Consider the following 72,089-nt stretch of genomic DNA (forward strand, 5'->3'; position numbering starts at 1 on the left):
TATGCTGTATGTATAATTAATATGATGTATGTATGTATGATAGGGTGACCAGATGTCCCAGTGTTTAAGAAACTGTCCCGGTGTCCGACAATCTTTGAAAAATCCCAGAAGAGCAGCTGCAGTGCAACGAGACCTCCTGCTTATGTAGCTCCTCCTCTCCCTGGCTGCTGTGTGCTGGGTTAATGATAAGGTAAGGGAGTGTGCAAGTAAGCGTGTGTCTGTCTGGTTAAGTAAGTGTGTGTGTGTGTTAAGGTAAGTGTCTGTGTGTCAGGGTAGGTAAGAGTGTGTATGTGGCTAGGTAATTGTGTGTGTGTGTGTGGCTGGGGAAGTGTGTGGCTGGGTAAGTGTGTGTGTGGCTGGATAATTGTGTGTGGGACGGGATGGGGAGAGGATGGAGAGGGACTGAGGGGATGTGGAGAGGGGGATATAGGGGATAGGGAGAGAGGAATTAATCAATAATACAGCAAAAATGGGGACGCTATTAGAGAAATAGCGTATATTTATATAGAGAATATTTATTTTAAGGGATGTCATTTGTTTTAGTAATCATTTTTTATTGTGTCCCGGTTTTTACTTTTGGGAATCTGGTCACCCTAATGTATGATCAATATGACGTATGTATGCTGCAGTTTGTTGTATATATCATTAACATGATGTATGTATTATTAACATGATGTATAATCAATATGATGTATGTATGCTGCAATAATGAATAGGAAGATTCTGTTGGGAACAGGAGCACAGCCGAAATCCATATAAAAGAATTAAAAATTCCAGGGCAACTCCAAATTTAAATGAAAAATGTATTCCAAATTAGCAAAAAATAATTAAAGATAGACAGCACACAAACAAGCATATAATTGAGTAAATAAGCGGTGCAATGTGGAACTGAGAGGACCCTGTTCCTCCCAAACAATAATCCAAAGAAAACTAATGTTCCCAGCACACAAAAAAGGGTCCAAAGAGGAGGGGAATATGCCAAAAAAGTTTTAATGAACAAAAAACACAAATCCAACTCAACGTACAGTAAGTAAAAAACAAAAACACACCACATGAAAGAAAAGCGGGAGAAAAACAAGGAGAGGGAGTGAGGGGTGGGATCGGATGGGAAAAAAAAGTACAGGGGATAGGGGGCGGCAACGTTTCGGGGTACACAACTCTTTCTTCAGGCCCATTCCCAAAAGACCCAGAAATGTCTAGTGGTACTTCTCTATCCCTGTACCAATCTCCCTACAGAAAAACGCACTAAAGTAACGAGCAATGGGAATAAATATATCCTCACTTTTGGGTGCAGTCAAGAGCCAGTCCAGGAACTCCCAGCAACTAATGCAAATATCTGGGATGACCCTATAGAGATAAGAAACAGCCCATGTGATAGCAGCCCTGGAGGCGGCTGGGAGTCGTAGTTTGTAATGGTCGCCCGCTCTGTACTCGCTAATGCGCATGCGCGAGCTTCTGTAATGGCCGCCGCTGCCTCGGCCGTATTGCGCATGTCTATTATCAAAATGTCAACTCCCTGCAAAGGGAGCAGCAGCGGACCTCCAGCGACCTGCTCGCCATCCGGACTGCCCACACTCTCCCCAGCCGCAGCGGAGGCAAAAGGGGGAACCTAGAGGGAGACCTGGCCACAGTTATTTAATTCATACTTTAAATATAATTATTGTTCACATTTGAACCTCAGGTTTTGCATTTTTGCTATATATCTTTTGGGTATTTCATATGTTTTTTAATTTAATTTGACTTACTACTTCCTGTAATTTACATAGTCTTTGGTTTTATCTTAAAGACTATGTATTATTTCTTAAATATGTTACCCTATTTTGGTGTAATATAGAGTTACATTATACCACTGGTTGGACTTGAAATAATGTGCATTGGTCATATTAAGGAATATAGAAATGGTTCACTATTATACATTTTGTTTCATTTGTAATTGTTGATTTATTAATGATACATTAATTATATTAATTTTGTAATTATTCATTTGTCTTTGCTTGTGGTGGATGCTTACGTTGGAAGACAACAAGAGTACAGCTAGGTCAACACACTGGCCTTAAGCTTGGGGGTTCCCAGCTGCTAAACTTTTTCATGTACAGAATCTTGGTGTTGTCCTTGACTGTGACTCGACTCTTAAACATCAGGTGTCAGTCAGATCAAATCTGCATTCTTCCATCTAAAAAACGTAGCCAGGATTAAGCACATGATCCACCCAGAGGATCTTATTACGATTGTCCATGCCTTTGTGTTCTCACGCCTGGACAACTACAATGCACTCTACCTGGATCTTCTAGAAAAAGAGCTGTGCCGCCTGCAGCCAGTGCAGAATGCTGCTGCCAGGTTGTTAACTAACCAGGTATAGAAATCAAGTGTGGTATTTGCGCTCCAGCGCCGGATCCATTTATCATATAAAGTTCATGTCATAATTTTAAAGCACAGCAATGGTTTGGGGGTTGATATAATCTTGTAGCCAGAATACAGTGGTATGGACGCTGTCAAAGGGGCCTATTTTCCCTGAAGGAACTGCGCAAGGGGACAAGCACCCACTGCTCAGAACCTCATTGGGATGGCCCCTGGGTCTCTATATAACCACACAAAAATCATATGTTGATTGAAGATTATTACTCACATATTTTGAGTGCCCCCGTCCTGAGCTTGTGCTGAAGCGTGCTGCCACTGTAGAGAGATCAGGATCTTTATGGGATAAGTTGCAGCGCACAACAAAGAGAGTGGGTCAAAAATATAAAAATATTCTTTATTCGTCCATTTTTGACCCACTCTCTTTGTTGTGCGCTGCAACTTCTCCCATAAAGATCCTGTTAACTAACCAGACCCATTCTTGCTACATGACACCTGTTCTCTGTTCTCTGCACTGGCTTCCTGTAAAATGGTGAATTCATTTCAAGATTGGCTTGTTGACATTCAAAGCACAACATGACCAGGGCCCCAACTATCTGAAAGAGCTTCTAGTTCCCCACACTCCGATTGTCTCACTTCGATCTGCAGATGAAGGACTCCTAACTGTTCCCAAAATCTCCTTGACTTCCTTTGGGGCCCGAGTTTTTAACCACGCTGCTCCCACTCTCTGGAACAATCTGCCTCGTACAGTTTGTGAGCCCCCCCCCTGCTCTGGAAATCTATGAAAACCTACCTGTTTACCCAAAAATGTAATTAATTAACCACAACCTGTCTAGCATTTAATAACTTCAGTACCGTCCCACCCTGTATTGTATCTTTCCTTGTGTTTGGTCTCTTTTATAACCTTAAATGTTTTCTTCTTTTCCCCTTTTTGTAGCTGTGAAGTGCTTGGAGGCCCATTGGGAGAAAAGCGCGATAAATAAAGTTATTATTATTATAATAACAAATCTGCTGTACTGTATGTATGATGAATATACTGTACGTATGATTATTATGACGTATCTACGATGTATGCTGCATGTATGATGAATATGTTGTAGGTATGCTGAAAATGCTGTACATATAATTAATATGCTATATCATGCTGAATATGATGCACATATGCTGGAATATGCTGTATGTATGATGCAAAAGGCTGATCCTTGTACTCCATAAAAGTTCACCTACATTTATCTCCAGCATGGGGAACATGTCTTTGTAACACATTTATTAGGGGCCAATGAACTGCTATAAATTCACAGAATTATGAGTGGAACTCTATCTTCTTGTTTCTAGTTATCGCTGAAAGATTGTTGGGAATGAAAGTTTAAAAGATGAGAGAGGCGGAACGCGTGGAAGGGGGCCCCGTGATACATGAATTTATGTACTTTGCTGTGTGTGTGAGCCATGGTATCCAAGTCTTGTAGAAACTTCAGTATGTGTATATTTTCCTGTGTTCCATATGCAATATTTAGTGGTACCTCTTTACTTCGGAAACCTACAATGCTACATCTGGCTGCCGTTAAAAGATCAGTGATAAGTTTTTCATGGAGGGGGCGGATGGCACAAATAGACCTTTTGCTAAAAAAAATATGACAGTGCCCTGGGGGATTAATGGGGATTGCTGTTATTAATAATATCTATGAGATTAAGGATGTCAGATTAAAGGGCTGCATCCTGGTCAAAGTCATAGGACGGAATCACTCAGACCTTCTGTTCGTCAGACCTCGAATCCTAATTGATTAAAAAGTGAAAACCACATCTCCCCGTGTTTCCTGCACATATATTAAAGAAGCAGCTCCCACTGGGCCCCCTCTCCACCCCCTCCCCCAATGTATAGTAAGTAGGGGGTCTCTGGAGCTGGTACTCATTAATTTCAACTCTGTGGGCCCTCTCGCTTCCCGAGATACTTACCAGGGAAAATGCCAACGGTACTTCACTGCGGTTTAAAACCCTTGAATCTGGTACGTCAACAGGCTTCCTATTAACCTGCGTAATGCAGGAGATTTAAACCTCCATTGTGTTTCCTCTTACTTCCCGGGTAGGTATCTGGAGCTGAAATTAACGTGGTTCAGCTCTGGAAACCCGGTGCTTCCTCCACGTAAAAAAAAGGGGGAACTGCTCCTTTTTTTTAAACAATATTTTTAATATTACACATACTGCATTTCATGGTCTTCCTACAAATGCTACATACAGTAAATGACAACAGTTTGGTTATAGTCTCGGCAACACCGCTTCGGTATCTACCATTCTCCAAGTGTCTGTGCCAGTACTTTGTGTTATGTCTTTTTTAACCAATAAATGTTTTTGGTCATGATGTCCCAACATCTCCTTTTTTGAGCAAGCAGTGCACCGGCTTTTTTCCATCATTGGAATCTTCTATCTTCTACCATTCTCCAACCTATTTTTCTGCGTTGACTTCTAGTCACAGTGATAGGATATGACAATGTTCTCTTTTGACAGCTTTTCAACAGCCCACCTAATCAATACAGTGTGTTAGCAAAACCAAGGTCATCTGAGTGATATTGATTACAATCTGGATGTCCTACCTAAAGTTTCCAATTAGCAGATTAAACACATACCGGCTGTGGCAGTTTAAATTCATTGGCTGCAGCTGCATAAGTCTAGGAAAGTAGAGCGGGATACTATGAAAGCCATGCGCTCCTCCAATGCTATACTGTATGCAACGCTAGCAACGTTGGGGTGAACACACAGGGCGTATGGAAAACAACAAAAGCAGCAGAAAACTGCTGCTTCACCAATGGCCCTGACCACTTACATGTGCCAGTTATTAAAATGAGTACATTTCTACCCAATAGTTGCTGTTTTTTGCCAAACTGTCATTCGACAGAGTGAAATGCAGCATATAGCATAGAAGCAATGCTTTTCTTTTAACCAGAATTTCTTGTTTGCACGGTTTGTTTTATACGGTGAGTTTACATGCTTTCAAAACGAGCACTTGTGCAATATTTGATTAACAGCCTTCTTACCGTCCTCTGGAATGTCCCAGCGCAGCTATTTTCATTCTCTGCAGTTAGCGCCAGTGGCACCCGATAATTTGGTTGGCATTCCCTTTTATTCTCTTCCATTATTGTATTCCACAGGGATGATTCACAACTGATGAGGTGTATTAAAGCAGCAAATCATGTGAAATCTAATGGGGTTTAAAAAAAAAAAAAAAAAAAAATCGGTTCTTAGTATTAGATAATTTACTGTATTTTTTTATTATTCAACTCTTAGTGCCATTTTTAATGAGTTATAATTCATCCTTTAATTTCAGCCCACCTCCCCCAGCAGTGCAAGATCTTTGCAACACTTTCCTGTTTGTGATCATTTGTTGCCAAATGTTCCCAGCAGTTTGAGCTGCAAACTGTAACAATAGGTAATGTTACTTTAGTAATATAAGGACACATTGCAGCTGCTGAGTTACACGGACTGAAGCAGCCATTATGTTGACACACAATCAGGATTTTGACAGATTTATAACAGGAGCATCAAACGATTGCCAGCTTAGGTAGGAATGTAGAATTATACATTGTAACATGGTTTACATATACAAATAAGGAAGAAAAAGAAAAAAGAAAAGGGGGAATGTAGTTTTGCTGCTTTAATTATTCGCTAGTGAGTGAGAATCAGGGAAATTTTGGTCTTTTCTCTATTGGCAGTTATTTATAGTCATCTGAAAAAAAAGAGCTACCATGAAAGTTATTCCGTTTCACCCGAAAACTGCCAAACAACTTAATTTGGCACCAAAAATCACAAATATTCAGAGACAAACCTCATTTATTTTATGCAGAAATTATTCAGAAATGTATTCACAAATGTGAGATTTTTGCTCAGAAGATCTATGCTATATTTCTAAGTTTGTTATTCCGTTTGTTTGTTTGTATGTCCGAAGCATCGAAATCTCACAAACGGCACCACGTAGCACAACTAAACTTTTACTGGACATTTATACAATACAAAGGTGTCCCAGCACTCACTGTCTATAAAGAAAAGCCCGTTCCCTCTGATCCAAAGGGACCCAGAGGTACTTCCCTATATCCTCACTCCCCTATATACAATGCGCCCTGTCCTACAATAAGGAAGAACTGAATATCTGATCAGGTAAGGCTATTGGTAATACAGATACAGCAATACAGCAAACGAAGACCAGCAATAAAGCAATCAAGATCCAGTAAAGACCCCTGTATACACTTAAATGTCCTACAATAAGGATCAACAGTATATGAGATCAGGCAAGGTTGTCAGTAGCAGAGACACCGGGGAGCAGTGACTCAGCAAAGGACGGTTTGCTTTCTTGACTTGCACGTATTGCTTTATCTTGGACTCCTTTTGAAGTTTCTCCATTATTGCTGGATTGCTACGTCTGTGTTGCTAACAACCTTGCCTGATCTCATATACTGTTGATCCTTATTGTAGGAAATTTAAGTGTATACAGGGTCTTTACTGGATCTTGATTGCTTTATTGCTGGTCTTCGTTTGCTGTATTGCTGTATCTGTATTACCAATAGCCTTACCTGATCAGATATTCAGTTGTTCCTTATTGTAGGACAGGGACAGAGGGAACGGGCTTGAGAAAGAGGTTAGTACCTCGAAACGGTCGTTGCCCCCCTTATATAACCCTCCTCCTTTTAGTGTGTTCCCCCCCCCCTTGTTTTTGTAGTGTGTTGCCACCTTGTCTCCCTTTCCCACTCCCCTTCCCTAAGACTCTGTTTCCAATGTGATGTGCAACTCCAAGTCATTTTTTCCTTGTGTTCTCATTAAAACGTATTGCATATTTCAGACATACTCTTGTAGCAGAGCTTTTCTTTATAGACAGCGAGTGCTGGGGCACCTTTGTATTTACTCCTTTACTTACCTCAAGCAGGTAAAATCATACTTGGTATAATTGTAACAAGTAGGCCATGCAGCCCTATGGCTAAGTTTAACTAATTCAAAGATAATGCATTCAAATAACGATCACTCATTGCATGTACAAGTATTCATGCCTTCGGTTTAGCAGCCACTGGCGTGGAGTGGAGCACGACGGGCATTTGGGGGACTTCCCAGTGATGTCAGAAAGGGGCGCTATGGAAGCAAGGCTCCAGAGGAACGAGGATACCAGCGTCCGTGACCTTCGACAAGACTGACTGCGCTCACGTGCTGTTTGGCCCTCACTTGGTTATCAGGCCATCAATTTTGTCATTAGTTTAGTTATTGTTTGGTGATTTCACCATATAAAATCTTAGTACACTACACGAGATTCTCTGCTTCTGCTCAGTTCTTATTTAAGCTTAGCAGACCTTGTCCTGTGTATATGAAGGCGAGGGCCAAACATTGCATAATGTGTAGGATGTAATGATAATACAATACACTCACCTTCTAATTACACTGGGGGAGCAGATGTTTTGTTAATGGCATAACCTTGACATTGCTTGGGATCCATGCAGTATAAGCAACCTTGCTTGTATTTCAACATTACTGAATTATTGAACTACATAACTATATTTATTTCATCTACATAACTTCCGCAGGCCCTGTCTCAACCGGTCTGATTCTCTCCCCCCACCCTCTTTTACGTGTGGTATTCATTCTTGCATATCAATAGCAACCAGATCATAGATGATAAAACAAAAAAAAAGGTATGATTTTACTTGAAGGGGCAGCAATAATGGTCTCACGTATAGCAGACAGGTAGTAGTTAAGCACAATGTGACTCCATCTTAAAACCAGAAATCCAAGCTGGCTATTTTTTCCACGATTATTTTTCATTTTCTACATAGGATTGAAGCAGGGGGGTCTCTGGAGCCAACCCTCGTTAATTTCAGCCCGGGGGACCCCCTGCTTCCAAAGATACTTTCTGCCATAGGGGGTGTCAGTAGCCGCTCCGGCTCGGCTACCAGGGTTCATGTAATGGCCGCTTTTCAAATCTCTCGTGCTCTGCGGGCCAAGAGGAGGCCGTGACATCATCCGGTGCGGCTTCCTATTGGCCCATGTGACGCGGGAGCTTTAAACTTGCAGGAGGTACCGGCAGCCCCTTTGGAGGTATCTCTGGCAGCTAGGGGTCCCCAGAGCTGCAATTAATGGGGTTCAGCTTCAGAGACCCCTTGCTTCAATCCTATGTAAAAAAAAAAGAAAGAAAAGAAGATGAAAAATGGCTTGGATGGCTCTGCCCTTTGAGCTGGTGGTGTTAAGCTCCTGTGAGCCCGATGTATGCATGAAGTCTAAAGACATTGCATGTATATTACTGCACTGGTTCACTTTCCAAATTAAACAGAACATTTAAGAATGCTAATTCGTGTTCGTCAACAGCCTAGCTCTCCTTTAAAAAATGCTCAAATTTCATAAGAGTATACAAAATTATTCTGAGGGCTAATTTATAACAGACTATTCACTGCCTCTTTTGGATTTTTGCTTCATTCTTTCCTCAGTTAAGTAGACATTACATGTAACAGTATACATTATAAAGTATATAGTATTTCTTTCAAAATTGGCGTGTAGACATTTAAAGCCCCACATGTAAGGTTCCCAGCACTGAAGAAGTTCTTGGTTCCCTAAACCAGGGGCACGCAAACTTTTTTGGTGGCGCCCCCCCATGCCTCTGTTGGCCACCCCCCTCCTTACCTCGCGGGTCGTCAAATGACACCATTTGATGTCACGTTACCAGGACAACTGTGACGTCACATGACCCCGCGGCATCATTTGACGCCACGTTGCCATGGTCACGCGTCCTGAAGCCGGCTGAATCCTGATAAGTAGAGGTTGCCGAGGCCTCGCGTGGTCCCCCAGCGTTTAATTTGAATGCCTTGGGGAAGAGTGCGGGCTTCTGTAACCGCCCGCGCCCCCCCCCAAAAAAATCTCGCGCCCCCCCAGTTTGCGCACCGCTGCTCTAAACCACCATTTCACCCGCTTGATCTGCAAGTCTGCTAAGTTGAAATGACAAGAGCATAGAGAAGCCTATATAGCGTAGTAAGTTTTATTATAGGCTAAAGCTGTAACATTCCGGGCATTATTGAAATCCGTGCTCTCTGATTGGTTAAAATTCCGGGCATTATTCATTCAGTAATGCCTGGAATTTTTGGCAGCTTGCTAAGTGTTTATTTCTAGCCCATCAGCTTTTCCTTTGTCAGAATAGCTCTGAGACAGGGCAGGGATTGGTCAGGAGGGAGTAACAGCTCTCAGACAGAGCAGGGTATTGATCAGGAAGCAGCAGCCAGACAGTGACTCCTCCCCCCCGTGAACAGCTCCATGGACACAGTTGAGTTGAGGAGGGAGAGAGTGTTTGTAGCTGCAAAGTAAGTGTCTGTCTGCAGAGTTTGTTTGTAGCTGCAGTTTCTGTCTATCTAGTGTGTGTGTGTCTGCTGCAGAGTTTGTGTGTGTGTCTGCTGCAGTTTGTGTGTCTGCTGCAGAGTTTGTGTGTGTAGCTGAAGAGTTTGTGTGTGTGTGTGTAGCTGCAGAGTATGTGTGTGTAGCTGCAGAGTTTGTGTGTGTGTAGCTGCAGTGTGTGTGTCTGTCTGTGTAGCTGCAGAGTTTGTGTGTGTGTGTGTAGAGCTGCAGTGTGTTTGGTGTTGTATGTATGTGTAGCAGCAGCAGAGTTTGGATTTAGCTACAGAGTTTGTGTGTAGCAGCAGTTTGTGTGTGTACACACAGAGGGGACAGCAGTGTGTGGATATAGATAGCTGCAGTGTAAGGCTACGTGGTGCTTGCCGAGGTTCCTTCTTCCAATGTGAATTTTGACGTCCCCGCTCACTCGGTGCTCGTGCACGTACACTCTCCCAAGCTCAGCGCTTGGCAAGACAAAGAAAATTGAGATTGAAGCGCGCTCAGCAGAGGTCAGTGCACACAGAACACAGTCACACACACAGCCATACACACACACAGCCACACATACAAACACAAACACATTACTCACACAAATAGCCACGATCCATGCCTCCCGCTCCCACCTGCAAAATTAGGCAGGACACCCTGCACTCATGCTTTGAGAGTTGGTGATGTCACCAACTCTCAAGCATGAGCGTGGTCAGCGCCAGAGGGGACGTAGCCTTAGTGCATATAGAGGTGCTTTAATGTATTTGCCATTTTATTTTAATAAACAAATCTATATCACTATACAAAAGTGTCTATTATTTATGAAAATAGGGGCCAGTAATGCCCTGTTCTTCGGGGATTATTACTTAAATATAGGGAAATCACCAAACAATAACAGAACTATTTATAAAAGGAACAGCCCAGGTAAACAAGTGAAGGCCAAACAGTGCATGAGGGCAATCAGTCTTGCCAGCAATGGAGGCACCGATGCCAGTATCGTTGCTTCTCTTGAGTCTCTTCTATAGTGCCTCACTTCTGAAGTGACTGGGGAAGACCTGTAAATGACAGACCTGTGGATGCCAATCTACCAACCCTACGCGTTTCACAGTGTCAAAGCACCGCTTTATCAAGGGGGTTGGGAAACTCACACTCTAATGCAAGGATTTTAGATTTCCAGTGTATGTGGTCAAATTAATAATAACACGGAGAGCCGAGTTCCCATTACCACTCAAATGCTGTATTATAAAAAAAACCCATTCAAACCAAAATATGGTACTGGTAAAAATTGTAACCAAAAAAAGTTGGGGTGAGAATAAAAGATTTGCAATTTAAAATAAGATTTGAAAATTAGATTCCTTGATATCATTGATCCAAAAATAATTTATTTATCAGGTGAAACTATAGTAACATATAATATATTTGTTCATGATATTTGTTGTTACGTTCCACAACTGCACCAAATTCTTCAGGTTCCACAACGGTCCTGAAAACTTATACCTGAAACGAAAAGACTGAAAAAGGCACCCCCAGCTGGTCAGTGGAAAGGGAGCTAAACGTAAACTGGTTTATAAGAAGGAGGTCACTTAGCAAGTTAGCCAGAAACTATACAGTAAGTACCATTGGAGTCGACCAGAGTTATGTCCCCCACCTGTGGTAGCCAGGCTGAGATGCCCAATGTGACTGCCCACCAGGACGACCAGACACACAGGGGAGACTGTGAGTAGAAGGGACCTGCAATGGATTGGCCTCTACCTCCCTTCCTGTAAGACTGAAGCTGCACATAGTCCAAGTCTGGGCGTAAATCACCTTTAAGACTGTACCCCTGACTGGTCAGACCCGGTACTGTCCCCAGCCAGGAGGATTGTGCTGAAATATCTTTAATAAAGACTCTTTTTATAAAATCCCGGATCTTGTGAGTCCCCAACACTGGTCCTGGCAACTTGATTAGTGACTGCACCAGTACCAATAATGTAGCATTGCAAGTGACCACATGCATAGTGATTCTATTTGAAGATGCCTCACAATGTTTCTTTGTTTGGATAAAAACATCAATATTAAAACGGATTATTTTGAAGTATTGACTAACCGCCGTGCGTTGCAGGCCCCTATGACAGCGAAGTGGTTTGAGGTATCGCTCATAAACTTCTAAATGACCTTTTACCTATTTATTTGCTTTACTGTTTATCTGAATCATGCTCCTTCTGGGACATTTCCAGTGATATTACTTTAATAAATGTTGAGATACATTTTCTAAAAAGTCCTTATTAAATAGGCCCAGATCACTGAAATGTAGGGATCAATGCTTCATTCTTCCCTCAGTTAGGTGCGAGGCTGTAACTTCAGGAGCTACAAGAGATAACAGTATAACTGTATAGGGTAGATCATGCAATACACTGTATATTATGGGGTATTTCTTTCTTTTCCTTGTTTTTCAATCTGCCAAGTCTTTTCTTTAACTCTCAAATGACCGGGAGGTCTATTGAAAGCGTTAATTTGGATGACTAATTGCTTTGACTCCAGCCCCAACATATTCTATTAAGTAGGGCTGTAGGGATATACAATTACAAGGATTGGACTATGAAGGAGGGACACTCAATCTATCATTAACCACCAGCTAATCTCCTGATCCATGAAAATAACTACAAGACCTCTTCTCCTCCACCACTTTCCCGACCTGAAAAGATTGAATTAAAAATACCATCAAATTCCCATTACGCTACTTGCGATTGTGGTATCTGCATTAGTCAGGGGGACACAATTGTTTTACCTTTTGCTTCACCAACATGAAAAGATCTGCATACTGTAGATGTAGTTTGTTCTATACTTGAGCATGTGTGGTGTCAAAGTGACCTCTGAAGGACAGGCTTGTAAGGTCTCAAAATGACAAATGAATAGACTGGCTAGTTCTTCACATTATATATGGAAAACTCTTCACAAGCCACAAAAAAAAAAAAGATTGCATATTATGTAGTGATGAAATAACTATATTGTTGTCAAATATTACAACATAATGGAAACTTTTAATTAGTAATGTTTCAGATGCCCAACGGAACTGTCATCATCTACAGAGGGGTGGCCAACTCCAGTCGTCAATGACAAGAGGTCAGGTGGTAAGGATATACCTGCTTCAGCACAGGCTGCTGAATCCACATCTGTTTGGAGTTGGCCAACCCTGATCTACACAGCATCCTCTCCAGAAAACAGAAAGCCGAAGACACACAACTCATGCTAATGTCACCTTGATACAAAACAGGAGGTCTGACAGTGAGCAGGGTCTTATGATAGGCCATTAACAGATATTTTACACATAACCATGCAGATTAATTATCCTTACGCATTCCATTGGTGTATTTTATTTTTTATATATATATAGATGTAGCCAGGTCCCCCCTGCCTGCCAAGCCCCCCCCCCTCACCTTCCTGGCGATCGCGGGTGCCGCCGAGCCCAATGGCGGTCCCGTCGGCCGATCGGAAGAGTGGGGGCGGTCAGGATCCTGCTCGGGGGTTGCTGGGGACGCGTGCGGCCGGTAGCCAGGGCCGCGATCGCGTCGTTAGGGCTCCCGGCGCTCCCGAAGCAGGGCAGCGAGGGCGCCGCCATTTTCTCATTGTTGGCGCATGCGCAGTGCAGATCTCGGTGCGGTGGCCAGCAGGGAAGTTCGTGCATGCGCAGGAGATGCGCGCGAACGAGGGCCAATTAGGAGAGGGCTCACAGAAGGGACTACATCTCGCATGAGCCTTAGGAGCGCCCCACGTGACCCCAGGGAGCCAATAGGGCTACAGTATCTCCCTGCTCAGGGATAGATACATTTCACGGGGTTTAGGAGCACGTTAGTCAGCGTCAGGAGCAGCTAGGGGAAGGAGGTAGGGTGCAGGAGTCACTGACTCCCTGCACTAGGCCAGTAGCCCCATAGGCCCCAGATAGCCCTGAGTCACCAGTAGTTTGAGTGTTGTAGGGACAGGCCCCAGGTTAGGGACCCTGCCCCTTACTACACAGAGTCAGTTAGGGACACAGCGGACGCCGCGCGTCCATCCAGAGGTTTGGGTTCAGACCTTCGCTGCCGCTGCAGCAGCCATCCGGGTGGGATCGCCCCGGACGGTAGTTCCTGTAGTCGTCAGCCTTCGGATCCTTTGTGAAGCTCGTTGGCAGGCCCGGGCACTGGAGTGCTCGGCAGGTAACCATCAACAAGTACACCAACGGTCCTACATATATATATTATTAATACGGGACTAGTGGCTGCGCAGTCACACATATCATCTCCCTTTAAGGGTGCGGGACATATTGTGTGGGGTTATTGGACACGGGGTGGGATCACCCGGTGTAGGTGGGAGTGTCCTGCGAGACGCAGTAGTCAGTGTCTCCTCTAGAGAGGGACACCTGTTGATATATGAATAAGTATATGCTATACAGTAAAGTCATTGGTTATTTTACATGCGGTGTGTGGAGTGATATATATATATTTATCCTGCGCGGAACCACTCCTCCTCTGGCGGGAGCCATCGCAGGTGGAGGCGTTGCACCACGAGATTGTGTTATATGTATGTACCCCAGGCTCCCCGAGCGGAGGCTTAGGCTCCTGAGAGCCACACAGGTTTACACAACAGGTACAGTAGTAGCGTCTGTATTCACAGGGAATACCCGCTACATAAAAAAATAATAATAAGGCTATTCTTATACAGATGCAGGCTTCAATCATGTTTTGATCAAAAGATGCAACCAAATTACTCCATTGTAATGCACAGACTTTGGTTCGAAATGTAAACATGTCACTAGTATATTTTAGCCTGATTAGTAGGAGCTCAGGAATTGTTCTTTGTTTTCCATATACAGTACGTAAGGCCAATCCTTTTACCAGCAGCATACTTCACAAAGGGAGGAGCGCAGGTAATATGTACAGTATTTGTTTTCCATAAATGTTAGGCCAATTATTTTCCTTGCTGCATACTCTGTTAGGGCATTTAATTATAGTGTTACTGATACATTGCCTCATAGCAGTAGGTTTTTGGCTCGCCTGGTTTCTGCTTTACTGAGTAGTTCCTTGGAAGCGTATGGCTCCTCCCTCCAGGACAGAGCCCCTACCAATTCTCCAATTAGCATAATGGTATAATATACCGTATTGCTAGTCTACACATCACCCTCCTCTGAAAAGTGGGTGAGTGTCCATGAGTGAGCGAATAAGGAGATATGTGTAAGTTTTCATATGTGACACAAGGGTATTTTTCCACACACAGGGAATTTGTTACTGGCGTGGCCAGCTTTTAATTGGACTAAATCACAAAAGCATATGCTTAATTTATTTAACCCATTCAGTGAAACTTTCACATACTTCACAAAGTTTAGTCCACAGGACAATAAGGAATTACATATATTCAGTGTAGGTACCTGCTAAACGGAGTCTACCTTGATGGAGTTGGCAGTCTTGAATCATGTTTTGATCAAAAGATATAACCAAAGGACTCCTTTGTCACACAAACATAGGTTCTAAATCTAAACATGCCACAAGTATTTTTTAGCCCAATTGGTAGGAGCACAGGATCTATTCTTTATTCTCACTCAGAATCCATCAGCAAAGCATCTGCTGTATTTTAGAATTTCTATACTTGTGTAACATACAGAAAGAGTGTATAAGGGATCTGCAGGGGGCAGGCAGCATTCATTTAAAGTAGCATGTTTTAAGTAGAATACAGTGTGGAGTTGAACAGGGAAGACCATTGGATACTGGACTGATCTCTTACCCTAACAGACATCTTTTTCTTCTCTTCTCAGGTAAAGCCCAAATTTGATTCTGCTGTCTCCTAATCACCCCTTAAATGTCAATTTGACTACATTCAACTTGTAACTCCCTGGTAAAGCCCAAATTTGATTATACTGTCTCCTAATCACCCTTTAAGTGTCTATTTGACTACATAAAACTTGTAACACCTAGACAGACTACACCCTTCTTAAAATTACCAATTGTTTAAATGGACCTCACATTGAGCTGAAATTAATTCAGTCAGGTGACTTGTAAGACCTATATATCTAGAGACCATTGGGGAAGCAGCAATCCAGGGGGCAAGCAGCATTCATTTAATGATGTAGCATGTTTTAAGTAGAATACAATGTGGAGTTGATCAGAGAGATCAACACGAGTGAAACAAGTGGACAACACCTACTGGCCCTTAATCCTGGATTTTGAACGGCACTGGAAAGGAGGACATTATCTATCCCAGAATGTGTTTCTCGGCACAAAACTATTGCTGCCATGCCGCCACTAGTGTTTTTATTTGCGTTGACCTCAGTTCTTTTCAAAATATGCACCTCCTTCTACCAGCCTCATTATGTCTCTAACTCTATTCATATATCTCCATCTCTCCTTTCTTCGCCACTTCTGAGTTCACATGAACTCCTTTCTTACCTGCGCCCTCTAACACCACACAGCTATATTCCCTGCACTAAAACGCACCCCTGCAAAATCAGCCTCACACATTCTCTTTCTATCCATGCTTCTCCACCTCGCTTCTGGGGATATCTCTCCCAATCGTGCTCCCTGACGTATTTCTGTATGCTCCCGTCCTCGCCTTCCACATACAACTTCTACTCCTTCGGATGTTAACCCCTCTAACCTCTTTCCATCCCCTGTCACCCTCCCTCCTCTCTCCCTTTCTCCTGTGCCCTTTGGAATCCTTGCTCCCTTTCCAATAAGTTCCTCTCTGTGCATGACTTCTTTTTCTCTCACTCTCTGATTCTCTTTGCTTTAACTGAGACCTGGCTCACTCAGTCTGACACTGCACTGGAAGCAGCCCTCTCTTATGGTGGCGTTTCTTTCTCCCACACTCCGCACCCTGTTGTAGGGGTGGAGGCGTGGGGCTCCTGCTCTCCTCTATCTGCCGCTACCGTACCCTTCCTATTCTACCCTCTCTTGCTTTTACCTCCTTTGACACTCACACTGTCCAGATCTTCTCTCCTTTCCCTGTCCATGTGGCGGTCATCTATCGCCCACCTGCCTCTACTCATCCCCCTTTTGCCTTTCTCTGTCACTTTGAATCCTGGCTTTCTTTCTTTCTCTCCTCAGACTTCCCTGACTTCTTCTTCTTGGGGACTTCAATTGCCACATTGATGACCCCTCTCTCCCTTGCGTTTCCCGCTTTCTCTTTCTAACCTCTTCTTTTGGCTTTCAACAGTGGACTGCATCCAGCACCCACAAAGATGGACACTAGCTAGACCTGGTTTTCACTAAAAACTTCTCTCTCTCTCCGATTTCTCCATTTCCCCTTTTCCTCTCTCTGACCATCACCTCATCTAATTCTCTCTTTCTCTCTTCTCCCCTTCTCTACCTCCATCCACACCTTGCTTCTGCAGAGACCTGCGCTCTATTAACCTACCAACTTTGATTCCACTTTACGCTTCTCCCTCTCCTCTCTCAGCTCTGCTCCAGACCCTGACAACCTAGTCAGGAACTACAACTCTGCCCTATCCTCCTCTCTTGATCTACATGCCCCTCTTTCTCTCTGCCGTTCTCGCCCTTCTAACCCCAGACTCTGGCTAAATTCCCACACGCGCATGCTGCGTTCCTGCGCTCGTTCATCTGAACGCCTCTGGAGGAAACCTCACACTCTCGCAGACTTCCTTCACTATAAATTTATGCTATCCTGTTTCAACTCTGCCCTCTCTCAGGCTAAACAAACCTACTTTTCATCACTAATCAACACGCAGAAGTCTAATCCACGGCGACTCTTCTCTGTCTTTGACTCCATACTCAGATCACCCCCTGCTACCTGTTCTTCTTCCTCCATCTCACCTCAGGACTTTGCCAACTATTTCAAGGAAAAAGTGGAATCCATATGTCAGGCCATCCCCTCTGTATCTTCCTCCCATCCTACACCTCTTCCTAACTCTCCTCCTGCATTCCTTGACTCTTTATCTGCTGTCACGGAGGAGGATGTGTCGCTGCTGATCTTCTCTTCTCCCTCTACCACATGCCCTCTTGACCCCATTCCCTCCCATCTCCTAAAACCTCTTACTTCACCTATAATCCCTACGCTCACGCACATTTTTAACTCCTCCCTCTAGTCTGGTTCCTTTCCATCCTCCTTCATGCATGCAACAGTTATATCATTACTCAAAAACAGCAAGCTTGACCCTAGCTGTCATTCTAACTATCGACCTGTCTCCCTCCTGCCTTTTGCCTCTAAACTCTTTGAACATCTTGTATTCTCTCGCTTGCTCCATTTTCTCAACACCAATTCTCTCGTGGACCCTCTATAATCTGGCTTCCACACTGCTCACTCTACTGAGACAGCCCTCAGTAAAATAACTAATGACCTCCATGCTGCCAAAGACAGAGGTCATTACACTCTTCTCATATTGCTCGACCTCTCTGCAGCATTTGATACTGTGGACCACCCTCTTCTCCTTCACATTCTCCATACTGTTGGCATTCGTAACAAAGCTCTTTCATGGATCTCCTCTTACCTCTCCCAGCGTACTTTCAGTGTCCCTTTTACAAACACCTCCTCCTCTATCGATCTCTCTGTGGGGGTATCCCAGGGCTCTGTCCATAAATACATACTTACATACATCTGTCCAAACATCCAAGATGACTGCCAACAGGAAGTGACATCTTCTCCAAAGCTACCACTGCCACCTTGCTTCCTGGCAATTCCTGCCCTCAGTCACTGACAGGAAGCAAGCCTCTCTTTGGACCTCATTGCCAGCAGCTGCCTCTGGCCTTTAAGTAACAGGCAGTTGCGATCTGACTTTGCTCATGCAAAGTACTCAGTACCTTGTTCTCCTTGAGCTTTGCTTTTGCCTCAGTGATTGCCTGTCTGTGCTTGGATTTTGATTGAACCTAACTTCCCCTTGCCTGCTGCCTGCCTTCATCCCAGATCTGGACTTGACTACCCATTGCCTGCTGCCTGCTGTGACTCCAGAACCCGACCTGACTACCCATGCCTGCCTCGACCTCAAAACCGGATCTGATTATCCCTGCATCCCAGGCCTCTGATACAGGCCAAGGTCGATGTACTACTCCCTACCTCTGGTCTGCGGGTCCGTATCCTGTCCTGCAGTCAGCAACGTTAAAGAGTTTCAGTCTAGTGTTACTACCTCAGTGACAAAAAGATAATGTGATTTGCATGCAGTCAAACTGGGCAGATGGAGATGTGCAGTACATCTATCAATGATTATTGTCTAGGTATTGTGAGGTAGCATAGGTGATCAGCGTCCATGAATAGTCGTGCCTCCCCTGCACTGCGCCCTACTATCTGTGCCATTGGCTGTGGGTTATTGAGCATGGCAAGTGTCAAGGGGGAGGGGTAGCCCCTGGGCTATATAATACTGTGCCTTGGGGGCTGCAATTCCTCTCCCTTGATACATCAGCAGAAGTTTTTTCTCTTACCTTGAGGCTTAAATTATCCAGGGCAGGCCTTCTCCGATTGTTGCTACTATTACTGATACTTGTGCTGCTGCTCCGGATGTCCTACCTGCGCCCCTAGTTTCCAGCTGGTCTGAAGGCTCCCTGGAAGCTTCCATACCAGCACACATCATTGATGAAGACCACATGGCTTCTGTCATGCAGGTGGTGAGGATACACGGGCCCACTAACTGCAGCTCCAGATGTTCGGGCAGACAAGGGTTGGCACGGGCGCATTGCATGCAGGCTGCATCCAGCTCCATTAGGTCTCTTTTTGGTCTGATCACATGACCGGGACCCAGTGGGAGGAGCCACGATGCACAGTCCAGCTGTGTCCATCTCCGGCAGGTTCCCGGCTCAGGCAAGTGACCGGGAACCAAGGGGAGGGGGGGAGGGGTAGAGTCAGCTAGCAGCTCCAGTGGGTCTCAGCCTAACCATGTGGGCATCTGTGGCGGTATGATTCCTGCACATAAGGGGTTCCCGAATAGTTTAGACTCATTGTCAGGGGACGGGTTGTGTTGGGTAAGAGGGTAGATGTGATACGTCAGGGATTAGTTCAGTAGCTGGGACATGGGTATGAGGTATGGATCAGGGTGGCACCGTTGTACAGGCGGGCAGTACAGTGTTTGGGACTGCCTCTGTGGTGCTCGTGGTAGATAAGCCAGAGGCTAGCACATCCATTTAGATGAATTTGAATCATAAACCGAAGGGAGAGGAAAACGGGGTAGGCGATTGTAGCTTTAAAGAAGTCTATACTGTATGTGCTTGTCATAGTCGCTAGGGCTGCATTTGGCCCCCGAAGTAAAAATAAAAATATTGTAAAAAGTCGACTGAGGATATATTTTAGGTTTTGCCGGGTTATAACGACGCAAAAGCAAAAGTGGATAGAACAAGAGGGGGGAAAGGATATGAATGTGGATAGGGACCCTGTCAGTAAGACATTTTGGAATTGTCAAGAGCCATGTGCCATTTTTGGACATAGTAACTGTTGAAAAGGAGCCTCAGAAGATGATGGCATTCTTCTTTGTTTGGATTTCATCAAGGATGCCAATAAAATGAATGGGGAGGGGGGAGGAGAATGGCTGAGTTATGACTAGGCTTTTCTACAGCGCGCGTCTGTACATAAAACAAAATGGGATTGTAAGGATATGGGGCTATCCATAATGACCCCTCAGAGGCGTCCTCCCTTTGGATCAGCGGTCTGCAGTTTGCAATACTCTTGGCTGTCGGTGGGAGGTAAGCGGGTGTGTCCTGGCTTTTTAATGACTGTGCATGCAAGTTCGGCACAAAATGCAAGTTTAGCCACGACTGCTCAACATGTGGCGGGAACCGTGCGGCTAGCAAGTGCTTCCGCAAGCAGGAGGGGGCAATGGGCAACAGTCGAGGATGGTGCAAAAAGGCACAAACACCTGTGAGGGTTGACATGATGGAGGAATGGCTAGGATGTTATCCCAATAGGGAGGAGGGAGAGTTTCTTATTGGATCCCATTCGTTCAAAGGGTGGAAAGGGATTGTGGGTGATATTTTAAAACTTAAAGAACAGCATGGGGAGGTAGTTACGACAGACATATGAAGTGAATGCTGCACACCTAGAAAAGTATATCAATGATACAATTACCAATGACCAATTAAAGACCTTTGAGGTCGAAACGTTGTGTTGGCTCAATAAATGAGTTTAGATTTTCAAATCCGTTGTGACCTGTGTTCCTTCTGCTATTGAGGTAGTTAGGACAACATTAGAAAAGGAATTGTCCATGGGAAGGATGGCGGGTCCTTTTATTGAGTATCCACTGGCGAATCTAAGGAGTTTACTCCCTAAAAAGGAGCATGGCTCCTTTCGCTTAATTCAACATCTCTAATCCGTAGTTTGTTAAGGTTTTTTTTTTTAATAAAATGTTTTACCAGGAAGTAATACATTGAGATACCTCTTGTTTTCAAGTATGTCCTGAGCAGAGTTATGATGACAAGATATGGTTGCATTAAATGAACAGGGTTATACATTAAATTTAAAGACATTTCATGAACTGTTAAAGATATGTTATAGGCGTATGTAGCGATGGCTGATCCAGCTATCTCTCTACCTTCCCTGTCACATAAGTTCTAGTAAGATACAGACAGAGACAGGCTATCCTATGGGGTTTTCCCGTCCTCATGCTGACTTCCTGAGTGACGAAGTGGGGGTGACACAGAGATCTGTGAATAGCCAATGGTGGTGCAGATACTGGGTCTTCCCTCCTTGAGCCTCAGGAAGGAAGTAGCTAAATTATAGATTGAAGTTCAGCCCCTTAGGGGTGAGACCTTCAGTCACAGTGAGAGTTCGAGACTATCCCTACATGGGGTAGGAGCTTTCCTCGTCTCTGCCCGGCTAGGAGAGAGACATGTGCTCAGCCCCTCATGGGCTGAGGCAATAAGCTAATCCAGAGAGGCCTCACCATTACCCGCAGGCCAGTACCATCCAGAAGCCAGGGATCTACCTTATCAACTGGAGCATACACTGTAACGACACCAGCAGTGGTTGCTATAATAAAGATCATACTCATTTATACTTCTTAAAAGAAAAGGATTCCCCGGCGCGTGGTTCCACTTTAACTCCGGGACACATGAAAACAAAAAAGAAGAAAAAAACACAATCAGAAGTATTTAAAATACAAAAAAACCTTGATTGAACTTGATAGGAAATACACTTACATGAAATAATGTCCCTTCAATAGGGATAAGGGAGACTTTCTGGTGATACCTCAAATTTGGAGAAAAAAACAGATATAGCGTAACACCATTTTATTAACAAATACTTAAAGAGATTGAAAACTCACAAACAGCCAGCAGTTTACGGCATTGAGAAGGATGCATCCAGAATCCACAAACCGTCCTCCAGAATCCCTGGTTGTCAGTGTGGATCCTGCTCCAGCAGTCAGAGTAGTTCTTTGCAAGGATATACCAGCATTGGTTGATTTCCTGGTTCTTGTGCACAGAAACAGGTCTCTCTCTTGGCTGTTCTCCTTGCTGCAGCTTCAATACTGCCTCCAGACTGGATGAAGCTGCAATTTCCTCAATACGGTGGCCTGTGATGCCCAAAATATGTCAGACCGGTTTCGCCCTTGGCTTCCTCAGTGACAAACTTTGGCAGTATTGAAGCTGCAGCAGGGAGAACAGCCAAGGGAGAGACCTATTTCTGTGCACAAGAACCAGGAAATCAACCAATGCTGGTATATCCTTGCAAAGAACTACTCTGACTGCTGGAGCAGGAGTTCACTTTACACTTGTTGCAGGTACATCCGACCTGTTTACACCTGTTGGGCTGTCGGTATGTGGGAGAGATTTTCTGTTGATTTATGTTTACCGTTATATTCCCTCCTATTAAAAAAGTATGTAGTTACAGACAGCACTCCCACGATATAGTATAAGTATATACTGACTGGTGCACGGGAACAGCAGGAGGGTCCCTTAACCCTCCCAAAACTATAAAGCAATAGAGGTAATGTCCCCAGCACTCAATGTGAATAAAACAAAAAAAAGCACTGGAGTATGCCAAAATATATCAATTGTATTGAAAAAATACACAATATAGGTTATACAATTTGAAGGATGCTACCACTATCCTAGGGAAAATCTATAAATACACAAGCCAATAACTGGCGTGATGGGAGTTAGGTAGGGGAGGGAAGGGAAAAACAAGGGGAATAAGGTAGTGACAATAAACTACACGAAAAAGAGAAAAGAACCCTTGAGGATGCACACTACTCTACTAGTACAAAACAATTACATTTTATTTAAATCCAAATTCAATAACAAACATATAACAATTAAAAACCAAATAGAGCGCTGAAATGTCAATAGACTGGAGGAGATACTTAGTTAGTGGCAGAGTATGAGCTGATACATACATATGTATATGTCTCCTACTGAATCTAGCTTAGCTCCTACCTAGGGATAGTGCCTAACAGTATGATGTGTCTAATGCATGAATCAATTCTAAGGCAGAAATAGGATACCAGTAACTCAGAAATATATATACAATATTCCTGTGGCTATAGTAATCTCAAGCCGCGTAACTGAATGTGCAAATTTCAAACACAGGGACATTCACTACTGTATAGATCTCTGTCACAGAGTATGGTTCTGTGACTGATAATTATCCTCTATAGCTGGTCTATTTTTGTTACTTGATTGTCTGTCTAATGACAGTATAGATCAGCTGCATGATATCTATTCAGCACACTGCACAGGGTCTGAAGCATTTATCTTTTTGACATTTTGTGATGGTTATGCTCCGCAGTGTATCGGGGCTGAGCACTATTTTCCATCAATAGGCTCTCCATATTTACAGGAGATCACTATGCAGGCAGTCTCCATAGAGGATAATTATCACTCACAGAACCATACTCTGTGACAGAGATCTACACAGCAGTGAATGTCCCTGTGTTTGAAATTTGCACATTCAGTTACGCGGCTTGAGATTACTATAGCCACAGGAATGTTGTATGTAACGGGATTTCCCCCACCCAATCTCACATTGGCCCATGTGGTCTAACCAGTCCCCATTACATGTTTGTGTCTGGTGGTGCACCTGTAGGTAACAGGGCTCCTGAGTCTCCCGCTTGATGGTATTAGGGGATGTCATCCAGACAGGCAGCTGAGGTAGTGTGTGCGAGTCCTTCCTACCTAGTGCAGCACCTCCACCTCATCAGGATCTGTGCTTCCGCAGGGAGATGGTCCTGGTGAGGAACTCCTTCTTGGTGGTGCCATCCACTGCTGAGTAACTTCACACTCACACAGTGGATGTATATTCAAACAGGGCATCTTTATTGATGGTGGTATGGGCAAGCTGCCCCTCACAGCTAGCAGCTCAGCTGCTCATCTCACTGCAGCACTCCATTAGGAAGGTCCCTTCCCCTCTAATTCTGCATCTCTCTCTTAAGCTGCTCTGTCTCTCTCAGCTCCTCTAACTCTGCCCCGTATGCTCACTGACTCACAGCTAGCATGAGACACTGCAACACTGTTGCAGACCTTCACGTGCCTCTCCCTGAACAGAGGCAGCACAACAACAGGAAACTGAACTTCTAACTTTAGGCAGTGCTGTGTCTTATATCACCCCCCGGAGAACAAACATGCTCTGTATCACTAAGTGGGAACACACTGCATGTTGTCACTTCCTTTGGGGACATATGACACCTCACCAGGGTGTGAGGGCAAACCTCATTGATTGTTGCTGGCAATCCTGCATACTTACCAGGTTTACTGCCAGCATGAGAAAAAGATATGTACACCAATCTTAGACATGGCTACATGTATATATATTTCTGAGTTACTGGTATCCTATTTCTGCCTTAGAATTGATTCATGCATTAGGCACATCACACTGTTAGGCACTACCCCTAGGTAGGAGCTAAGCTAGATTCAGTAGGAGACATATACATATGTATGTATCAGCTTATGCTCTGCCACTAACTAAGTATCGCCTCCAGTCTATTGACATTTCAGCGCTCTATTTGGTTTTTAATTGTTATATGTTTGTTGTTGAATTCGATTTAAATAAAATGTAATTGTTTTGTACGAGTAGTGTGCATCTCCAAGGGTTCTTTTCTCTTTTTCGTGTTGTTCATATGCTATAGCCCTGATAGCACCTCGCTAGAAAGATAATATTACTTTAGGCTGAGCAGGGACCCCCCACTATCTGTCCAATAAGTGACAATAAACTGCCTAACAGCAAAAGATGGAGTAGATGTGATGAAGCGAAAGGGGGGCCCCCTTTTTCATTCTATTCACATTGAGTGTTGGGGACATTACCTCTGTTATTTCCTGCTATTATGTCGAGGTTTTCAGTTTATTTTTAGAATGGGTAATTCGGGAAGAGTGTGGGATTCCGAATATCATCCATTTGTTATGATTTTTTTTGCTTGTAGGGCCTACCGGGACAGCAGTCTGCACCAGGTTGTTTGCGGGTTTTAAAGCAATAGCATCACGGTTTGGTGTCCCGTTAGTAAAGGGTAAGATGGAAGGTCCTTTGTCAGTACTCCGTTTTCTTGGGATTGAGATAGATACAGTTAATATGGTGTAATTGCTTCCGGAAAGGAAACTTACAGAATTAAGGCATAGGCTAAAGAGATTTGTAACCCATCGGAAAGTGAAGCTACGACATCTGAAGGTGTTAGTTCATCTTCATTTTGCATATTGTGTTATGCCTATGGGCTGTGTTTTTGCAAGACATTTGGCGTTTGCGATGCCAGGGCTGGTGAGGCGTCATCACTTTTTTAGAGTCACAGCTGAGATGAAGGATGATCTAGCAGTACGGCTGGGATTTTTGCATAGTTACAATGTTAGGATGTTATGGCATCGCGACACGGTATTTAACGGGGGGTTAGGGCCATTGGGGCATGGGTGTTATTTTGGGGGTCTGTGGTGCGCTGGTAATTGGCCCAATTCCTGGCAGGAATCTGAAGTCATCAGGAATCTGGTTTTCCTGGAGGTTTTTCCCCATGGCGGGAGCGGTGGATTTGTGGGGGGAGAGATTGACCAATCTCGTTTGATAAAGCAAAGCAGTTAGTAAGGCGCTGTGGCTCAGGGGCATTGCTAGCAAAGACCGACATCAAGTTAATCGAGTTCACTAACCGTCATGTTATTTTCCGTACAGGTAATATGGGTGGTTGTCCGCATTGAACAGTTTAACTGAGTAATCATCTTCGGTGGTCTGTTGCGATGTTGCTGTTGCAATATCTGGCACTGCAGTGTTTGAGTTTGACATTTTTTCCCCAGGGAAATGCATGTTACAGCGGATGCTCTTTCTTGCTGGCAGTTCGATGTTTTTCGAAGAGTGGTGCAGGAAGTGGACCTAGAATGAGCACCTTGCCAGGGCCACCTGTGGAAGTTTGGCACAGCCCCTTGATAGATTTTGGTAAAGGGGTCAGTAGCCCTGAACACTTGGCAGGCATATGTGAGAGCATGGCATGAGTGGTATGGTACAGTAGAAGGAGGTGAGCGATGACCATTTTTTTTGGCTTGTTGGTTGTGTTATTACAGAAAACGGAGTGGAGTTTGCCGCCAGTTCTGTGGAAATTGTTTTGTCAGGATTGTCTTTTATGTTGCTTTTGAAGGGGTGGAAGGATATATCAAACCATTTTGTGGTTAAAAAGAGGCTTGCAGGGTGGAGAAAAGAGGGTTGGGTGCCTGATAGTCAGAAGCCAGTCACCCCAAGGATCCTGGAGGGTTAATTGCAGGTTTCGCTCAAGGTTTGTTTTTCAACATTTGAAGCAAAATAGTTTGGTGCAGTGTCCGTACTGGTCTTCTTTGGGGCGTTGCGAGTAGGCGAGCTGGTTGCGAGATCAAAGTTCGGTTTGGGGGGATTGTTTAGGGGCAGGAGCAGGAAAAACATTTTTAAAAATGGTAGTCTAAGACGGATCAGCCAGGTAAAATGTTCATGGCTATATATCGAGCCTTTGGCAGAGACGCCGATCTGCCCTTTAAGAGTGCTGCAGGCTTATGAGGCAGTCAGTCATTATCTATTGCATGAGAATGGGTTTTCTTGAATTTGGTTCCAGTTTTGTAAAGTTTTCCGGTTATGTTTAGTAAAACTGGGTGCAGATGTGGCAGCATATGTGTAGCATCCGTTCCATATTGGGGCGGCTAGGCTGGGTCTTGGCGAAGAGATAATAAAAAAGATAAGCAGGCTGGAGTCCAAGAGGTTTGTGAGCTATCCTAGGCCACGGTTGCTTGTTTAGCAAATTGAAATGTATGATTTTGTTACAGGTATATATCCCAGGGGTTGTGTGGATGTGCAGAGATTCATATATCTTTTGGGTTGCTAGGGGGCCTGCAGTCCGACCATATGTGTCCCACCTTGACCTGCATGCAGACATGGTTGGGGAAGAGGGGCATGCAGTGGACACATCTCCTCCCCAATGTCCTGCGTATCAGGCATTGGTGTGGTTGCCTGGATGTCCTGGTGTTCCATGGGTGGATATGACTTGAGTTACTTTGCGACATGAAGCAGGATTTAGGTCAATTCATGATGTTATTTCCAGGTGTAGTGATAGTGTGGTTGGATGCAGTGTCCAAGTTGTGCTGGAGGGGGGCCAGGGACATCAAGGTAAGTGAGCATAGCTAGAGCAAGCTTAATAGAGCAATAACGAGGTTTGTTAAGAAAATGGCTGGGGTCATTGTCCGGCACAAGGAGTTGGAGGAGCCAGAAGTTGGCCTGATTAGGTCGGATGGGGTTTCACTTATCTGAAGTGGGCATAGACACTTTCAAAGTTGGCTTGCCAGATGACCTTGAAGCTGCATTTGTGTTGGTGAGGCGGGGAGATTAATTGATGGCGTTAAATCATCTCCGTTATGGCTGGAGTTTCGTAGGTTGCCAGACTTGATCCCAGGGCAGGTGGTGGACTAATGCCCTGGGGAGTTTTGGGTCAATGCCGTCAAGCCAGTTTTTGGTATATATTATCATGGTGGCTGAGACGGTTATGTGGCCAGCAAGGGGATCACGAGTCACATGTTTGCACGCGCTTAAGATACTGCCACATGCAGTTGGGCACTATTCTGTTCACGGGATAAATAGATAGATAGATATCTGTACCGTGTTAGCCGAGCTTAATAATAAAAAATGTGGCAAACTAAATGCTTTTCTGTGGCAAACGAAATGCTGTGGCAAACGAAATGCTGTGGCAAACGAAATGCTTTTACTTGTGCGAGCTTTCGAGATGCACTGATCTCTTCTTCCGTTGTGTTACAATGAATAAAGCAAGAAAGGTTTAACTTACAAACAGTGCTTCTTGGAATGTTATCTGTGATTGAAGTCTAAACCTCCCCCCTGTGCAGTATCTTTAGCCCCCCTCCCTAAGATCTAGTTGAAGTTAAGCAGCCCTGCCTTAGACAGCGAACTTGAGAATTCTTTGTGGCTTAAAAACGAATGTACAGAGCTTTCAAAACCTCACAGGTGACTTTCTCATGTGTACTTTTGAGACCTGTGAAGTTTCAAAGTCTTCATACACTCTAACATCATCTACCAGAGGTATCAGCCACTTGTTTTATCATTCCCATTACAAACGTTAACATTTCATAGCCAATAATCAAAGACAATCACCTGACAGAAACCGGTGCGAAAAACAGCATCACATCATTCATGTGAATTAATAATATACATTTCAGACATGTGCTTCTGCATTTTATGTGCTTTGGTTTCTATTTGAGATCCTTTTATTTTTTTTTCTGTCAAGATAGAGCAAAAAGGAAAAAAGAACCTCCCCCCCATTTTCAAAGGATTTGCTGGTTTAATGGTTGACGAACAACCGTCAAATAATGTTGACAAGGAAACAGAACTTTTGTTTGTTACTTTGCAGCAGCGAGTCTTGATACTATAGCTGGTTGCTGTGTGTCTGTTTCTAGAGAAGCTCTGCAAACCTGCAGTTGGAAGGAGAAGAGAGATATGACGGGTGATACCGGCACCCCATACGGGGCCTCTAACTCAGGAAGCAGGGGGTTTCCGAGGCTCAAGTTAATGTGGTTCTGCTCCAGAGATCCCCTGCTACAATACTATGTGATTAAAATAAAATTAAAACAGATTCATTACCTTAGGGGCTAGTCGCTAAGGCAATGATGGGGTTAAGGAAAGAATCCGCAAGTGGAAGTAAGCAGTGCACTGCGGAATGAACGGGCTGAGCAAAAGAAAGTTTAAAAATACAAATTTATTGGGATCGTGGAGACAATCTGGACCAAAGAAGCTTTATCAAAGAAGGGGTTTATTTAATGAAGGGGTAAAACCTGAGTACCTGGTTTCTTGGGGGTTCAGGGGGTGGGTGAAGGGGGTAGTTGCCCCATGGTGGGTGGTTAGGCCTACCGGTAAGGTTGCGGGAGGAGTTAACCCCTTCACAACCATAGCGGTGGTAACCGCTACGGTAATGAAGGTGTTAAACCCTCCCACTACCCCACCGAGAGGCCTAACCACCCACCCTGGGCTAACTATCCCCTTCACCCACCTCCTGTACCCCCAAGAAACATTACAATACAACAACCCTACTATCCACCTCCTATACCCCCGACCCCACCCCCTCCAAAAAAAACATACAGTACAATAATGGGCAAAAACCCTATTATCTGGATAATGGCTCATTTGCCCATTAAAAATAAAATATCCAACCAGCATAAAGTAAATTAAAGTTGTACTTACCCCTGCCAGGATGAGGGTCATTGTCGTCTTCCTCCTCGTCTTCTTCCCCATCCTCCGTGGAAGCAAAATTACAATAAAGAACAAACTAATGGCCACTAACCCCTTATCATATTAGCGTTTACTAACCGTTATAGTAATTAAGGGGCTATCCCCCCTCCCCCGCTACCCAACTGGGAGGCCTAACCACCCTCCCCAGAGCAACTCCCCCCCTCTACCATTGATTGGCACAGTGGTAAACCATGCTCATGATATGAGCATGGTTTGCCACTATAGGAATGAATGGGTAAGCTACAAATAAAAAAAAAATCACTGAAATAAATACATAACATTTTAATAAAAACATATTTTTCCCCAATAAACCAATTGATTACACAGTGGTAAACCATGGCTTGCCACTATGGAAATGAATGGGCAAGCTAAAAAAAACCCCCACAGCATAAAACACAAAACAAGCATTTCACAATAAAGCCATTGATTGTGACTGTGGTAAACCATGCCAGCAATATATGGGCATGAAGTGCAACACTGACAATTAATGGGCAAAAAAACAAACATAACAAAAATACCATACATTACAATTTAAACATTTGCCAAAAAATGCATTGCTTGTCACTGTGCTTATCTATACCCTGAAAGGGGCACATTGGCCGTCGATGGGCAAGATAAATAAAACACACAATTAAATAAAAGCCAATCAATGTATTTCTTACCTGTGCTGTCTTCACTCCCATCCAACTCTAGCAGCAACCTCTCGACCCTCGACGCAATGCTCCTCAGCAGCTGATGCGAAGAAGTCTGTGATCATATTGAAGAGAGGTCTCCTCCAGTAAGTTCTTCATTAATCTTCTTTCTTTTCTTCTCTTCTGTCTTCTCTCCTGTGTCAAATGGTATACCTCCAATCGTATTGGCTGGTGTACCATGTGACAGAATTTTTCTTTGGAGTACGATGTGATGGCAGCCTTTTTTGTTTCTAGTGACGTCATCTTAAAGGGAGGGAAGCATATCTTTCCTGATTGTCTGGCTTACCTCCATTTTTGATGATGTAACATCTTTTTTTTAAAAATGGACCTAGTCACATGGTACACAGGTCAATCAGATAGGAGGTGTACCATTTGACACTCAAATGTGACATCACGGGCCTTATATAAGGCCTGTCCCATCTCATTTGAAACCAAGAAGACGACGGGACAACATCCGCCCCATTGGATTACAAAGAAAGAAGAAAAGGAGGAAAGAAGAAAATAACTTACTGGAGGAACATCGGCTTGAGGCGTTGAGACTCAAGAGGTTGCTGCTGTGGTCAGATTCAGAGGGTGAAGACATCAAAGGTAAGAAACACATTGATTGGCTTTTATTTAATTGTGTTTTTTTGGATGTCCATTGACTGCCAATGTGCTTATCTATGCCCCTTTTGGGCTACAGATAAGCACAGTGACAAGCAATGCATTTTTTGGCACATGCTTTTTATTTAATTGCAATGTATTGTATTTTTGATGCTTGTTTATTTTTAGTTTGACCATTGACTGCCATAGTGGCAAACCATACCCATATTATATGGGCATGGTGTACTATTGTGCGAATCAAGTGGTTTATTGGCAAATGTTTTTTTGTTTTGCAATGTAATGTATTTTATTCAGTGCTTGGTTTTTTATTTGGAGCTTGCCCATTCATTTCCATAGTGGAAAACTATTTATTTATTTATAAAATGTTTTATTACCAGGAAGTAATACACTGAGAGTTACCTCTCATTTTCAAGCATGTCCTGGGCATAGAGTTATGATGACAAACAATAGATGGTTACAAATACATAATTACATAAGTGAACAGGGTCTACATTATATACAAGACAGTGCATGCACAGTTAAAGATAATACATATCATAGGCGTATGTAACAGTTACAGACCAGATTAAAATGTGAGACAGCTTTATCTTTGAGAGAACTTAGACTGGGTGTTGATGTGATAGTCTCCGGTAGATTGTTACAGTTTTAAGGTGCACGGTAAGAGAAGGAGGAGCGGCTGGATACTTTGCTGAACCTTGGGACCATGAACAGTCTTTGGAGTCAGATCTCAGATGATAAGTGCTGCATGTGGTAGGGGTGAGTAGCTTGTTCAGATTGACAGGTAGCTTGCCCAGAAAGTATTTATAGGCAAGAAAGGAAAGATGAACTTTGCGCCTAGACTCAAGTGATGGACCAATCTAGTTCTTTGAGCATTTCACAGTGATGTGTGTTGTAGTTGCATTGGAGAACAAAACAGCATATTGAATTGTAGAGGGTATCAAGTTTGCCAAGGTGGGTTTGTGGTGCTGAGCCGTATACTATGTGCCCATCGTCAATAATTGGCATGAGCATCTGCTGTGTGATACACTTTCTGACCAGCAGACTTAGGGAGGATTTGTTCCTATAAAGTACACCTAGTTTGGCATAGGGTTTGGATGTCAGTGTATCAATGTGCATCCCGAATGTTAAATGGGAGTCAAACCATATGCCCAAATATTTAAAACTAGTAACAGGAGCTAGGGTGGTGTTAGCATTGGTTCTGATCTGGAGCTCAGTCATTGGAAGCTTTAATAATGTAGCCATGGTCCCAAATACCATTGTTACAGTCTTCTCAGTGTTTAAAAACAGCTTGTTTTGGGAAATCCAATTTTCAAGTCTCAAAAAGTTAGATTGAAGTATGTGTTCAAGGTCGGAGAGGCTAGGGCTGTGTGCATATAAGATTATGTAATCTGCATACATGTGCATTGAAGCTCCCTTACAAGCTGTTGGAAGATCATTGATGAACATTGTGAAGAGGAGGGGCCACAGAACAGAGCATTTCAGGACACCACAGGTGATATCCAAGGGGTTGGAGTTAGAGCCTAAGATAGACACATGTTGGGATCTACCTGATAGGGATGAATGAAACCAGTGTAGTCATGCCTAACAATGCCTACTGTCATCTCTCCTGCTGGCAATAAGACCTGGTAAGTTACAGGAGTGCCAGCAGTAATTATGGAGGTTTGCCCTCACACCCTGGTGAGGTGCCCTATGTATGGATGGGAGTGGCTACATGTTCTGAGTCCATTGTTAGTGACCTCAGAGATGTGCCTGCCTCCTGAGGTATATAAGGTACTACACTGCCTAAAGTTAGTGCGCACACGTACGGGAGTAGAAGTGGAAGGTTGAAGTTACAAGTTAAAGGTGCCCCCTACTGTCGTAACTAGGGGTACCAACTAATCTTTAAGTGAGCTAAGGCCAACTGGTCCAGGGACCTGGAACAGGGGTGATCTCCCTACAGGGAGAGGGAATCCCACTCCATTGGGAGGGCGTACCTTTTGAAGGGAATCACGGAGAATGTGCAGCTGAGAAGTTTCACTGCACAGGGCAGCTCGCCCACCTCTGGTACAATAAAGATGACTTGTAAAAAGGAAACCCCCTGGTGTGAGTTTACAATTACTCTCCGGGGGCCCTCACCACCAAGAAGGAGTTCCTCATCAGGACCATCTACCTGCATCTGCATAGATCCTGATGAGGTGGAGGCGCTGCACGTAATGTGAGTAAAACTCGAACACCCACTACCTCAGATACCTGTCCGCTTTGACATCCCCCAATACCATCAAGCGGGAGACTCAGGAGTCCTGTTGCCTACAGGTGCACCACCATACACAGACATGTAGCGTGGCTGGATAGACCACAGGGGCCAATGTAAGATTGGGTGGGTCAGACCAGACACGAACACCCATTACACCAGTTTAAAGCATGCTTCCCTATTCCACAGCACTGGAGTTTGTTTAGCAAAATAACAGGATCAACATTATCAAAAGCCTTTGCAAAATCTAGGATTATTGCACCAGTGAGTTGTCCCAGTTCAATTCCACACTGGATTTCATTGCAAACTTTTAGCAGGGTAGTTACGGTGGAGTGTTTGGGGCGAAAGCCAGATTGGAATTGGCTAGGGTAATTTGCCTTGGTATAGTAATCGCTTAATTGGGAGTAAACACATTTTCCCATGACTTTGGATAGTATTGGGAGAAGAGAGATTGGCCTGTGTTTTGTCCCCACTTTTTAAGATTGAGACAACTCTGGCAGTTTTCCAGGTTTTAGGGATATGGCCTGCAGACAGACTAGAGTTGACTATGGAAGCAATTGGTTTGGCATAAGTCTTTAAGTAGCGAATAAGCAATAGTAACATTATCATCAGACAAACAAGTATCCCTAATGTATTTGGATATTGTTGGCAAGCTGGTTTTATAGCTACAGTATACCACAGCAAACACAAAAGCAATGTCTTAAATAACCACGCGTGCATGGATCTAACCAGCTCCTATTCCACTTTCTATCTTTAAACTCCACGTGACTCCCAAATGCTGTTGAACCTCAAAATAATTTGATTTACAGCACCACTAGTTTCTTATGCATTCATTCTGACGTGTAATTACAACACCTCCTTATAACATTCAAATAGTAAGGCTTCCAAAAACAGCAAACACTGCCAGTTGTGTTTGGCTAAGTACACATCCCAGTTTTGACAGATTTAGGATTCTCTAGTATTTAGACAGGGGGAGAATTCTATTGCCTGTGACATGCTAAACTTGATTCTTTTGCTTGTGTTCTTGAGCCAACAGAGGGGGCCCTGTTTAGGAATGTATATAAAGTTAACATAACTGTCAATGGTAAGCTGAAAGTATTTATGCACTAGGAACTGGGTGCACTTTAGATATTACAAATCCGTTTTGGAATCTGGAGGGTTTAGTGTAGTTTTATTAACACCATCTGAGCTAGATCCTCACCTCCTGAGATGGCAACGCTGGCATATATCTGTTCTGATGAAGGCTTTAATGGGGAGAAAAAGTTAGGTCATTATAAAAACTTTATTGGGAATTGCACATAGAACCAAAGAGGAATGCTTAACCCTTTAACTGCTTTGCAATGAGTTGCAGGCCTCTCTGGTAGAGCACGAGTTAATGGGATGTCTGCGAGACCAGTATCCGAATTATAGAAATAATTAGATAAAAATAAATATGTTTATGGAGGTCTAGCCCCACAGGACAAAATGAAACAAATGGCTGATAAAAAAAATATTTTGTAATACTGTTTCCAAGTTATCTTGGAAATATTTATAAATAATGTTAATTACGACTCTGGAGTTATTTTCATTGCGTACTGCATTTGAAGAATTCTCCTATCTTCTTCCCCTTTCCTCTTGGCCCCAGGAAGCGAGCATTTCTCATCTGAATAACTTTAACACATGGTAACAAAGGAGGAGAGGGAGTAGGGGGTATGATACCTTTAATTGGACATATACATAGAGTATCCCTCTTGCAAACACTGTATGTAATATTTTTGTTTCTGTATTACTGTCATACCTGATGATGGACCCCGAGAGGTTTGAAAGCTTGTAACAGATCAACTACTTGTTGTTCCAATAAAAGTCTCTATCTCTCTCCTTAGCAAACAAGATGCTCTACATCTCAATATGCCGCTTTGTATTGTATTGTATTGTATTGGATGTCTTTATTTATATAGCGCCATTAATGTACATAGCGCTTCACAGTAGTAATACATGTGGTAATCAAATAAATAACAGATAATATAAATAACAGATCATGGGAATAAGTGCTTTAGACATTAAAGTAACATTAAGGAAGAGGAGTCCCTGCCCCGAGGAGCTTACAGTCTAATTGGTAGGTAGGGAGAACGTACAGAGACAGTAGGAGGGAGTTCTGGTAAGTGCGTCTGCAGGGGGCCAAGCTTATTTATCATGTGTTCAGAATATCTACAGTGCTATTCATATGCTTCTTTAAGCAAGTGTGTCTTAAGGTGGGTCTTAAAGGTGGATAGAGAGGGTGCTAGTCGGGTACTGAGGGGAAGGGCATTCCAGAGGTGTGGGGCAGTCAGTGAAAAAGGTTTAAGGCGGGAGAGGGCTTTAGATAAAAAGGGGGTAGAAAGAAGACATCCTTGAGCAGAACGCAAGAGTCGGGATGGTGCATAGCGAGAAATTAGGGCTGAGATGTAAGGAGGGGCAGAAGAGTGTAAAGCTTTAAAAGTGAGGAGAAGAATGGAGTGTGAGATGCGGGATTTGATCGGAAGCCAGGAGAGGGATTTCATGAGGGGAGATGCTGAGACAGATCTAGGAAAGAGTAGAGTGATTCTGGCAGCAGTATTTAGTATAGATTGTAGGGGAGACAGATGAGAGGCAGGAAGGCCGGACAGCAGGAGGTTACAGTAATCAAGATGGGAGAGAATGAGGGCCGGAGTCAGAGTTTTAGCAGTCGAGCAACAGAGGAAAGGGCGTATCTTTGTTATATTGCGGAGGAAAAAGCGACAAGTTTTAGAAATGTTTTGAATGTGAGGGGCGAATGTGAGAGAGGAGTCGAGTGTGACCCCTAGGCAGCGTGCTTGGGCTACTGGGTGAATGATCGTAGTTCCAACAGTAATGTGGAAGGAGGTAGTAGGGCCAGGTTTGGGATTAAGTATGAGGAGCTCTGTTTTAGCCATGTTGAGTTTAAGGCGACGGAGGGCCATGCAGGATGATATAGCAGAGAGACATTCAGAAACTTTGGTTTGTACAGCAGGTGTAAGGTCGGGTGTTGAAAAGTATATTTGTGTGTCGCCAGCATAGAGGTGATATTTAAACCCAAAAGATGTTATTAGGTTACCTAGAGAGAGTGTGTACAGAGAAAAGAGAAGAGGTCCAAGGACAGAGCCCTGGGGTACCCCCACAGAGAGATCAATAGAGGAGGAGGAGGTGTTAGCAGAAGAGACACTGAAAGTACGATGGGAGAGGTAGGATGAGATCCAGGATAGAGCTTTGTTCCAAATACCAAGAGTATGGAGAATGTGAAGGAGAAGAGGGTGGTCCACGGTGTCAAATGCTGCAGAGAGGTCGAGTAATATGAGCAGAGTGTAATGACCTCTGTCTTTGGCAGCATGGAGGTCGTCAGTTATTTTAGTGAGGGCTGTTTCCGTGGAGTGAGCAGTGCGGAAGCCAGATTGTAGAGGGTCTAGGAGAGAATAGGTGTTGAGAAAATAGAGCAAGCGAGAGAATACAAGACGTTCAAGGAGTTTAGAGGCAAAAGGCAGGAGGGAGACAGGTCGATAGTTAGAAAGACAGGTAGGGTCAAGCTTGCTGTTTTTGAGCAATGGTATGACTGTTGCATGTTTGAAGGAGGATGGAAAGGTTCCAGAGCAGAGGGAGGAGTTAAAAATGTGTGTGAGCATAGGGATTATATTAGGAGCAAGAGGTTTTAGGAGATGAGAGGGAATGGGGTCGAGAGGGCAAGTGGTAGAGGGAGAAGAGGCAATCAACAGCGACACATCCTTCTTTGAGACAGTGGAAAAAGAGTCAAGGAAGGCAGGAGGAGAGTTAGGAAGAGGTGTAGGATGGGAGGAAGAAACAGAGGGGATGTTCTGCCGTATGGATTTCACCTTTTCCTTAAAATAGTCAGCAAAGTCCTGAGCGAGATGGAGGAAGGAGAGGCAGCTGAGGGTGGTTTGAGTAGAGTATCAAAGACAGAGAACAGTCGGCGTGGGTTAGACTTGTGCATGTTGATTAGTGCAGAAAAGTAGGCTTGTTTAGCTTGCGAGAGGGCAGAGTTGAAACAGGATAGCATAAGTTTGTAGTGAAGGAAGTCTGCGAGAGTGTGAGACTTCCTACAGAGGCGATCAGAGGAACGAGTGGAGGAACGCAGCATGCGCGTGTGGGAATTTAGCCAGGGTCTAGGGTTAGAAGGGCGAGGGCGGCAGAGAGAAAGCGGGGCATGTAGATCAAGAGAGGAGGACAAGGCAGAGTTGTAGTTCCTAACCAGGTTGTCAGGGTCTGTAGCAGAGCTGAGAGAGGAGAGGGAAGAGCGTAAAGTGGACTCAAAGTCAGGCAAGTGAATAGAGCGCAGGTTTCTGCAGAACCGGGGGCTAGCTGGAGGTGGAGAAGGGGAGAAGCGAGATAGAGAGAATGAGATGAGGTGATGGTCAGAGAGCGGAAAAGGGGAAATTGAGAAATCGGGGAGAGAGAAGTTTTTAGTGAAAACCAGGTCTAAGTAGTGGCCATCCTTGTGGGTGCTGGCTGCAGTCCACTGTTGAAGGCCAAAAGAAGAGGTTAGAGAAAGAAAGCGGGAAGCCCAAGAGAGAGAGGGGTCATCAATGTGGCAGTTGAAGTCCCCAAGGAGAAGAACAGGGGAGTCTGAGGAGAGGAAGAAAGAGAGCCAGGATTCAAAGTGAGAGAGAAAGGCAGAAGGGGGATGAGTAGAGGTAGGTGGGCGATAGATGACCGCCACATGGACAGGGAGAGGAGAGAAGATCTGGACAGTGTGAGCCTCAAAGGAGGGAAAAGCAAGAGATGCAGGAATAGGATGGGTTCGGTAATGGCAGAGAGAGGAGAGCAGGAGCCCCACGCCTCCACCCCTGCCATCAGTGCGCGGAGTGTGGGAGAAGGAAAGGCCACCATAGGAGAGGGCAGCTTCAAGAGCAGTGTCAGACTGAATGAGCCAGATCTCAGTTATAGCAAATAGGAGCAGAGAGTGAGAGAGAAAAAAGTCATGTACAGAGAGGAACTTGTTAGAAAGGGAGCGAGCATTCCAAAGGGCACAGGAGAAAGGGAGAGAGGAGGGATGGTGGCAGGGGATGGGTATGAGGTTGGAGGTGTTGATATCAGAAGGAGTAGAGGTTGCAATTGGCAGGCGAGGACGAGCGCATGTAGAAATAAGGCAGGGACCAGGATTGGGAGAGGTATCCCCAGAAGCAAGGAGGAGAAGCATGGAAAGAAAGAGGATGTGTGAGGATGATTTGTAAGGGTTTTTTTAGTGCAGGGGATATAGCTGTGTGGTGTCAGAGGACGCAGGTAAGAAAGGAGTTCATGTGAACAGAGAAGTGGTGAAGGAAGGAGAGATGGAGATATATGAATAGAGTTAGAGACATACCGAGGCTTGTAAAAAGAAGTGCATAATTTGATAAGAAGTGAAGTCACAGCAAATATAAATGGTAAAGGCAGCATCACAGCAGTAATGATGCAGTCTGGTATATATGATATCCTCCTTTCCAGCGTATTTCAAATGCAGGAATCAGGGCCAGAGGGGGTGTCCACTTCTTCACTTCTTTTGAACTTCCTTTTAAACTTGAGTTGTTCAGTAGTCTTGCCACTTATAATGGGCCACTTCCTTTTAAACTTGAGTTGTTCAGTAGTCTTGCCACTTATAATGGGCCACTTCCTTTTAAACTTGAGTTGTTCAGTAGTCTTGCCACTTATAATGGGCCACTTTGACTATGGGCTGCAGGCAGCATAAGGCTGTTCTATCTGGGGTTATATAGGCCTAAAAAGTCACCTGACAGTGGGCTTCTGTCTGCTTAATTAACACATCTGAGGCGCATTCAAACAGATGGTTTTCTACACAGGGTGTTCCCTGCCTAGGTGGCAACACTTATATTGATTAGGGGTAGACAGAAAACAGCATTCAAATATGGTTTTTACCTAGCATTGTCACTTGCATATACTATATAATACACACAGCAAAGGCTTCATTGAGACGGTTTAGAGATGGTTTTTACCTAGCATTGTCACTTGCATATACTATATCTATGTCTACAATGTAACTACAAGACACCTCATTACGAAATGCTCAAAGAACTAGATTGGCTATCCTTTGAGTCTAAACGCAAAGTACTTTTTTCCTGTCTTGCCTTAAAATACTTTCTGGGCAAGCTACCCACCTATCTGAACAAACTCCTCAACCCAACCACAAGCAGCACTTATCACTTTAGATCTGACTCCAAAACACTGCTCATGGTCCTAAGGTTCAACATGGAATCTGGTCGCTCTTCATTCTCTTACTTGGCACCTCACAAGTGGAACAACCTACCAGAGACTCTCAAAACCGCTTCCAGCATATGTCATTTCAAGACTTCAGCGTCTTACCTTTTAACCTTGTCTGTAACTGCTTCATATTGTATGCCAATCGTATATTATCTCTAACTGTCAATGACATGTGTGCAAATGTACCATATAACACCTCTTCATTTAATGTAACCATGTATTGTCACCATAACTCTGCCCAGGACATACTTGCAAACTAGAGGTAACTCAATGTATTACTTCCTGGTAAAACATTAAATAAATAAACAACTAACTATCTTTGTAAGTTCTCTCTACTTACCAGTTAGATTGTAAGCTCTTCGGGCAGGGGCTCTGTGGCAGGACGGCCTGTAGCCGAGGTCAGGGAACAGTCCACACGTGTAGTTTCAGGATAAATGAAAACGTTCAGTGGCTTTATTTCTCCACAGCAACATAACATGCGGGTACACTGTCCCTTTAAGCAAATAAATCCTGCTCCACGTTGGGAGAAAACTGACTAACACAGCAGTCCTAGCTAGCAGGCTGGCTAAACCATACCCAAACCTTAAGAGTCTTTTTAAGCAGTCATGCAAACAAATGAAAGAAATCTTACTTTGGCTGCAGTAAGTAGTGTGCTGTATCCTTCTGGCTAGCAGCACATCTATCCATGTGCTCTCCTCTGACACAGGCAGCTACTGCTGGTAACAAGATCCTTATCTACCTTGCTGGCTCTCAGGTGTCAGCTTACATCATGATTAGCTAGCTTTCACCTGAGTTAACCCTTATGAGTGCTGGATGAAGCACTCAGACATATGTTTCCCAGGCATAACTGATAGGGGTTGACTTCACCCTGTCCCAGGCTCCTTTTCCTAATGTATACTTTTACATATGAAGTGCTTATTACCATTCTCATGTCATGCGAGTTACTGCTGTAAGGTGCTATATACTGTACATGGATGGTGCTATATAAATAAAGATATACGTACGTACATACATACATACTGTGACAGAAACCAGGGGTTGGTAATAAACTCCATATACAGGGCTCCCAGGATACTGAACAGTTTCTGTCCTGTCTAAGCTGAACAGGGCAGCCTCGTGGTACAGGCACTCCATTCCACAGTTTGTCTGCTGCCTGTTTTCTGTCACCTGTCATGCTGATTAGAGTTCAGGTATATAAGACCTGTTTCCTGTTTCCTCTGGGCCCCGCCCAAGAGCCTGGAAGGCTGCTGAACTGCAGAGGGGTGAGAAAGCCTCTTTCCCAAATCGCTTCATTCATTCTGTTAGTTTGTCTAAAGACTGCAAAGGTACTTATTTTGTTGGTGGAAGTGGACAAGCCACTTCCAACTCTGAGTCAGGGACATCTAAGTTTAAGTTATCGCTCAGACGAGCAGCTTTTTTGTTTGGCTTTGTTTTCTGTTTAAACTGTGGCAGTCTCAGTGCCTGGGACTGAATAAACCAGGCATAGCCTGTTTAAAGGAACAGTACGTGACGTCTCATCATTTAACCTACCCTAAAAGACCGTGTTCTAACAGTCCCGGACAGACGGCGGAGCCCCGGAGTAAGCCGTTTGTCACATATGGTGGAGAATGCGGGTAGAACACTGAAAGGTCTGGGGGTTAAAGAACTTTAAAAAAAAAAAAGAAGGTTTTTTTTTCTTTCTCTCCAAACAAGATGGAAGACGTGGTGAGTGCGCTGGTACGCAATGTCGCTGTCCAGAAAGACGCGAATGAAGCCCAGCAACAGGCGAGTGAAACCCAGCGACAGCTGTTAATAGCCCAGCAAGAGACTAATGCAAACCAGCAAGAGACAAACCGCCTGCTGAGAGAGGAGCAAAAGCGGTTCGCTCAGGGCTTACAGCAGGAACTCGAGATCCTGAGGGGGACTATCAGTAACCTTCCACTGGCAGAGGCAGCCCCAGTTCCGAAAATGACCAGGGCAAGCCACTACCTTCAGAAGATGGGACCCTCGGATGATGTGGAAGCCTATCTTCTCACGTTTGAACGCACGGCACAGAGAGAGGGATGGCCAGAAGCTGAGTGGGCTGGTCTAATCGCACCCTTCCTAAGCGGCGAACCCCAGAAGGCTTACTTTGATCTAGAGCCAGCCGAAGCTAACGTCTATGCAAAATTGAAGTTCGAGATCCTCGCCCGCCTCGGCGTAACCACGGCTGTTCGTGCCCAAAGGTTTCACGCATGGTCCTTCACGATGGATAAAGCCACCCGAAGCCAGATGTATGACCTCATCCACCTCGCCCGGAAGTGGCTACAACCCGAGATCAACTCAGCAAGCCACATCGTGGAACGGTTGGTCATGGACCAGTTCTTGAGGAAACTTCCCTCTGCCTTACGCCGTTGGGTCAGTCGGAGTGACCCCCACAATGCGGATGAGCTTGTGGCCCTTGTAGAAAGGTACAGTGCAGCAGAAGAGCCCCCGCAACCCACAGTCGTGGAGCAACCCCACTATCCGAGGTTCCAGGACTCTTCCAGAGACGGTAAAAGGGTACCGGGGTTAAGGGGCGCTGAAGAGCGGCGACCACCTTCACGCCGCTCCAGCAACAGTGGTTCGCACACTAAGGGCAATAGCCAACATGGGGAGCCGGGAAAAGGCTCTAAGTGGGACACAGACTATGTACCTAAATGTGTAAATTGTCATGAGAGGGGCCACACAGCAAAAATCTGCCCACTAAATGATGAGCCCATGCAATGCAACAGCGTGGAACCTTATTCGCTGTTGTCCCAATGTATGGGCCCTAGCCCAGAGGACCCCTTGAATAACCATCTGTGGACATTTGTAAAGGTTAATGGTAAGAGGGTTCGGGCACTTCTTGACTCTGGGAGTATGGTCACACTAGTGTCCGAATACCTATTGCCCATTAAGAAGAAACAGGTAAACAGTTCACAAAGAGTGGCAATTTGTTGTATACATGGGGATAATCATGAATATTCCACTGTTGATGTTTTTTTTTAAACAGAATTTGGTTCTTTAGATTTCAAGGTGGGTGTTGTACCCAAACTGGCACATGATGTGTTAATAGGGACCGACTTTCCCCATTTTCTAAAAATGTGGTCCCCAGCTCAGAATAGCGCCCAGAGTTCAATAGCAGACCATAACGAAGTGTTAGAAGAAACAAATCCTTTCCCTTTTTCAGAAATGGAGGTTGACGAGGGCCCAAATAAGAAGGGGGAAAAGGAGGAGTGCTGTGAAATTCCCTTCCCCATCACTACTTTGGTAGGGAATACCCCAAATCAAGATGTTGATCAGGCACTTACCCCCCCAGTACAGGATAAGACCCTCGCTGACCTAGAGGTCAGTCCTGGGAGTTTTAAGAAGGCCCAGTGGGAGGACCCCACATTAGCGGTAGCAAGGGGAAATATACGGGACCAGAATAGTACTCATGGCCAACCAGATAGGTCACTTGCTTACCCCTACTTCGAGGTAGAGAACGACCTAGTATATCGGGTTGATAAAAGAAAATCAGTTACAACTAAACAATTGTTGGTACCACGGACATTCCGTAACGTAGTATTACACCTCGCACATAGTCATCCATTGGGGGGACACCTAGGGGTGGAAAAGACAAAAGAAAAGGTTCTCTGAAGCTTTTATTGGCCTGGGGTTCTGGCAGAAATTACAAACTATTGTTCCTCATGCCCAGAATGTCAGATCACCGCCCCGTTCAAAGCATACCGCAGCCCATTGGTACCCCTTCCCATAATAGAGGTACCATTTGACCGGATTGCTATGGATCTAGTAGGACCCCTAATAAAGTCTGCTAGGGGACATCAGCATATATTGGTAATATTAGATTATGCTACCCGATATCCGGAGGCAGTTCCCCTACGTACACTGGCGACACACTTTATTCGAGCTCGGCTAGTCCCACGAATTCGGATATACCCGGGTGTATTGAGGTTTGTGACTGTTTTCTGCCCGAGTGCATTGAGGTATTTTCCAAGCAGGGATTGAAGCATTTTATTCCCGCTAGCTGCAATACTGCACAGTATATATATATATACTGCATTACAATTCATGAATTTATGCCATCTGGTAGACACGCGAAGCATTGCAGCCTATTAAATCCTAATCATTATCATTTAACAGATCAGCCGCCCGTCAGCCAGGCATGAACCCAGGCTGGGAAGGCAAACGCAACGGGGCTTGTCAGAGGTGAGGAGCGGCGCATTCCAGGTATCTGTCAGGTACATACTGGGTATTTGCTCGAATAAAGTGTGTCGGTGCAGTAGCACCTCTGCTAAAAACATAGCAAAAGAGTTAGTACTTCTGTTTTCCCGGGTCGGAATTCCTAAAGAGATCTTATCTGACCAGGGAACACCATTTATGTCCCAAGTAACAAAAGAGCTATGTAAACTCCTAAAAATCAAGCATCTCAGAACCTCAGTCTATCATCCACAAACAGATGGTTTAGTGGAAAGGTTCAATAAAACCTTAAAGAGCATGTTACGCCGGGCGGTCGATAAGGATGGGAAAAACTGGGACTGTTTGTTACCATACCTGTTATTTGCCATTAGGGAAGTTCCCCAGTCATCCACAGGCTTCTCCCCGTTTGAACTATTGTATGGCCGACATCCAAGGGGCTTACTGGATATAGCCAAAGAAACTTGGGAACACGAGGTTACCCCTTACAGAAGTGTAATAGAGCATGTTGCCCAAATGCAGGACCGCATTGCTGCAGTCCTACCCATAGTGAGGGAACACATGGAGAAAGCTCAAGAAGCACAAAGGAATACGTATAATAAGGGTGCTAGGGTCAGAATTTTTTTTCCAGGTGATAGGGTACTAGTTCTGGTTCCCACCGTGGAGAGTAAATTCCTTGCTAAATGGCATGGGCCATATGAGGTCTTGGAAAGAGTGGGAGAAGTAAATTATAGGGTAAGGCAGCCAGGTAGGAGGAAACCTGAGCAAATTTACCATATAAACCTACTCAAGCCCTGGAAAGATAGAGAGGTCTTGTTAACCCTAGTACCCCCAGGTCCGTCAGAGAATCAAGAAACTGACCCAGAGGTTAGCATAGCTGAAACACTGTCCGTGCATCAGAAACGAGAGGTCCAGAGTTTAGTGAGAAGGAACAAAGAAATCTTCTCTACACAGCCAGGTAAAACTAACGTAATTAAACATGACATAGTCTCTGAACCGGGGGTCCGAGTTAACCTTAAACCGTACCGAATCCCAGAGGCCAAGAGAGAGGCTATAAGTTTAGAGGTTAAAAAAATGCTAAAACTAGGCGTAATTGAGGAATCCCAAAGTGGGTGGAACAGCCCTATAGTTTTAGTCCCAAAGCCAGACGGTACAACAAGGTTTTGTAATGACTACCGGAAACTAAACGCGGTGTCAAAATTTGATACTTATCCTATGCCCAGGGTGGATGAACTTGTAGAGAGACTGGGCAAAGCCCGATATCTCACAACCCTAGACCTAACAAAAGGGTACTGGCAGGTTCCCCTCACAGAAAGGGCAAAAGAAAAAACAGCCTTCTCAACCCCAGACGGCCTCTTTCAATATAAGGTGCTGCCTTTTGGCTTACATGGAGCTCCCGCCACATTCCAAAGAATGATGGATAAAATTTTAAAACCACATGTTCGGTACGCTGCCGCCTACCTGGATGATGTGGTAATCCATAGTGAAGATTGGCAGTCCCACCTTCCAAAGGTCCAAGCTGTGCTCGACGCAGTTCGGTCTGCTGGACTAACTGCTAACCCCGCTAAATGCACTATTGGTCTGGAGGAGGCCAAGTATCTGGGGTATTCTATTGGTAGAGGGTTACTCAAACCACAAACACTCAAAGTAGAGGCGATACAAAATTGGCCAAGGCCAGTCACAAAAAAACAAGTAAGGACCTTTTTGGGGTTAATTGGCTACTATAGGAGGTTTATTCCCAATTTTGCAACTAAGGCAACCCCACTAACCGACCTCACAAAAGCAAGAGGACCGCTAATGGTAAAGTGGTCCCCCGAAGCCGAACAGGCCTTTAGAAGCCTGAAAGAAGCTCTCTGTGCCCAACCAGTGTTGGTCACACCTGACTTCTCCAAAGAGTTCGTAGTCCAAACCGACGCATCTGAGGTAGGGCTGGGGGCGGTACTCTCCCAGGAGTCTCAAGGGGAGGAGCACCCCATCCTTTATTTAAGTAGGAAACTAAATCCCCAGGAGAAAAATTACTCCATAGTCGAGAAAGAGTGTCTCGCAATAAAGTGGGCTGTAGAGACACTCAAGTATTATCTGTTGGGGAGAAAGTTCCGATTGGTCACAGATCATGCACCCCTTACCTGGATGTGTCAAAATAGGGAGAAGAACGCTAGGGTGACCAGGTGGTTCCTAAGCCTACAGCCCTTTAAATTTTCTGTGGAACACAGGTCGGGGCACAAACATGGCAATGCCGACGGGTTGTCAAGGATGCACTCCCTAATATCCATGGTCGCTCACCCCTCGAGGTCTGAGCTGGGGGGGAGGATATGTGACAGAAACCAGGGGTTGGTAATAAACTCCATATACAGGGCTCCCAGGATACTGAACAGTTTCTGTCCTGTCTAAGCTGAACAGGGCAGCCTCGTGGTACAGGCACTCCATTCCACAGTTTGTCTGCTGCCTGTTTTCTGTCACCTGTCATGCTGATTAGAGTTCAGGTATATAAGACCTGTTTCCTGTTTCCTCTGGGCCCCGCCCAAGAGCCTGGAAGGCTGCTGAACTGCAGAGGGGTGAGAAAGCCTCTTTCCCAAATCGCTTCATTCATTCTGTTAGTTTGTCTAAAGACTGCAAAGGTACTTATTTTGTTGGTGGAAGTGGACAAGCCACTTCCAACTCTGAGTCAGGGACATCTAAGTTTAAGTTATCGCTCAGACGAGCAGCTTTTTTGTTTGGCTTTGTTTTCTGTTTAAACTGTGGCAGTCTCAGTGCCTGGGACTGAATAAACCAGGCATAGCCTGTTTAAAGGAACAGTACGTGACGTCTCATCATTTAACCTACCCTAAAAGACCGTGTTCTAACAGTCCCGGACAGACGGCGGAGCCCCGGAGTAAGCCGTTTGTCACAATACATACATGCATACATACATACATACATACAAACATACATACATACATACATACATACATACATACACACATATATACATACATACCATTATTATTTTACTTGGGTCCTGTGTGTGACTGACGCTTTAACACTAGAGATGGCCGAACACGTCCAAATTAGTTTCCCTGAATCTTTTAGACTAAATCCGTCCCCGTCACCAAAATCCGTCTGCGGATTGGGCACTAAAAAAAGGAGTGCGGCTCAATCCACACCAGCCATTGGATACAGTGTTTAAGAATCCGATCCGCGGATTCCACAATCTGTGGCCGAATTGTTAAAAGTCCACAGACGGATGAATCAAAGAAGAGAGCAGATTAATCCCCTCCACGGATTAATCCATGTTTGGATTCTTAACAATTCGGCCCCAGATTTTGGATTGCTCTCTAAAATAACATTAATAAAAAAAAAAATTCCGAAACGACGGATTTACCTTTTTGAGACTGATCCGCGGAAATCCGTCGACCAAAGGAACCGACCGATCCGAGGCGGATCCAAATCCACCCATAGAAGAAGAAAAAAAATTTGTCTGTCTTTATTTAACACAGAATGGCTATTGGAACAGGCAAATAACAAGATAGTGCCAATACTGGAAGAAGCGCACATTTTTGAGGGTTTCCGAGCCTGTTACAAAACATCTTTCAAAGAATCATGGAACGGAATCACGTGCCCTTTCTTAATCCTTTGAAAAAAGAAATGTAAGCCAGTTGTTTAGTATTAGCGCATAACATCCAAACATATGTAGCTGATGAAAAAGGATTATTAAGATTAACACTCACCACAGGGCCTGGAGCTCATTTATGTCAAGTACAACTTGTGACACAGAGTTAATGGGAAATTAGCTTTTCTTATTTGTGGTGTTTGTATTTTGCCACGATATTCACTTGAAATAAAACAATAAAACCACTCATGCTCTTGAAATTAACAGTACAATTTGAAGCCAACAACATCAATGTAACTCCCCCCACCCCAAAGAAACAGCACTAGTACTAAATAATGTAATGTTAGATTATGGATGTGAACAGCACACAACTCTCAATAACAATAATTTTTTCTGCAGCTTTTCAACCAAATATATATATACTTAAGATAGATCATGAGTATTGAATTATATACTCTTTAACATGTGTCTTATCTCTTATTGTTATAGGTCATTGGGATTTACAAATTTATCAGAGGGAGCATTTGCAAATGAGAGAAAGTAACACGTTTAGACTATTCTGATTCCATGTGCAGGTTCTACTGATGGTTTTAACTTATTCTGATTATATTGTTTGTATTCATTATTGTATATGTGTTAGACCAGGGGGGCGCAAACTTTTTTCCCTGTGCCCCCTGCCTGATGTCCTCCTCTCCGCGCACCCCCGTCCCTCCTCCACTTTACCTTGATTCCCGGCATCTGGACGTCGCAACGTGACGTCACATGACTCTGCGGCGACATTTGACGCCGCGTTGCCATGGCGATGCATCTCCAGGTGCCGGCTGAATAACAGTAAGTGAGGTTTACAGAGGCCCTGCAGCTCCCCCGGCACTTAATTAAAGTGCCTTCGGGAAGCGTGCGGGGCCTCTGTAAACCCCGTGCAACCCCGCCGGTAATCTCGTGCCCCCCACTTTGCGCACCGCTGTGTTAGACTTTAGCTTGTATTCTCAACCCCACTCGGAGGCTGTCACTGTGGCTGGCAGATCGTTTTGGCGTCCTTCACATCAATCACGCTGGTGGAGCACACGCCGGGATTTCGGCGGGGTGTCACGCTTGGCTGGAGGTAAGTTGTATCTATTGTATTGTATGTCTTTATATACAGTGTGTAGCGCTAAAAGTGTACTCAGCGATAAGTTATTTAAACAACTAACACTAACAGAAGAACGCACTCTTTGAAAAAGCGCTGATGCAATGTTGTCACTTTACAAATAAAGCTGATTTTAATATAGCTTTTTGCATTGTAGATCCACACTTATTTTTGCATGCTGTGCTCCGCTGTTTTTACCTTTTCGGATTTCCTGTATGACGCCTCTAGCGTGTAGCATGCACTGGAACTGGACAAGCATGCAATCGTGAGTAATTACTAGTTTCACTGCTCGATGTTACAGACAATTGTACATATCTGTGTACTATGCTCTAGGGTGGTGTATCCACATAGGTAGGAGAACAAGTCAGGGCTGTTCACCTACAGTCCTTGGCTCTATTATCTACCAGAGGGATTATTATTCGTATACAGTACACGTACCACCCAATTTATGAGCTTCTATCAACTGTGGCCATATATGACAACTCACTGATGCACTTATAGTCCTAATTCAAGCAAGTTCATAATTTAAGCAGTTATACAGTATGTTGCTATTCTTCATTCAGGATTCTGATGCACTGATACTCAGGACTTTGTTCTATTTCTCTATTAGGTAATGTGAAGCAGAAATTGTGTTTTAAAAGCAGGTCCCTTTGTCACTTTGGATCCTCTTCCTTAATATTGCATGGGACCTTAAATAAAACGATTTAACACGGGAATAACTGTCACACATTCCTTAAGTTACTAACACGGTTATCGCTTTCAAAATCTCCTGAGAAAGTTCCGTAGTAATCTATTCGTGAGGAAATATAACCCAAATGGTAACCCTTCACTTGTTGTCAATATTAGTGACACCGTGGTTTCTGCTTTCAGCAGAATTCTCTGTGCCAATATCAGCACTATCCAGAGTTGGCTGTAATTCCCACTCCAGTTCTCATTTAACCCATGCAGTGCTGGGCAGCTTTTCATTGCCTTTCAGGCTCAGTGCCTGATGGATGGATAGAGCTGCCACAATCCGAGCATTTCCTCAGCACGTGTTCAACAGCGAGAGAGAAACACATGGCAGAGTTGTCTTGAAATTAAAAACATCTGCCTTATGTTTCGTCGGAAAATTACAACCGTGGAAGACCATTTCACTCACATGCGCTATGTATGTACGTGAATGTATATCTTTATTTATATAGCGCCATCCAGGTACTTGGCTCTTTACAATACACGTGACATAATATTATAACATAATGGGAATAAGCGCTTCAGACAAACCCATAGGGAAAGGAGTCCCTGTCCTGAAGAGCTCACAATCTAAGTGGGAAGAGGGGAGAACTCACAGAGGCAGTAGGAGGGCATTCTGGTAAATGCGTCTGCAAGGGGCCAAGGGCAGTTCATATGACATTTCATAAGTGTTAATTGCAATAAAGATTCCCGAAGGCCAATAAGACACGCTTTGTAGTTTGCTGCTAATTCTATTTATTGAAACATTGTAACTGGGTTCAAGAGTGGGAACTGTAGTTTCAGTAATGGATTTGTGATTTGCGGTTTTAAATGGACTTCAAAGTATGTTCTTTACTTAAACATACACGCCAACATCTCCTCCCTGGCAATTGGTAGATGTTGCCCTGTCCATCACTGACTTCTCCCTAAACTGATGCTAGTCACGCCCCCATGACATCATTAGTGCCACCCATTTCATGCCCAACATAGCGCACCGAACCACCCTTGAGCCCCTCACTCATCCCGAGTGCGGTCGGCAAGTCTAACCTATCATTTGGAGATCAATTAGAGGTAACCGGCAACATCAGGGGAGAGTATGGACAAGGAGATGTATGTAATGTTTGCCCTTTGCAGGCAGTCAGGAGAGGCATGGTTGGCATTAGAGATGTGTGAATTTCTACAAAAGTGCCGAACACAGCTGCTTACAATTATTTTTTTACATTTGGCATTTTTTTCATCGCTTGAAACTGAGCAAAATGTTGCCACAACATTGTAAAAAAGGACTAGATTTTGCAAAGTACAAAAATAGGCTATTTAATCCAGACACGGAAATCGGGCCATTTACTAAATATCTTTATCTCAAATGCCCTATTTCAGGGTCTGGAATAAATATTGCAAAATTTTTCACAACAAAAAAAAAATTGCTCATTTCACCTAATTCCTGAACGTGTTCAAATATTTAACACATTCTAAAGCTGCAGACCAAGCAATATTCTACGTGTGTGTGTTTTTAAAAATAAATAAATCAGTTCTGTACTATGAGGAAATACTTGTAGCGTTTTAAAAACAACTCTGAATGACATTTTTAATTATAATGGAATAGGTATGTTTTGTTACTATAGCAACCATTTACAAAGTCACATCCCCTTCCTCTTCTGAAACAGGCTCTGGCACACCCCTTTTTGAGCTCTGCCCTCTCTCTAGCAGTGAACCAATTGTATCTAGTGACTACCTGGTCACATAATCTTCCCCACAGAACTTTGCATCATTTGTCCTCTTCTGCTGCTCTGACAGCCATTTAGTGAACCCCAGAACCAATTCTTTGCTGGTCGATCACAGGAGAACGGATCAATTGGCAACTTAGCCAATTACTCATCATTGTGTGGATTGTCTTAAATACACATATTAAAGGGGGAAAAAATATAACAAATGGCAGCTTGGGCTGCTGCTTTAAGTTAGAATGTATAATGAAATCAGGTAACGAGGTGGGTGCATGAAAATCATAGGAATTCAATGCATATACAGTACAAGTATATCTGTTCGTATATCAGTTATAGAACACAATCTTTTCGAAATTACCATAGCATGTTCATAGTTCAGGCTACACATATGCAGTGCTACAATCAGTTTGGTTATTAATTGCAACAAGTTACCAGTAAACTGAATTTATATCTGCCAGAGGACCTGCACATTGCAGATCGGATTTAATTACAAATGGATAAGCACAGCAAACTACACAATTTAAATAATATGATCCATTTCACTTAGATTGTAAGCTCTTCAGGGCAGGGACTCATTTTCCTAATGTTACTTTGATGTCTGAAGTGCTTATTCCCATTATGTGTTATACTATTATTACTGTATGTCACTTGTATTACGGCTGTACAGCGCTATGTACATGGCTAGCGCTATACAAATGAAGATATACATACATACTTCTCATACATAAACGTGGGTAGTCCCCTTTTCTGGGCCAAATTAAGACTGAGTGTCCCGCGGTACTTAAGACAGGGGGAGCCGTAGTTTCCACTGGAGCTCTCTCTCTCTCGTACACTCCCCTCTTACACACCTACTCGCTCACTCTCACCCCCTCTATTCCTCACTCCCTTCTCAACCCCCCTCTCTCATCCAAGTATTTATCTCCTCCCCCTCTCCCGTTTTCTCCCCACTTTTTATCATTCATCTCCTCTCTTACTCTTCTGCTCTGTCTCTCACTCCCCCACATTCACTTCTCCCTGTTCTCCCCCTCCTCTCACCCCCTCCCACCCTCCTGTCACAAGTGACCCCATCTTAATCCACACCTGTCCTGGTCCTATTGTAGCTCTGACACATTAGTATTTATATGGCTTGCAAATAAATTGCAATTTGTTTACTCTTAATTTGCTATTTTAAATTGATCCAAAAAGCATCACTGGGACATTGATATCCAGCAAATGGCAAAAGTAAACAAATACACAAAATTCTACAGAAACGTTGTATCTTTAAATGTCCATAGTAGATTACCATACGTCATGAGACCACGAGGGGTTATTCATTAAACTTCTAAAACAGGCTCTGGCACACCCCTTTTTGAGCTCTGCCCTCTCTCTAGCAGTGAACCAATTGTATCTAGTGACTACCTGGTCACATAATCTTCCCCACAGAACTTTGCATCATTTGTCCTCTTCTGCTGCTCTGACAGCCATTTAGTGAACCCCAGAACCAATTCTTTGCTGGTCGATCACAGGAGAACGGATCAATTGGCAACTTAGCCAATTACTCATCATTGTGTGGATTGTCTTAAATACACATATTAAAGGGGGAAAAAATATAACAAATGGCAGCTTGGGCTGCTGCTTTAAGTTAGAATGTATAATGAAATCAGGTAACGAGGTGGGTGCATGAAAATCATAGGAATTCAATGCATATACAGTACAAGTATATCTGTTCGTATATCAGTTACAGAACACAATCTTTTCGAAATTACCATAGCATGTTCATAGTTCAGGCTACACATATGCAGTGCTACAATCAGTTTGGTTATTAATTGCAACAAGTTACCAGTAAACTGAATTTATATCTGCCAGAGGACCTGCACTTTGCAGATCGGATTTAATTACAAATGGATAAGCACAGCAAACTACACAATTTAAATAATATGATCCATTTCACTTAGATTGTAAGCTCTTCAGGGCAGGGACTCATTTTCCTAATGTTACTTTGATGTCTGAAGTGCTTATTCCCATTATGTGTTATACTATTATTACTGTATGTCACTTGTATTACGGCTGTACAGCGCTATGTACATGGCTAGCGCTATACAAATGAAGATATACATACATACTTCTCATACATAAACGTGGGTAGTCCCCTTTTCTGGGCCAAATTAAGACTGAGTGTCCCGCGGTACTTAAGACAGGGTGATCCGTAGTTTCCACTGGAGCTCTCTCTCTCTCGTACACTCCCCTCTTACACACCTACTCGCTCACTCTCACCCCCTCTATTCCTCACCCCCTTCTCAACCCCCCTCTCTCATCCAAGTATTTATCTCCTCCCCCTCTCCCGTTTTCTCCCCACTTTTTATCATTCATCTCCTCTCTTACTCTTCTGCTCTGTCTCTCACTCCCCCACATTCACTTCTCCCTGTTCTCCCCCTCCTCTCACCCCCTCCCACCCTCCTGTCACAAGTGACCCCATCTTAATCCACACCTGTCCTGGTCCTATTGTAGCTCTGAAACATTAGTATTTATATGGCTTGCAAATAAATTGCAATTTGTTTACTCTTAATTTGCTATTTTAAATTGATCCAAAAAGCATCACTGGGACATTGATATCCAGCAAATGGCAAAAGTAAACAAATACACAAAATTCTACAGAAACGTTGTATCTTTAAATGTCCATAGTAGATTACCATACGTCATGAGACCACGAGGGGTTATTCATTAAACTGCAATAGTGCCATTTGGTGCACTAACTCACATAAACTCCCATTGAGGTCAAGTGAATAGGTCATAAAGTGTTTTCTGACACCGGAAAAGTGCTTTTTTGGACAGCCTCACTTAGTATGTATGGATCTTAGTCTTTCAACTATGTAAATATGTCTATGCTTCGTTTTCACCCAGTTTCCTTGGTGTATATAATATGCATTCTTAGTAAGGAAATCACAATCCACCAACTTACCGCTTAGTGTCAGAGAAGAAAATGCATTGTGATGACCGCTCTATCTTCCAAATGAACACAATTGCAGCAATAAAGACACATCAAGACAGCTATTTTATTTTTTTGTAACACAAAATTGTTATTGATGTTCAGGAAATACATAAATATAAATGACATCCATTATGTTCAGTAACATCCATCCAAACCATAAAAACATATATTCCTAAATCTGGGGGGGGGGAGCTCTTTCCATTGCCTCGTGAGATATGTGACTTGATCCTACACTACCTCTCAGCTCCCCATGCAGTTGAGTCCACCTCTAATTGTCTACTCACACCCGCTCGGCGTCTGCTGTCGGGTTTGCCCCTCCGTCAGCTGAGAACGCACCTGTGGCTATCATAGCATAATTGTGGTAGCATTCACTCCTAGGATGTCTGTCTGAGCCAGCCATGGTAGCCAGACCTTTTGGAATTTGATGCCAGTGTCGTTAACTAAACTTGTCAACTTCTCCATCTGGCAGACATACCAAATTCTGTTCTGAATTTTAGAGATTGTTGGAATTTCATTTTGTTTGCACAATGCTGCAATCTCGCATCTCGTTGCTGTTGCAAAACGAGCATCTAATTTACTCTCGACTCTGGCCAGGCCTGGTGTTGGTCTATTTAATAGGAACAGCAAACTGTCAAGTGGAATTGTGAGGTCCAAAATCCTCTGATGTCAATCCTTAATTTCCTCCCATAATGGAGTAATCCGAGGACAACACCACAGCAAATGCACCAGATCAGATGACTCTCCACATTGTCTCGGGCACAATGGGGAGTATCCTGGAGTGAATCTGTATAATTTTAGCGGAGTGAGATACAAACGCATTAGTACTTTATTTGCGTTCTCCCTTAACGTGGTGCATATCAAACTTTTGGCTGCCGATACAAATATCTCGGCCCACTCCTCACCCTCGAAGATCTCTCCCGGGTCTGCTTCCCACTGGGACATGGGCTGTAGCTTAGCTTTTGGGTATAGCCAGGGCCTGAACAGGTCACTTCCCTATACATTTGCGATATGAGTCATATGTATTTGTTTCTAATAAACAGAGCTTTTCGAAGTTCGTCAATGGGGGCGGGAAACATGTTTGTTGTAGAATACTCTGATCTGGAGGTATCTGAAAATTCTGATTGCGGGATATTTTTTTCAGATCTAATTTGCGCAAATATTTTGATATTTCTATTCCCCTCCAGATCACTAAATCGTAAATCTCTTCTGCTTATAAATTGCAGAATTCGTACTATTCAGGCTTGGAGCAAAATCCAGATTACCCCATAGAGGGGCCATTAATTAATTTCTTGTTGTCAAGGTGCATTTGAATTTGACGGCTTCCCAGATTGACCAAGAGTTAACCATTGAGGATAGCGATTCTTTGATGGTTCATTTTTATAACCAATATATCTGGGTTATTCTCAATGTGTGCTGCCAGGGGTTCCATACTTAGGGCAAACAGCAGGGGTGAGAGTGGGCATCCCTGTCTCGTTCCGCTTTTAATTTTTAAATTGTTCCAACTGGAGTCCTTGGTGTTATTCCCTCGCTGCTGGGCTGGAATACAGTACTAGGATTGCTTGTACAATTCTACCCCCAAAACCGAATGCCCCCAGCATAGCATTTAAGTAGGGCCAGTCTATCCTGTCAAAGGCTTTTTTCTGCGTCTAGACTCAGCACCATAACTTGTATCTTTTTGGAATTGGCTATTTCTATCAGATCAATAATTTGTCTGGTAGTATCTGCCGCTTGTCTACCTCTGATAAAATTGACTTGATCTGGGTGTATGAGTCTAGGCAGGACATGACTTAATTGGTTGGCCAATAGTTTAGCGTATATTTTGACATCTGAATTTATTAGAGATATAGGTCTGTCGCTTTACAAGCCAATGGGTCTTTCCCTGTTTATAGATTAGAGAAATAGACACTTGGAGCATCTGGTTTGGGAATGAGGCATCTGCCAGCACTGCATTGAACATCCGGAGTAGGTGGGGGGCTAGTATTGCTCTACATTTCTTATAGTACCGTCTAAGTTAGAGAACTTGTCTGGGCCCGGGGCCTTCGAGGGTTTCAATTGTTTGATGACATGGAGCAGTTCCTCCAATGTGAAGTCCTCTGCCATCTTCTCTCTCTCCTCCCTACTCAATCTTGAGAGCTTTGAGTCTGCTATGAAGTCCCGTAGGGCCTGTTTGGTATTATTGTTATGAGTGACTTTCTCACCATTATATAGATTTTCGTTTCATTTTTTAATTTCTTCTGCGATTAGTTTAGGATTTGATGTCATGACTCCAGATTTCAGTCTGATAGCCCGAATGTTATAATTTTTTTCCGGTTAAATGAGGGAAGTGTAAATTCCCAAACAATAATGTGGGAAGCACATAAGGCTACTCTCCGGGGGTCCCTAATTAGCATAGCTACATGGAGAAAAAGAGAGAGAAATAAAAAGTAAGTCTTACACCAAGCCAAGTTGGAAGAGCTGGCCGACAAGCATAAAAACGACGGCAGAGCAGAAACATTGAAGGAATTAAAAGATGCTATAAATGAGCTAAATATGCTCCTGACCTCCCAGGCTGAGAATTCTTTGAGTTGGTCAAAGAGGAAATTTTATGAAAAAGCAAACAAGCCAGATACCTTGCTAGCAAATAAAATTAGGATCGGTCAAGACAGCTATTTTAATGTGTAATTATACCTGTTTTCTTGCATAACATACTTATGGCCAGAGAAGTATCCAAGTGCAGTATAACTGAAATAACTAAAACCGATAGGTCAAAGTTAACGCCTTGCTTTAGCCTTATGATGTTGATAAAGTGATCACCGTTTATTGATAAGTAATAATAATTCATGTAGTGGTGCATTATGAGTGTGTTCTGGGTCTTCACAATGCAAAGAGCTATACGAGTGCTGTGCTTATGTTAGCCCAGTATTTGGTATCATGGGATTATCCTGGTAAAGAATACTCTGACTGCAAAAAGACAGTTTATTTTAAAGTAAAATAAAGTCCTAGATTCATTCAAAGTTATATAGCTGCAGTAAACATTGGTAGTGAATAAGAAAGTGAATTGCAGCAATATAGATGTAGCCAAGTGCCCCTGGCTATAATCTTCTACTGGCCTCAACACTATAAGTCCTGATAGGAACAGGCAATGTTGGGGTTAAACTCCTATGCAAGGCTTAGCCTGGTTGCAGCATGGATGGGTACTATGTTGCTTATCAAGGGGCAGGCCTAAACCGGTAGTTGGAGTATCAAACCTAGGGAGTGTTCTGACTGGGTCACATGTTTATGGTGTGATGTCTGTCACTACCTGGACCTGCCCTGTTATGGGGCGGGGTTACAAGCCCTTCCCCCTGGGTAAAAAAGGAGACACTCCACCAAATTGAGTGTGGTTAATTATGGGACGGTGTAATACCCTTTTCCCTACCAGAGGGTTAAGGAGATTGGGGGCCTCAAGCCCCTGTGGTCTGCTCCAGGGCTGGAGGACGATCATGCTGTTGTACAATAAAACTACAGTTGGACTAACTATGGTGTGTGATTATTGGAACGGAGTATTGCCTGTGGGGACCATCCTGCATCCAGCAGTATCCTCATGGGATGGAGGAGCGGCACAGTAGGAACAATGAGAAAGCCTGCCCTGTTGCTGCTTCCAAACTCCAACCACGGAGCAACTCAGATCTCCTGAACCAGCAGGTGAGCTGGTTAACAGTACCCAGGGAAATACCCATGTAGTGGCCAGATCTTCCGTGGCAGGGGGGAACAGGTGCTACATACTGTATATTTCAGAATTATTGCCAAATTCACTAATAATTCTATATTCATAAAATGGATAGCGATATTCATCTTGTTTGCATACATGAAAAATGTGGTAACTCCGTGCGTTAATCAGCACTAGCCATGCGGCTGGGGAGGGATATTACACTTAGGGTAATCAACAGTTTCTCTTACAAAACCCTATGGCAGACACTCCTCTTACCCCTTTAATGCCTGAGGCTACCATTGCTTTGCAAAGCAATGCCCTCAGGCACCAAAGGGGTTACGCACAACAAACACCCTACAAATAAACCACAAAAAGCAGAATATACATATGTGCAAATATTAACTCCTTAGTAGCTCAGGTGTTCAGCTGGTCTTTAAACATTTTTTTTTTAATTGTAGACCCTGCGTCAATGGGGGTCAATAAATGCCCCACTTGCTGTAGCCCTCATGTGGTTACCCTGAGGCTGGGGAGATATGGGGCACACTCCAAACTGGGCACAGAATGAAGAGCACCCAGTTATACAGTAAGGTGGCCCTATTTTGCGGACTGAATCTTAGATATGGAGAATGGCTGGGAAATTACATGAAGGTCTCTGCATCTTTAATTGGTACAAAGTATTCAGTTAGGATCAATGTACCAACTGCGTTGTGCCAATGAGGTAATAGCAATGCAATTATTAGTGCCCTCTGGACCTTACATATATCAATGTCCACTTTGAGCTACTCATCAGGAGGACAAAGAATGTTGATGCTGCATCCTATGTAGCAAGAAGTCATCTACATGCACAGTAAATCGGTGTTACAAGGTTAAGCCCTGCTGTAGAGTTAGGGGATTATTAAATCCCCGACATGCAAATCCTGGGCAAAAAACAGCACATCATTGATCAAATAATAATATTAATAACGAGGATATTTAGTATTTGTGAACATTTTTTCCCCCCCAAGTTGAGTCATTTGGGAGTTGATGACAAGCAGCCCCATAAATCTCTATCACCCCCCAAAAAAGGTTATTAATTGAGGACCCCGTTGATGAATATGCCGATTCATTCTAACACCGGAAGTCCCATGTGTTACTCTGAAGTTATCAAACGTTCTTTTAATTTGAATTCAATTATGTTTGCCATGAAATCGTCTCTATTATTAGTCAAGCCAAATGAGCCAGTGCTTTCATATACACCCAGTAATACATATCACCACTTCCCATTTCTGCCTAATTATCAGTGAGATTCATTAAGTAAATTAGTGGATAATAATAGTTCCTTACACCAATGCAAGTCAGTGGAAGATACATTCATCTCTCTCACTTCTGAATCTCCCTGATAGAAGCAATCCCAGGTTGACAAGTATGCACGTCAACCTGTATAGATCTGGCTGTCATGTGAACATCAGGGTTTCTCCCTGGACAGTTTCGTGTTAGCTGCTGCTAAGTCAGAGCCCTTGAGACCTTGAGACAGATAAGTGAGTTGTGTTATTTACTCCTTAATGCATCAGCAGGTTGGCAACTGTAAACATAGCAATTTTCCTTCAGTGGATGATTCACAAAGAAATTTTCAAGCGCACAGCTGGTTTCCTATACCTGCTGGCTAAGGCGGAGGCCCCGGAGTCGACGCTGCACGGGCGCCTGCCAGGCTGGCTGTGCGTGCAGCCGAGATCCCCGGTCTGCAGGGAGCTGCAGGGGGGGGGGGGGGGCGGAGCGGGGCAGGAGGCGCGGCCACAACATCACCCAGCAGGTTCGCCCTCATTGGGGGTGTGGCCAGCGATCCGTCCGAGTTGAGGCCCAGATTTCCTATCTTCAGGGAAATCTGTTCACACAACGTGTTGAGGGGCGGTTCTTGTCCCTGCAGCGGGGACCTAGCCTTATGATTTGGTGAGATCACTGCTCTGCATAACTAGTATTCGCCTGGCTGCCTGGAGGGCTGTGACAGTGAAGGTGTTAATGATGCATGCATTAGTACTTGGTTAAAGTAAATAAAAACACCCCTTGTGGTGCATGTGCATGTCTCAGACAGTTCTGCAACCCTGTCTGTCCCCAATATCGCTTAGCAAACAGTGCTTTCATTGCAGCCAGGGATTCTGGGTAATGGCATGCAAATGAGCACAGTGTGACACTCTTCAATCCTTATCCATTTTAGCATGGACCCCTATAGGTTTACGCCTGCAGTATTACACATTACACTTGGCTTTAAAAAAAAAAAAAAAAAATCTGTTTTTTAGCACAACTTCATGTTTCTTTCTACAGTGAAAACCGGGATCCAGAGCAAGTGCTACATACCAGTACAGTAAAAACAATGGAAGAAATGTATAGGCATTGCGGTATCCCACTCACATTTAGGTGAGTAAGTCAAGCAGTGTGGTGATTAGGAGTAACCAACTCATTCTTTCTATAGTGCTCCTTTCATTACGCGGCAAAGAAGGGGGTTGGTGGTATTGGTACTTTCTTCCATGTAGTAACAAAGAAGGGAGAGGGAGTAGGTGGTATGACACCTTTTATTGGACCAATAAGTGGTTGATATGTTACAAGCTTTTGAATCTCTCAGGATCCATCATCGGATAAGGCAGAAATACAAAAGCACAATATAATATACTGTATGTGTGTGTGTGTGTGTGTGTGTGTGTGTGTGTACAGTAAGAGAGATATCTGGTTACAATGGATGTAGACAGGAAGCGTGAGATAAGATGAGGTACAAACAGGTAGCCTGGGGCGAAAATTAATAGTAAAGACATACAAGGCCTTTCTCTATTGAAATGCAAAAGCGGCCTAGACAGTCAGGAGACACGAGGGGGAAGAAGAAGGGGACAAGGCAGTGTATGTGTATAAATATCTATCTATATATTTGCCCACCGTAACAGTTTTAATGTCTGGTTATCTATATAAAGACGTTTTTATTATGTAGCAGCTCTTCCGTAAGGTATTTGTAACTTTTCTGAGATGAATCATTTGAGAGTCTTTATCTGGATGTTTAGACAGCATTCTCTCTAACACCACAGGCCACAGCCTCTGAAAAAAGATTTTCCAGAGAACGCAGGAAAGCAAAGCACTCTACTGTAGCTGTCACTCTGCTTTTTACCTTGATTTCTACTTTGTCCTAAGAACATTACGCTTTGGTAGTCAAATACATAGCTTCCCATTGGAGGCAATTAGTTATCATTAGGAAGCCATTCTATGAGGATTCAATCGACAAAGTATAAATCAAGGTAAAAAATCTGAGAGAGCTACAGTAGAGAGCTTTGTTTTCCTGCAGTTCTCTGTAAAATCTTTTTGGGAGGCTGAGGCAGAGGGGCAGGGGGATGTTCTAGGGAATGCAGTCAAAACGTCCAGATAAAGACTCTCAAATTCTGACCCTTGTGGATGCACTTTTTAAGAAATCCCTTGGCCAAACTATCATCAAATTTAAGGCCCCTCTAAGCAGAGAAAGGGTGATTTACTTAACTTTCAGAAATGCATTGCTGGGTCTTTTGCACTAAAAGCATATGATGCTGCAATCAACAGTATGAAGTTCAATTGAAAGAAAATAGATTAATTAGGGGGTTCGATTTCACATGTATTTTTACATGACCAAATTTGATTTTTTTTTTGAGGACACCCTCTGGCCCTTGTATTTTGGGCAATGTTTGCTATTGAAAAAGCCATTTTATTGTCAAATTAATATTTATTATATTAAAGTGTATTATTTACCAGTGTTTCTATCTAAAAAATAAATAAATATATATATATGTAACCCTTTTTGTGCCTGCATGCACTAAGTAGCTACGGGTGTTGCATGTACCTGTGGCTTCAGGAGCTCTGAGCCTCCGCTAATTGGGAGCCTGGGGAAATACCCTTACTTATCACGGTGCAGCGCCTCCACTTGCCTAGGATCCCCATAATAGAGAATATACCCTAAGCAAGAACATAACAACCATATTGTGCAACAGCAACCTTTTATGTATTATGCATACTGAACGGAATAAATGCAGAATATATATATTAACGGTACACACACACACAGTGGCTCGGCCACACCTTATCAGGAATAATGTTCTGTACACAGGTGGCTCTGCCACTCTCCCTAGGAGTATGTCCTATAACCAGTATCTGTATTGTACCATATGGATCACACGAATGTCCCAATTAGTTAGTGGGAGGCGGGATCAGCGCCTGTTGACCGGTGTAGGTGCACTTGTAGACAATGATACCTTCCGGTCACTGCGATGACCGTCACACTCCACACAGGGTCCTTAGCGTGATTCCAGCCTTTCGCTGACACTCCGTTATGCTGCGCCGTCTGTATCCAATCCAAGATGGCGACCGCAGCTCCGCAGCTCCGCAGCTCCGCAGCTCAAACCGCACTAAAGGGAAATGTCCCTAACCGCTATGGCCGTCCCTACAAAACGGCACCCTACGATGACAGGGGAAATGCTCCTCGGGCCTGGGGAAATGTCTCTCACCTAAGCGGGAAGGTCACTGACCCTCCGCTCTCGCACACGAGGTTCCGCCAACCTCCTCCTTCACCTCCCTCTCGTGTCTCACCCACCGCCCACACGCATCCGGTTCCTCTCTCCAGAGTCTCGCACCCGATTGGTCCTCAGCCTCAGCTGACTCTCTCACAGTTCGGAGTTCAAAGTGCAACCCCCAAAGTCCCTCCAGATTGGTTGCCGTTCGCGCGCTTTCCTCGCGCATGCGCAGCCCTGACTCTTACTCTATGAACCTTACTGGCAAAAGAACAGTATGGCGCTTCCTATGTCAGTGACAGCGCGGAACCTTACATACACATGTATACACATCCTTACATTCTCCCCTCTCCAGATTCCAACGTCCCCGCTGGATTATCTAACCACCATATGTGTGAACTATTTACACCGCCCCCTCTTTCCTAGATCAGGTTACACATTTCATTGAACAGTACCACCATAGCTTGCACTCTATGCCGAGCCCACTGCTGAGCCTCATAATGGGGTGCCCCAAATTGATCGTATGCCATTCGCATGGGAGGCTGACTGGTTCTCTGACTTCGCCGAGGTTGATTCCCCTCCGCTTCCTCTGCAGAGTATCCAGTTTCATCTGGTATTTCCATCTCTACCCTTGAGGGGTTTTCAACATTATTAAAGTCTCTTTGGGGTGTGAAACATGGGCTTTGTGGATCTAGGGACTGACTCACTGGAGTCAGATTATCAATGTTCGGGCCAAGAGGCTCTTTACCCGTAGCTCCTTCGGGAGATGCCTCCGCGGCCGGAAGGCCCCTTTGAGAGGTTCCTTCCATCGGATCTTCAGAGGTGGCAATTTTTACAGTCTCTAAGCCATCCTCTGGAATTTCAGCTTCTCCATCTATTGGCGTAGCAGATAATTCTAACTCATTGTTCCCTACTTGAGGTATGGGGAGTAGATGATTCCTATGCCACACTTTTACGCGGCCTTCGGAGTCCTTGATCCGATACACAGGAAGGCCAGGCATTTGTGACTCCACCTCGTACACACCTTCCCGCCACCGGTCCGCCAATTTATGTTTCCCAGGAACTCCTAAGTTGCGTAAGAGGACCGCATCCCCGGGGTGAATCTCCTTGTGACGTACTTTGTGATCGTAGCGTCTTTTATTTCCCGCATTCAATTGTGCTGCCGTTCGTTCAGCCAATTTATAAGCCAGCTGCAAACTGTCCCTCAGTCGCTGTACATATCGAAAGTGCGTCCTATTGGATACCCCATCGGTAGATATCCGTAGTCGCACATCCACCGGTAACCGGGCTTCCCTTCCGAACATCAAAAAGTACGGGGTATATCCAGTGGACTCATGCCGGGTACAATTATACGCATGCACCAACGCTTCGACGTGCTTACTCCACTCCGTCTTTTGTGGGCTTGTCAGTGTCCCCAACATGTCTAACAAGGTGCGATTGAACCGTTCGGGCAACGCATCCCCTTCGGGGTGGTACGGGGTAGTCCGCGACTTGGCAATGTTTAGCAATGTAAGCAGTTCCTTTATCAGTGTACTCTCAAAGTCCCTGCCCTGATCAGAGTGAAGACGATTTGGTAATCCATAATGAATGAAATACTTCTCCCACAGGACCCGGGCTACCGTTACGGCCTTCTGATCTTTCGTAGGGAACGCTTGGGCGTACCTGGTGTAGTGGTCAGTGATCACGAGAACATTACTAACACCCCGACTGTCGGGCTCAATACAGAGAAAGTCCATACACACCAGATCCATGGGACCCGAACTTTTCAAATGTGCCATGGGAGCAGCCCTGGTGGGCAGTGTCTTTCTTTGTAGGCAGCGGGTACACCTTCGACAATGCTGCTCCACGGACTCCCTCATCCTAGGCCAGTAGAACCTATCCTGTAGCAGCCCATATGTCTTATCAATGCCCAAATGGCCATGGTCATCGTGCAGGGCCCGAAGGACTAGAGTCCTCAAGCGTTCCGGTAGAAACAGCTGACGCCGATCGGGGTGGTTATGATATGGTATCACCCGATATAACAAACAATTATCCATCTCGAACTTCCCAAACTCGTTCAACAGGAGTTTCACCAAGTTCTTGGGGGCTTGCTTCAGTATAGAAGGATCATCTCGTTGTACCGCTTGACGAGCCATCTCCACTATGGGGTCTTGAGTTTGGTAATGCACTAGATCCCTCCATGAGATGATATTGTCTTCCGTGATATTCATCCCTTCTCGACCTTGATAGGCCCGAGGAATGGCTCGTGAATGGCATCCCAACGAGTTAGCAACCCGTAATTCCGAGAATGCAACCTGATCGTCGACTATCGCAGCCACGGAACAGAGAGCACGAATCCCGGGGCCCGGTATTTCTTCCCACACCTCTTCATCCGGGGTAGCCTGAAGGCCAGGTCGACGCGATAGAGCATCGGCACCTATGTTGGTGGGTCCGGGTTTGTATTTGAGGTTGAACCTATAATTGGCCAGGGCAGCTAACCAACGGTGTCCAGTGGCATCCAATTTGGCTGAGGTATTTATATATGTCATGGGGTTGTTGTCCGTACGTACTTCGAACTGTACCCCATACAGGTAGTCATGCAGCTTGTCCACCACGGCCCATTTTAGAGCCAAGAATTCCAGTTTGTGGACCGGATAGTTTTGCTCACTAAGGGTCAAGCTTCGGCTCGCATAGGCCACAGGACGTAGCCCGGTCTCATACTTCTGATGCAATACCGCCCCCAGTCCGTTAAGGCTAGCATCGACATGTAGGACATATTCCCGGTCTGGGTCCGCATAGGCCAAGACTGGAGCCTGAGTGAGGCTAGTCTTTAAATTCAGGAAGGCCTGTTCACATTCCGGGGTCCATTTTTCCCCAAAGGGCGTCTGCGCCGTGATCCCCTTCGTCTCAGTTTCCCCTGGGTACACCCTTAGAAGATCGTTCAGCCGCTTTGCTTTGCTAGAGTAGCCTTCCACGAACCGCCGATAATAGCCACAAAATCCCAAAAACGACCGCAGCTCTTGAATATTTTGAGGCCTAGGCCAGTTCACCACCGCTTCTATCTTCCCAGGATCGGTGGACACCCCTTCAGCCGATACGATGTGGCCCACATACGTCACAGAGGACCGACAGAATTTACATTTGTCCAGAGATAGTTTGAGGCCTTCCCCCTGAAGCCTATCCAACACCTTCATTAGTCTCTCAGAGTGTTCTTCTAGAGTCCGCCCAAACACGATAATATCGTCCAGATACACCAGGCATTCTTGCGGGTTCAGGTCTCCAAGAGTTCTCTCCATTAATCGCTGGAACGTGGCGGGTGCCCCGCAGATCCCTTGCGGCATGCGAGTGAACTGATAAAACCCCACGGGGCAGATGAAGGCCGTCTTTTCTTGGTCCTCCTGCCCCATGGGTACCTGGTAATACCCCGACCGGAGGTCGAGTACACTGAACCAAGTGCTTCCCGTCAGGGCGTTCAATAAATCTTCAATTCGGGGCAGCGTGTATTGATCGGGAATGGTGCGGTTATTCAATGTTCGATAGTCCACGCATAAGCGTACGGTCCCGTTCTTCTTGCGGACTACCACAATGGGCGAAGCGTAAGGACTCCGGGACCCTTGCACGATCCCAGCCTTCTCCATTTCGGCGAGTAACCTTCTCACTTCGTCTACGTCTCGCGGGGCGAGCCGTCGAGAACGCTCCCGGAAGGGAGTAGCGTCACTCATTCGGATGGTGTGGCGGGCACTGCGGCTGCACCCCACATCCATGTCACTGGTGGAGAACACCTGTTGGCGCTTTTGTAACTCGATCCGCAGCCTTTCCCTCCACTCCTCGGGGAGCGGAGAATCCCCAAAGTCGAATTCTAGTCGGGATCCGGAGGTATGACTATAGTCAGGGGATCGGCCCGTTACGCTCTTCTCTTCGGGAGTCACGGGGTATATTCTGCCTAGTGGCTGGCGCCGATCAATGTTCATGGGATATGGGGAGATATTCTGCACGTATACCCAGGTGCGCTCAGGAATTTTTCCAGGCCACTTCTTGACGGAGGCCAATACTTCGTAGCCCAGTCGTTGCTCATCCTGGGCCACACTTTCCAAGGAGAAAAGCTGATCCTCCGAGCGTCTGCCCGGGTAGTGGCATGCGGCTATCATCATTCTTCCTTCCCCCGGGGGAATTTGAGTCAGTCCCCACTCTTGGCTATAGAGCATCCCATGCTCTTCTTCAGTCGCGATTTTCCCGCAGACCTCTTGGAGGGCAGGGCAGGCGGCCAGGGCCAGCAGCGGGGCTTCTCCCGCCTCTTGCAAATACATGTGAAACACAGCGCGCACGATGTCAGCGTTAGTACCCAAGATGATCGGAGCGCTGGGGTGATCCTGAGGTTCAGGGCACACTAAGGCCTCCACTTCCATGGGATGATGTTTGCCAGTGTTCAGTTGTGGGATGTCTAACTGCACCTTTACTACGCCATCTATGGGATAATCCTCATGACTCAATCCCCTCAGTCGCAAGGCATCCGCAGAGAGTAATGGTAATCGATGGAGGTGTTGATCGTAGAAGGGCCGGTATACGATTGTCACCTGAGATCCCGTGTCCAGCAATGCCGCGGCGTAGATGCCTTCGATAACTACCCGAATAATGGCGGCGGGGCCGATTCTGCTGCTTGGGGATGGCGGCGACGCCTCTCCATCCTCCAGAGTCTTGCACGGCATTGACTGCGCGGGCCGGGATGCCGTTTTCCGTAAGGTGGGGCACCGGGCACGCAGATGTCCCATCTTTCCGCATGCGTAGCACTGCATTTGGCTGAGGTAATCCTCGCTTCTCCTAGTTGGTGAACTTCGTTCGGTCGAGGGACGGAATCTGGGTGTCACTGGGGGGGTGACATCCTCAGGATCGGGATCTCCAGATTCGGGCACGTCAGGCTTGGGTTCCGCTTTCTTGACTTCCTTACTCCCCGGCTGGGGCTTCTTCCCGGTGGCTAGGTCACGCCCTAACAACACCGTCTCGTGCGCCTGGACCCGATCCATTAGGTCGTGAAACGACAAGGCTTGTCCGGGCGTTAGGCAGCTACTGACCCGCACTGACACGGGGTGTAGGGGTAGGAGGCCCCTCAACAGCTGAGTGGTGCGTAGTCCTTTGGCTTCTATCCTTGGCAACACGCCTTTCCTCACCAGATTCCAGAGGTCCAAGTGTAGTCGCCTGAGAAAATCGGACACCATTTCCCCTTCCTTCTGGGCTAACGCATGGAATTTGGCCATCAAAGCATACGTGTCCACCGGGGCTCCATACGCCTTTGTCAGGCAATAGATGAGATCTGCCGCATCAGCTTCCGGATTGTCATCTCGGTAGTAGTGCACCATGTGGGACGCGGGGGGCCGTAAGCACTCAACAATGCGCTGCCTGCGGACCGCGTCCGTGCAGGTTCATTCAGGCAGTACCTGTTCGGTATGATCCAGCCAGTCCTCTATCCCTACTTCCCCTTGGGGCGTGGGTTTCTCACCGGAGAAGGCCTTTAACTTCCTGTACTGGAGCGACTGGGTGGTGTTGTGGAGAGCGGCGGCTATGGCGGGAAGAGAGGTGTCTCCCGGTAAGCTATCCCCGACTGCGGGGTAAGTGTCCAGTCTTGATAAGCTAAGTCGGTTGAGGCCAGACCGCAGGCCGGACGGGGTGGATGAGGAGCCTAGGCTCAGGGCTGCCGGCCATCGAGGGTGCAGGCCACGGTCAGGGGAGGGGTCGGGGCCTCCGGTCGCGGCACCTATGGCGGGTGTATACTCTCTCTGTGGGGTGGAGGTGGCCAGGGGCGCAGGGGCGTCCGCCTGGACTATGGGGCAGCGCACCCCCGGGGCCTCGGGCAGTAGCAGTATACGGGGCAAAGCCTCGGGGCATATATCTTGTTCAGTGGCGTACAAGACCCGGCGCCAGGCCTGTTCGTGGTCATAGAAATGGTCTTGTACTTGGGCATTGTCCAGGAGCGGAAGCTTTCGGACCTGCTCGGTCACTGTGCCTAACGAGATCGTGGCGGGGACATGGCCCAGCGCGAAAACACGGTTCAAGGGAATCCCGCGCCGCTGGGCCCACTTGCGCACCTCGAGCGCCGAGGGCACCGACATGATGTGGGTTGGTTGCACAATAGAGACAAAAGTGGGGCACCCCAGGTCTGAAATATCTCTCAGCAGCGCCTCCAAATGTAACCCTTTTTGTGCCTGCATGCACTAAGTAGCTACGGGTGTTGCATGTACCTGTGGCTTCAGGAGCTCTGAGCCTCCGCTAATTGGGAGCCTGGGGAAATACCCTTACTTATCACGGTGCAGCGCCTCCACTTGCCTAGGATCCCCATAATAGAGAATATACCCTAAGCAAGAACATAACAACCATATTGTGCAACAGCAACCTTTTATGTATTATGCATACTGAACGGAATAAATGCAGAATATATATATTAACGGTACACACACACACAGTGGCTCGGCCACACCTTATCAGGAATAATGTTCTGTACACAGGTGGCTCTGCCACTCTCCCTAGGAGTATGTCCTATAACCAGTATCTGTATTGTACCATATGGATCACACGAATGTCCCAATTAGTTAGTGGGAGGCGGGATCAGCGCCTGTTGACCGGTGTAGGTGCACTTGTAGACAATGATACCTTCCGGTCACTGCGATGACCGTCACACTCCACACAGGGTCCTTAGCGTGATTCCAGCCTTTCGCTGACACTCCGTTATGCTGCGCCGTCTGTATCCAATCCAAGATGGCGACCGCAGCTCCGCAGCTCCGCAGCTCCGCAGCTCCGCAGCTCAAACCGCACTAAAGGGAAACGTCCCTAACCGCTATGGCCGTCCCTACAAAACGGCACCCTACGATGACAGGGGAAATGCTCCTCGGGCCTGGGGAAATGTCTCTCACCTAAGCGGGAAGGTCACTGACCCTCCGCTCTCGCACACGAGGTTCCGCCAACCTCCTCCTTCACCTCCCTCTCGTGTCTCACCCACCGCCCACACGCATCCGGTTCCTCTCTCCAGAGTCTCGCACCCGATTGGTCCTCAGCCTCAGCTGACTCTCTCACAGTTCAGAGTTCAAAGTGCAACCCCCAAAGTCCCTCCAGATTGGTTGCCGTTCGCGCGCTTTCCTCGCGCATGCGCAGCCCTGACTCTTACTCTATGAACCTTACTGGCAAAAGAACAGTATGGCGCTTCCTATGTCAGTGACAGCGCGGAACCTTACATACACATGTATACACATCCTTACATATATATATATATATATATATATATATATATTTATATATATATATATATATATATATATATATATATATATATATATTTTTTTTCTCCTGGAGTGGGTGAACCTTTATATTAATCAGAATTACATAAGTAAAGAAGACAATCTTTTTGTGTGCTTACAACTTCTAAGAATTGTATATACAGTAGCATATTCAAGTCTTGTCCATGAGATGGCCTTGTAGAGGAATTCTTGTCAAACAAATACATGCTGACCCTGATAACACAGCAAACATTGTATGCTAAGACCAGTACCAATGGCAAATTAAATAAATATTATGTAGCCATGGCTGGTCCAGCTATCTATCTACCTTCCCTGTCATGTAAGTTCTATTAAGATACAGACCATGACAGGCTATCCTATCGGGTTTTCCCCCTCCTCATGCTGACTTCCTGAGTGACGGGAGTGGTGGTGACACAGAGATCTGTGAATAGCCAATTTTGGTGCAGATACTGAGTCCTCCCTCCTTGACCCGCAGGAAGAAAGTAGCTAAATTATAGATTGAAGTTCAGCCCCTTAGGCGTGAGACCTTGAGTCACAGTGAGAGAGAGTTCGAGACTATCCCTATGTAGCCAGGTCCCCCCCCTCGCGCACTCACCCCCCTTCCTTCTGTTCCGCGAGCCGCGCGTTGCTGGGGTTGCCGGGGACGCGGTCGGGCCGGTTGCCGGGGACGCGAGCGGGCCAATTGCCGAGGAAGCGGTCGCATTGCTGGGGCCGCGGCGGGACGGGAAGCAGGGCGCCGCCATGCCTAGTGCTGTGCGCATGCGCAGATGCAGGAGACAGAGTGGGAGGCCCCCACACAGCTCACGCACACGCAAGGCGGGAAGGACAGCCCCCAGGGTGCACAGGGGCAGAGACACGTGACGCCAGGGAGCCAATCGGAAGGCTGGATTCCCCTGCTCCCAGTTAGATACATTTCGCGGGGTTTTGCAGCTAGGCAGTCAGGATCCGGACCAGCTAGGGGTAAGAGGTGGATGCAGGGGTCAGTGACTCTCTGCATAGGCCAGCAGCCCCCAAGGTCCCAGTTAGGTCCTGAGCCACCTAATAGCTTGTGGAGCTTAGAGACAGTCCCTAGATAGGGACGCTGCCCCATTATTTGGTCAAGTAGTCAGGGACACAGTGCTGACGCCGTGCGGCCCTGCGAGGTGGGTTCTGGGCTCAGAACACCACCAAAGACCCTAAGACTAGGAGAGATATTGTTCGCGCTGGACTTTCAACCCACGCGGTGTGGAGGACAACGTCGGATCGTGCGGATTGCTATCGCGGTACCCGTGGCTGGAGCCCGGGCAGGTAACCTGCAACTCACGTGCACCAACCAGGCCTATCACCAAACATAGTGGCTGCGCAGTCACACACACATATGCACCGTGGTATTTGACTCTGGGAGTACGAGACATTTGGGTGGGGGTTACTGGACACAGGGTGGGATCACTCTATGGGAGGGTAGCGTCCGCCGTGACGCCTGAGGTGGTAGCATCCGCCGTGACGCCTAGTGTGATTAGCGTCCGCCGTGATGCCAGAGGTGGTAGCGTCCGCCGTGACGCCTAGTGTAATTAGCGTCCGCCGTGACGCCAGAGGTGGTAGCGTCCGCCATGATGCCAGAGGTGGTAGCGTCCGCCGTGACGCCTAGTGTAATTAGCGTCCGCCGTGACGCCAGAGGTGGTAGCGTCCGCCATGACGCCCAGAGTGGTTAGCGTCCGCCGTGGCGCATGACGGTTGTGTTGATGTATGTAGATATAGTTGGTTATGCAGTAAAGCCAGTCCTGTTTTACATTCGTTCGCTTTGTGTGGTTGTTTCCTGTGAGGGCCTCCTCCCACTCCGTTGGGATCCCTCCCAGGTGGAGGCGTTGCACCTAGAGATGTATAAGATGTATGTACCCCAGGTTCCCCGTGGCGGAAGCTCAGCCCTCCTGTGAGCCAACAGGTAATGCACCACACCTGCGTAACCTTGCATGTTCCTACACCTCCACAGTATTATCTGCGTGTGGGTGGGGGAATACCCATTACATTTGGAGGCGCTGCTGAGATCAAGTCCTGGGGTGCCCTGTTAATTTTTTTTCTAAAATTGCCCGATTCATATTTTTATCATGTCCGTGCCGTCACCGCAGGATGTCCATGCCTGGGCCTTAGCGCAGCAAGTATCCCCCAGACGTGCGGTTGCAGTGACCGGGGAAGCACTGGATACAGACTTATCTACAGTGCGCACGCAAGTAAGAAGTTGCCCGGGGTTGGCCACCGCCCGGGTGATAGACTATAAACTGGATGTTGCTGGCCGGGGGATCACCTGTGTCCTGTACACCATGAGTGACATATGCTTCGAAACGGCCCCCCATGTATTAAACCTACCCGAGCCCTCCGCAGAGGACTGCTGCATGATCTACGCTGAGTCTCCATCTCCTGAAGAAGCGTCCACTAGTACTGGATTACACCCGAGCCAATGAGTGACAAGTACACCTCACCGGATAGACCCCCCTAGGGTCTCTTTCACCCCAAGCGGATTAGGAGGTATCGCCAGCTGGGCAGGGAGCCCGCTCATCCCACCCAACCCTGATCAACGGCCTGGCAGGACCCCAACCATGTCTAGCGTAGGAACTGGGAGCAGTAGTCAGGCCCTTAGTGGAAATCTTGACGTGAACACGATAGCCTCCCAACTAGTAGAAGCTGTAACCATTTCGACGCAAGCACAGAACTACCGGAAACTCAAGGCCTTCTCTGGGATTCTGCCGACGCCCACGGGAGAAGAGGGGATCGAGGCATGGAGGGACCATACGCTTCAAATCATAGAGGAGTGGTCGTGTTCCGAAGCCAGCAAGAGACAAAGACTGGTCGAGTGCCTTCGAGGCCCCGCCTTTCGGTTAGTGCGGGCGCACCGGAGCGTAGAAGGAGAAGTTACTGCCCAGGAACTAGTGGAAATGCTAATTAAATCCTTTGCCAGAAAAGACGACGAAGATGAGCTACTGGCTCAATTCAAAGCCCTCCGACAACGTGAAGGACAATATTTATCTGCCTTCGTTTGTGACCTACAGCTGTCCCTGGGCACCCTCCTGGACAAGCATATCATTTCTGCGGCCGAAGCGGACCGATACCGGTTCAAACAACTACTCAAGGGGTCGTTGCCTGACCACAACATAGCTATAATGATGCGGGCCGCCCCGGTCGCGGCAGTATCCCCTAAATACGGGGAACTAATGGATTACATAAGAGACCATGAAGTGCAGCGCCATTTCCATGAATCAAAGAAGCCCAAAACTACCCCCAAGAATGACCCTGTGGTCCCCTCGGCCCCAAAGAGTAAGAAACCTGCCACACCAGAGGGAGAAGCGACCACCAAGTCGTCTGTTCGGGAAAGTCATAG

At 45.3% G+C, this 72,089-nt stretch overlaps 1 long non-coding RNA gene across 2 annotated transcripts; it reads right to left on the reverse strand.

Moving 5' to 3' along the window:
- Positions 1 to 4,528: 4,528 nt before the first annotated feature.
- LOC142487929 (uncharacterized) lies at positions 4,529 to 22,129 on the reverse strand. Of its 2 annotated transcripts, none has more exons than XR_012799351.1 (3): positions 21,893 to 22,129; positions 5,385 to 5,548; positions 4,529 to 4,873 (listed from the first exon to the last, which is right to left on the reverse strand). It is a non-coding gene; the product is annotated as an uncharacterized LOC142487929 (long non-coding RNA). The 2 variants fall into 2 exon arrangements; XR_012799352.1 differs by lacking the exon at positions 21,893 to 22,129 and adding an exon at positions 21,554 to 21,880.
- Between the last annotated feature and the right edge of the window lie 49,960 nt (positions 22,130 to 72,089).

The sequence above is a fragment of the Ascaphus truei genome, chromosome 1 (assembly GCF_040206685.1).
Source record: "Ascaphus truei isolate aAscTru1 chromosome 1, aAscTru1.hap1, whole genome shotgun sequence".
Classification (NCBI taxonomy): domain Eukaryota; kingdom Metazoa; phylum Chordata; class Amphibia; order Anura; family Ascaphidae; genus Ascaphus; species Ascaphus truei.